The sequence below is a fragment of the Eupeodes corollae genome, chromosome 3 (assembly GCF_945859685.1).
Source record: "Eupeodes corollae chromosome 3, idEupCoro1.1, whole genome shotgun sequence".
NCBI classification, from domain to species: domain Eukaryota; kingdom Metazoa; phylum Arthropoda; class Insecta; order Diptera; family Syrphidae; genus Eupeodes; species Eupeodes corollae.
The window spans coordinates 84,388,953-84,449,900 of NC_079149.1; the positions used below are offsets into that span (position 1 = coordinate 84,388,953).

A 60,948-nucleotide genomic window follows, 5' to 3' on the forward strand; every position below is an offset into this window, starting at 1 on the left:
TATGAAGCTTTTTGAGGTTATTTTGGTTATTTTAATTTATGAAGTAGTTTTCGTTCAATAAAATCAGTGTTGGTTTTTCAAAACCATAATCATTTTTTGAAATATCCAGTAGAAATATTAATATAATTTCATATTACATTCAAAAGTTAAATTTTACTTGTCTTACAAAAACCTAAAAGAACCATTTATACTATAATTGTTTCCAACAGAAAAAAGGCAAAACGGTTTGAAAGTAAGTTTTATTTTTGTAACGAATTTTTTGTCTGAGTAATTCTATTCTATACATTTTGCTAAGTGTATTCAAAAATATAAAAATTAAGTTGTTAAAGACATTTTTAAGACTTCTGCAAATAATTAAAATAAGAGTGTGTTTTCCAAAACTATAAAAGCATCAAATTTATTTTTTTTTTTTTCGAAACTCCATATAGATTCAAATAAAGGCTCATAACTTTTACAAACTTCCAAAAACTAATTAAGATACTAAAATGGTTTAAATTGTATCTAAAAGAGAAAGATGTGTACTTTAAATAAGAAATATCATATTTACGAGAAATTTTGAATTTTAAGTTAGACCGTTTTTGGTTGTTTTTAGCATTTTAAAGAGGCATATTTTAAAAACCTGATCTGGTAGAAATTTTTAAAGGCAAGATTCGAATTTAGGACATTCTAATCCCTTAAAAAGTATTCTTTTGTTTGTGCAAAAGAAAATAACCTAATTTTGTCGACCAGTGTAATAAATTATAGATTTATCGAATTTTTAGGCCTTTTGTAACATTGGACGATACGGTTTTGTTCCTGGCAATCAAATTGCACTTTTTTAATCAGTTTTGATAGCTTTAAATCAGACCCGGTTTTAAAATTACGCCATCACGTAAGATTTTGGAGATGTTACTTTTAAAAATTCGAAAAAGCACATGTACAAGGGTTTTTGAGGCTTTCTCGATAAAATTCATGTTGTTTTTCCAAACTTGTAATCCTTTTTTCAATATTCAATTAATATATTTGTAGTTTTTCACAAAATTTTCCAAAAATTCTTTATTTGGGTTTTTATATTGCTCGATTCTCAAATTCAAATTGTTAAATAAAGCTAAAAAATGGCAATACTTTCATATCAAGTTTTTTAAATATTAAGAAATAAGAAAATTATTTTTAGAACGGGTACTTTTATGACTTGAGCAAGGAGTTAAAATTGAAGCTCAGATTCGAAAGCAGCATTTAAAATTAACTGCAAAACCTATTTTTTAAAAGTATAAAAGTATTTAGTTAAGGTTTTTTTCCCAAATCTTCATACAGGGTCAAAAATGTACTCATAGTTTTAATCAAAGCTAATCAGAATCTCCAGAAACTAAGTAAAATACTTAAATAATTTAAATGCTACTAGTATTTTTAAAGAGACATATTTTAAAAACCTGATGTGATAGAAACATTCAAAGGTTTGGAAATGTACTGTATAGTTTGTGCTGCAGAAAAAAAACCTGACTGTTAAACAGATTTTCTTAAGGTTCGTTTGAAAACGAGAAATTAACCTTAAAAATCAATTTGTATTTTTTTTGGGGTGGGTCCGTTGAGAACTAGGGCTTATTAACTTAAAACTCTCAACCATTCCTGTGTGCGAGTACTGTTGTCAGAGATGGAGGGGACCTACAGCTTAAAGCCGAATCCGAACGGAAAATTTGAGAAAGCACTTTTCTTGACAAGAATTACTCTTAGAGAATTTGTCAATTTCAGTACCCGTGAGAAAACTTTAGATGGCATAGGCAGGGATCGAACCCAAGACCTCTGACAGTCCAACGCACTAACCATCATGCCACGGGTATTACCCAAACCAATACAATAAAAAAAAAACTTTTCAAAACGTTATGAACATTTCAACGGATTCTTAGTAAACGTGAAAAATACTAATATAAGAAATAAAAACATTTCCGTTTTAATCTATGGCTTTAATATTTTTATAAATAAGGCTGTTAAAAAATACATACAAACTAAAGCTTCATAAATATACACGATTACAAGATCTTCTAATATTGGCTGAACTGAGTCTTAAAATATCATCCAATCAGATGACCATTGCCAAACTTTCTACCAATTGAAAACTGTCCGTTCTTACAGGTGTTTGATTTTATCCAAATATTAGATAATTTTTTGATAGAAAATGGACTGATAATTGCTGACAATTTTGTATCTTCCAATTAATATTTGTCTATTCACACGGTTGGAAGACTTAGGAAAACAATTAAAGTTGTAGACTCATTGGAAGATAATTTTCTTGACAGAGTACAGAGAATATGCAAATTTATTTTAAAAGTAAAAACAACAGGTCATTGTAAAAACATTGAACATCTTGTAAAACTTGTTCAAGCGTCGCAATATTTTCAATCTTTATTTTTTGTAAAATTTCTTTTCATTATTTTGCCAAACGGTGACTTTTTACTTCATTCGATTTTCGTAGGTTCAAATGTTTTCAAAACCGTGTAATCTTTTAATGTTGTTTTTTTTTTTCCTCAAAAAATGTCAGCTATTAAAAATCGGATGATATTGTTTGGAAAGAACAATTATTTGAAAATACAAAAAAATTGGTGTTTACACGAGTACAAACGATTGCAAGAAGTCGGCCAATTTGTTGATAGAAAATTTGTCGACAATTGACTGTCAGTTTTTCGTTTCTATAATATTTGACAGATAAAATTGTGTGTTAACATGGTGGATGGAAAATTGGTTTTAATGTTTTGTGAAAAACCTGACAATATTGAAATATCTTCCAGTCGTTTATACTTAGCTTAAAACAAAGATTAAATGTAAAACATTTGAGTAGTTAGTCAAAGTTGTATAAGGCCTATCATAAAGTATTTCAAATATCATTTTAGCAAAAGGATTCTTGCATACGAATTATTTATTCCTTGTTACAAGGGTTTCCACCTTAAAATATGGTGATTTCTGAATTATTCTTTTCTATATTCCTCAGATTCGAAGGCATCGTTGACTTTGGAATAGTTCGTCTAGGTGTTAACTGTCCGGCCATGGTCAATATGAATCATAACTTGTGGTCAGGCAGGATTACTCGAAGACTATAGAAGACGTGTACACTTCTCAAGTGAAGTATTTTCAGATTTTATTTATCTACAAGCACGACACTATATGTTTGTACAGTCCTTTAATGTTGCAAAGCACCATGTATCGCCAAGATTGAATGGAGTGAAAGGAAATAGTCAATTTTTTAACGAATAAAATGAAAGAAGAACAAAGTGAGGTAACGTTGTAATGCGAGTCAAGTCGACGATGACGACGATGACGAAGACTACGACGAAGACGACGACGAGTTAACGACGACTTGATAGGATACACCGTGTAGGTGTAACGACCTTCAGGTGTGTTGCTTGGTCCAGATGAGAAAATCTGCAACAGGTATTTGCAGCAGGGAAAAAATTGCAGTGAAGAGTACCGACTACCGACATCATCATAGTGCCATAGATTAAAAATACTTACTCTGGTCTGGCTACGGAATATACGTACGAGTATCTATGCAGCGTAGCACAGAATTCAAAGAGTGTTTATTTTCAAAACAACCAAGCTTGTGTCTATTTGCGTCTATTCTGTGAGTTGGCTTTGGTGAGGTCCAGATCAACAATTTGAGCAAAATAGAGTTTTCATAGCATCTTGTTTGGCTTAAAATAGAAAAGAGGTTTGAGCGCATTGGTTTTGTAATATTTGTTTTACTATTTGTGTTTCTTGTTTTATGTAACGTTCATCTTAGTGAATCGGTTTTGGTATTCTTGGTGGAAAAATAGTTCGTTTGTTGTTTGTTATGTATTGACAGTAGTGAAGAAAATTATTCTAACAACTACGAATATTCTTAATTCTAAGTATACATATTTGTTTGGAATGGTGTAAACTTATTGATCAACTGAAACGCTAATATAGTATATAGCATTTTTAGCTCCTTATTGAAAATCCTTAATGAATTAGAACTTACAAAAATTTCTTATATATGCATATAGTGGACCTTTGACAAGTCTTAGTTGATAAATGTTTAAGATCTATTTACTTGACGAAATAAAGCTATTCCATGTATGAACTTAAATTTAAACTATTATTTACGCAATTTTTCTATGTCGCAAGACCGCTCATGAACTAACCGTACTTTCATTATATCAAATAACCACTTCCACATTTGTTTAGAACTTTAAGTAACGTATTTATTATTGGTATCACGTTATCGGTTTCCCTGAAAACATTTTATTTATAAAGGTTGCACTGGTGGGGGCGCGCGGCGATTGGCGGCCGGCGGCGCGGCGGCGTCTAGTATAGATACGAGTAGGTTTATTTTTGGATACGTTATTATTTAACTTGTTCTATAGGATTAGTATTGGTTTCGCCTATAAAAATAATCTGTTTTCAATAGTTAAAACATTAATATGTATTTACATAATGTGGATACATATATGTGTTTATATAATATATTCATACATCGAATGCCTTAGGCTAGAAGGAGACTTCGAAATATTCTGTAGTTATCGAAAACAATTTTGATATTTACTTTTAAAAATAATCAAAAGGCCTGCAACATTCTTTGGTGATTTTTATAACAGGTATAGAAGTGACCTTAGTACCCGTCGCATGATGTATAGTGCATTGGCATAGTACTTAGGTTCAATTCCTGTCAGTGCCAGGGATCCCCTTGCGAGGAATTGTCAAATCCTCCAAGAGTAATTCTTGTCACGAAAACTGCTTTCTTAAATTAGGGGCACAGATTCGGTTTTCAACTGCAGGTCCACTCCATCCCCGACAACATTACTCCCACATAGTAATGGTTGAGATTTGTAAGTCACTAGACGGTAGTTCTCAACGGACTGTAGCGACACCTAATTTATTTATTTATGGAAGAGACCTTTAATTTTATGTTTATATATGCAAAAACAGTATTACCCGTGGCATGATGGTTAGTACGATGGACTGTCATGCGAGAGGTCTTGGATTCAATCTCTGCCTATGCCACCTAAAGTTTTTTTTCACGGGTACTGCCTCTTGCGAAAAATTGACAAAATTGACAAATTCTCAAAGAGTAATTCTTGTCTTGAAAAGTGCTTTCTCAAATTTGCCGTTCGGATTCGGCTTAAGACTGTAGGTCCCTTACATCCCTGACAACAGTACGCGCAAACAGGAATGGTTGAGAGTTGTCAGTCACTAGGCCCTAGTTCTCAAACAGACAGTTGCGCCACCCAATATGCAAAAACCAGATACTTGAATTTTGAAGCATTAAATAATAAAGTAAAGTAAATTGTTATAAATCATACCTTAAGGATAATCACACTTTACATATTAAGTCTTTAATTAAAAACAACAAATTCTTTGGAAATTAGTTGCCAGCCTCAATAAAAATTCTTCTAAAATAATTTTTTTAAATAACTAATAATATACAAGTTTTTTTTGGAAAACCTAATTCTTAAATTTAAAAACATGAAAGCGCTACAGCTCGTGGAGTCCAATGACTTTTGTGAGGTAGGGAGGGACCTACAGAATCCAAATGGCTTATTGGAATAACTCTTTTCATGATATGCAATATTTAATAGTTTTCCATGTAACTTAACAAAAATTTTCAATATTTGAAAAAGTTGATTAATTTGTAAACAAATTTGCTTTGTGTTTGAATCTCTATAAAAAAAAATCTAAAATTTGTTATTGGAAATTTAAAAGAACGTCAATATAATCAGTCACTTGTTTTCAAGGTGGTGTTGACTTTGGAGTGATTTGAGGCAACTCATATTGGCGTCCCTGTATTTAATTTTCTGATGCCTTCGGTTGAAAATTTGCACCCAGTCTAAATTTTGACACTAATTTATCCCAGTTTAAGGCTCTACTTACTCTTGAAAACATTCTTCATAATATAGGTTATTGTTCTTTTATGCAATATAACATTATATATGTATGTTTAGATTTGAAATGTTTTTATTATCTTTGAATTTTTGAACGGAATAAACATCAATAAAGGTATATTTTGTCTGACATTGTAAATTTTTCCTAGCACCATTGTAGTATAAGCAAGTAGACGCGACGCATTTATATATTTTTTTAATTTGAAAAATTATAAATAATTGTAAAATAAATGAAAGTTGTTTTGCTTGCCAGTCAATGCCTTTTCCTCTGTTACACATATATATATAGGCTCAAATCGGAAGTATGGCTTTTTAAAAAAATAATTACAGCTTGTCATTAAATTTGCACATGGTCACATATTAAGCATCAATTTTTTTTATAATTTAAATTTGCTTCTGTAGTCTTGCCATTTTTGCTGCCTGCAACATTAAATTGGATTTATAAACATTTATGTACATTATCTGAATACATGCAAGTATATTGAATACTTCCGATCGGAATAATTAAAATAACAATCTAATAAAAATGTAACATTGTTTTTTATTTCCTTCTTCTAAAGGAACACATATGTGCGATTATTGGCTGTGTTTTTTCCTAGTTTTGAATTCATATTTCATGTGCTAGAAAATTTCCTTGAGTTAAAAGTATGGACGCTATAACTTTTATTTTCTTAAACCATAAAAAGCTAAAATTCCCAACACAATATATTAACACAACGGGCGGCTCCTATCTTAAATATGAACTATCTAGAAATTCAAATTAAGACTTCTGTGATCAATTTAGAATAATCAAAGATAAACACGTCGCTTCTTACCTTAAAAGTACAAGAATCCTAATTTCATGTAATAATGGAAAAATCATTTCAAAATTCCAATAATATTCTTGGATTTGCAAGTCGACTTGTTTGTACAAAACATGGTTTAAATTAAAAATATAATACTCAATAATTGCGTTTAAAACTTGTTTCAATGTACCTTTTTTATAGATTGGTCATGTGATAAGAGAACATTATGTATGGTATATGTATATTACAAAAACAAGTTTGCAAAACAAAACCTGAAGTGAAGAATTTACCCGAAGGCCTAGTTGTTGACACCAACTTGTATTTAAAAATATAGAAATAGATTAGAAATACTGTAGAAAATTCATTCTTTACTCATATAATGACCTAAAGGTTAGGTTTGATCTACGACCTATACAAAAGTCTATCATCATTCCTTCTTAAGACTTTAGACAGATTGATTGATATCCAGTTAAGGCAAGTATGTCTCTGTCTCAACATGCCTGCTTTACCTTAGTATCCACCATGGAATACTTTCTCCATCATAGATAGTTGCTTTCCTTGGGAAGTTAATTCATTCAAACACAAAACTGAGCAACTCACCACCGCAAGGTGGTGTTCTATACCTCTTTCCTGCAACCTGGTAGATTAATTATCAGCTCAAGAAATATCTTGAAGATCGAAAGCTTCTTAATGACCGTCAGTACGGCTTTCGAAGCAATAGGTCCACTAGTGAGCTTATGGTTCATCTTTGGACAAAGTAAGATTATTGCACTTGATATTTCAAAAGCTTTTGATAGGGTTTGGCATGAGGCTCTCTTATCGAAAATGCGTGCTTTCGGTTTTCATGAATCCCTGCTTCATTGGATTAGTAATTATCGTTCGATAAAAGTAGTATTGGATAGATTCAAGTCTGAAACTCTTAAAATAAATGCTGGTGTACCCCAGTTCTCTGTTCTATCTCCAACACTCTTTCTCATTTTTATTAATGATCTCCTGTGTGAAACTTCTATTCCAATACATTGTTTCGCTGACGATAGTACTCTTAGCTTTTCATATTCGTTTTTAGCTTCACATCACTCATCTTCGGATAAGGAACTGCAACGACAAAATATGATAAGCTCATTAAATTCCGATCTACACAGCATTGTACAATGGGGAATAAGAAATCGTGTGGAATTTAATGCTTCGAAAACACAATGCTGTCTTGTATCGTTAAAGCGAGATACACCCCCTGCCATTATCCATGGATGGCACTTGCATCGAGGAGACTGAACATCTCGATATTCTCGGTATGGGTATCACCAACCACCTCTTGTGAAACGATCACATACGCGATGTCGCCAAAAATGCCACAAGGTGTTTAGGTTTACTTAGGCGCAGCAAGAAATGTTTCACACCTTCTGATCTGGCTGTTATCTGCAAGACTTATATACGTCCGAAGCTTGAGTATAACTCCCATATCTGGGCTGGTGCTCCTGAAACTTGAACGTAGAGCATTTAACTTGATAGGTGATAATATCATCATAAGTTCATTTACTTCGCTTGAACATCGTCGTAAGGTCTCTTATCTGACCCTTTTTTACAGTTATTTTAACGGCTTATGCTCTAGTGAAATAGCCAGGTGTATTCCCCCCTTAAACAGTTTAACCGTAATACTCGCGCTTCTATGAATGTTCATCGGTATACCCTCGAGTCCAACTTCGGCCGTACTGTCAAATACAGAAATTCGTTCTTTAGCCGTACTACGCGAATGTGGAATACTTTACCACACTCTGTTTTTACTAGTCAATGCAATATTCAGGAGTTTAAAACCAATGTGCACCGACATCTCCTTTTAAACCCTCTCTCCTCTTTCTAGTGCTCACACTCTGCTTCTGCATAATAAGGGTAGCAATATCCCCTTGAGTGTGCCTATTATAAAAAAAATGCGAATAACGTTGCTATGCCACTACGAAATGCATGTTTTCACATCATATGATCTTATTCGAATAAAACCTGTGAAAAAGTATACTAAGCGCAGGAACCCTGCATATATCGTGTTTTACCGTACGGTTAAAACCGTATTATGTGTAATTAGCCATTGATCCGGTTTATGCCGTCCTGTTTTTTGCCGTCAAAACCGTGTAGTGTGAAACGAGTCTCAGGCAAACTTATACTATGAGCTGATCAGTGTTTACTGGGTGTCAATAAACGCAAAAACCGATTTAGTCCTATTTAAAAAAAGAGTCTGGAATGCGACCCACACTGATAAAAGTTTGAAGGTTTTCGTGGTTGGTTAAAAAAGTACTTAGTTGAAGTTTGAAAATCTAGTTTTATTAAATAGATTTTTAGTCGAAAACAAATTTTTGTAGCATTTCTAAATTTTTTACAAATTGAATGAATGGAATTAATTTGAGAGATATAAAGAACCGAATATCAATTTTTACCAAATTTGCGTACTATTTTCTGTAGATTTTATTTTTTTTATAAACAAACAGACTATTGGAATTTCATAACAAAAACGATTGAATATCGAAAACAATATTTTCTGTGAAATAAAAAAGTTTGAAGACAATATTTTTAATTTTTGAAAAACTATTTGAGTAGAAAGCAAATTTTTAATTAGTTTTAGTAAAAAACTGTCCTTTAGATTTTTCTCAAAATTTTACTGAATGTTGACAACAATATATTTCAAAAGATAAAAGTACCCAGTATCTCAAAGTTTTGAAAAGATATTTGAGTAGAAAATCAATTTTTACCAACTTTTATTAATTTTTTTGTTTATGTTTTTTTTTTTGTAAGAAAATTGACAATTCGTTTTTTATCAAATTATTTCAAAATGTTGGAAACAATATTTCTTATAAGATAAAATTAGTTGAAAGAAAATATCTCAACTTTTTGAAAAGATATTTGACTCGAAATTCAATGTTTACCAACTTTGAGTAATGTTTTTTTAGGTTTTTATTTTTTATACAAAAAACTGTCAATTAAATTTCTACTCAAAATTTTACCAAATGTTAAAAACGTTATTTTTCGTTGCACAAAATTGTTTTGGAGATAAAATCATCTTGTATTCGTAAAATTTTCGAGGTGACAAATTTTTTGTTTCAGTTTTTTGATTTATAAAAAAAAACGTTAATTGGATTTTTTCAAAAAACATATTTGTTTGGTATCATGTTACAATAGCGTTAGTCTCTAGTCTTTTTGTTCGTAAGATATTTAGGCGAACACTGTGAACAGGATAAGACCCCTTCATTGCTAAAGATCACAGCTTGAATTTCCATACTATTATCGAAAAAAAAAATAATTTCGATGTAAACGAACTTGAAACAAACGAAAATCAATGCGAAATTCTTAGTGAACAGATCTCTCGTCTAGAACTCAATATGACTCTTAGAATTACGAAAGGTAAAACTCCAGGTTAAGACAAGATTACCTATAAAATGTTTGAAAAATGCTCCGATATCCTAAAAGACAGACTATGCCAATTCCTAAAAACTCCCAAAATCGCCACTGCTTCAATGAGTATCGACCTATCGCATTGCTTCCCATTCTCTCCAAAATGTTTGAAAAAATTATCGCTAGAACGATATGTTGGTTTGCAGAAAAAAAGAACCTTCCCCCTTCGGATAGTCAAACTTATCGCGTACTTTATGACTTCAAGAACCTTCCGCGTTAATGTTGCTGGTTATAAATCCACACTCTTTAAACTGGAAAATGGAAATCCTCAAGAATCCTCTCTCTCGGTAGCAATTTAAAACACTTATGTTGATTCGCTTTTAACTAAACTCACGCAGCTTGAACCTCAACTTGACTTTGTTGGGGTTTATGCTGATAATATTTATGTAGTAGCATCGGGCGACCCGATGCAGGTGAAATCTATTTTAGGAAATGCACATAGGGCTATCCACACATGGTCCGAAAGAAAAGGCGCCATAATCATAAGGCGCAATGACATCGACAACGCGATGAACACTTTCGTTCAGCTTCAGGAGCACTTAAATCAACAAGGATCGTGGTTCCTAGACTGGAAACTAGGTATCACTCTTTTCATAACTTTGGCAAATAAATACAAAGCATACCTTGTATAATATTGCCAATGCAATTACTAATTCAGAAACAAATAAATGGAAAACCCCGATATCTGCACTTGTAAAAGTATTTAGCTTAATAAAAGTCCAACCAAATTCCTTGTTGAAACCAGGTTCAATAAAATATAGTCCAACCCCTTGGAAACGAAATCTGCCTCAAATAGATACAAAATTAACTGCATTTAAAAATACGACGGATGATATGTTCCAAGCTCTTCGCCAAGAGATAAAAAGTCAACCCTGATCACATCTTTTATACAGATGGTTCCCACAAAGATGATAACTTTTCTTTTGCTGTAGTCAAGTGGAACAGTATTCTCAAACCTCTTCGTTCAATTCAAAGAGCTATTTCAATTGCGAAAACTTATTTGGGTCGAAGTATTACTATGACAGATAATCTTGGGATATTAAAAGGCCTAAAAAATGAGACAAACCGAAGCTCTTCTCTGGAACAATTAAGATGCACAATGACGGCAAACATAGTACTAGCATGGGTACCAGGACATTCTGGTATCAAAGGCAATGAAATGGTGGATTATGCAGCTAGAGACGCTACTAAATTTCTACTTGTTATTGATTCGCCAAATTTCTATCAATTGACTCGCCAAATCTATTTCCAGAAACTAAAGATGGAACTTGAAGTTAGTTGGAATAACTGCAATACTTTTCTTCGAACGCATAATCCACATCATCATCGCATTCCATGTAATAGGCAACTAGCAAGGGAAAATTGCATAAAAAAACTATGAATCAGAGTTGGAAAAACTATTTTTACGACCAAACACGAAAGTGTTTACTTTGAAGTCTCTCATTCCGACCTTCCAATCATTGTAGCGTGTTCCAGGCGGAACTTTTGGCAATAAAAAAACTCTTGTCCTGGCTTGAAGAAAAGATGGCATCAACATATGATAACCGTATTTTCTCAGATAATCCGTAATCAAATTTCGGGAATCTGTCTCTACAAAATCTATAAAAGTCCATAATTGTCGATCATTTGTAATGGAGATGGCACCACAGTTTAATATTCATCTTTCTAGGTGACAGACCATAGAGACATTCCAGGAAATTGTAAGGCAGATTAAGTCACCAGAAATGCACTGTATAATAGGACACGACTTTTCTATCCCAAAAACGAAAGAATAACCGAGAAGAATTCTTCTATAACGATCTAAATTCTCTCATTTATAAAAAAATAATCAGTCCTTCACGTTTCGTAAGGGACTCAAACTGGTTAAAAGAAAACCTGAAGATCAATGTGGTATCACAATGGACAACCAAACTTGCCTAAGTGTGTCCTACTGCATCATGGAAATCAACTTCAACTTAACCTAATCTAACCTTGCTGTGATATCGAGTGATCCTTTAGAAATATTATTGATGTTAGTATATGAAATATTTGGTTCTATTTACGCCTTCTCATGTGTAAAATATGTTAGAGAAAACAACACAATACTCGGACTAAGATCTATTAAAACAAATACATTCTTAAAAAGGGGAACAAACTAATTATAGGGTCATTCATTTTGTCAATAGTTTAGCTGTCATTTCAAATGTCATAAAAGCTGTTAAATTTTTGCTTTGCTTAAGGTAATTGATCGCTCAAATATAGAATAAAGTGTTAAGATTGATTAGAACCTACTACAAAAGTGGTAACTGGAAGCAGCATCTTTTCTTACTTTGCAAAAAATTGGTAAATTCTGAAGACATTTAAAGAGCTTCAAAGCTACTTCTAATGTCGCAAGGCATATATTGTATGTATACACTCAGTAAAACAAATTTCTGCTGCAAGTTACAAGTGTTTCTGATGATCCAAATTTGTACGATTTACACTTAAGTCTTTTATAAAGAAGTAAAAGTTTTGTCAAAAATCTATCGGTGTGTGTTCTTTGTATGTATATCTAAACTTTCGTCAAACTAATGACCCTGTATTATTATTAACACATAAACACTCACTATATGCGGAACTGCTAATAAATAAATACACTTCTTTCGTCCAATCCAGTTTATCAGGAGGCCAAAGGCAATATTTCCACACAATCCTCCAAGGCTTATTAATGATCCCATCCATGAAGCTTCTTCAACGGATATTTCAAATGACAACGGAGAGTCAATTGTTTGTAATATTAAAAGCATCGGCGATACCCAACCCGCAGCAAGTCCATGACTAAATGAAATCAAATTAACTAAATAATTTTTAATTCAATTAATTTTGTAACATATCTCAAAATAGATTTTTCTAATAACAAACAACCTACTTTTTAGCGTAACAAGGAGCTGTTTCCGATAATTTGTATAAAAGATACTTTCGGGATTTTTGAAACTTATGCCAGTCATTTCGTAATAAAAAAAAAAACAGTCGTATGTGCCCAATATAATTTAATAAAACGTTATTGCCATTCTAACTGAATCTTGTACTGATTTTCTATTTCATTATTTTCAGTGCTATATCCAAATTGAATAACATTTCTACAATTTGTTTAGTTATTCAATGGCAGAGGACTATCTTTCTTATTTATCATCATTATTGTAAATCTTTTTTCTTCAGAGGGTTTTAAATGTTCTCCTTAGATCAAATACATCACTCTTAGGTAACCGTATTACTACACATAGGTGCATAATGCCTAAGATTGATTGGAAGATAATAAAATGCAAGCGGCCAATAAACTTTCAGAGATAAGTGTTGACAGAACAGTTTTATTGGTTTCACATTTGGATGTCGTAATCAGGTAGACCCGGAGAAGAAAGTATTCGTCATAAGAAATTAAGCTATTGTCATAGCTTTAATTTATTTAACAATAATTATATTATGAAGGTTTTTTTTTGTCTTATTTCGAATCCCGATTTCATATCAAATTTTTGAGAATTAAAATGTGTGAAAATGTTTTTACAAAGTAAATTGCAATATTTACAGTGGTCACTAAATTTTTTGTTTGCAACATATACCAAATTATCATTTTTAAAAATATTGTTTTGCCTGATTGTTAGTTGACTGCTGTTCAAGGATAATTAGCAGGTTCAGGCAACATAAGGGACTTTATTTTCAGTCAACTGCGTTCTTTGAACGTTAATTTAGACCAAGGCAAATAGTTAGTTTTGCATAAACTAACTTCAAACTCGGAACCGTACTTTACCAACATCTACCTTCAGTTGATTACAAAACACCCCTCAGGAAATCTACAGTTCCATCTCGACCTGAAATTTGTATTTTTAAAAAATAGTACTTATTCCTTTTCCAATTTGACAAAGAAACCTTCTACATAAAACATCAAATAGAATTGCTGAGAAAATAAATAAATCACAGGGTAAAAAAGTTCGGGTCTCAGTTGAATTAAAAACTATATTTAGCTCTCATTTTGATATACATAAATGGAATTGACTTGACCTGATAGTTATGGATGATTTTCTTGTCTAACTTCCAACTTTCAAGTCAACTTTCCAATAAAAATGAATTATTTGCAAGGGAATTTGTTGCCATCAGCTGGCCAATCAGATGCTAGATACTTATTTATTTATTGAATTCGTTAAACAAAGTATCGTAAGAACTTAAGAGTAATATAACATTTATTCTTAGAATTATAGATTTACAATACTTTTAGCAATTTGCAAAAAAAAAATATTAAAAATATTTATTTTAAATGTTTTACTTTTAAAATCATCGCTTACGGAATATACCAAAAAGTAAAACTTGTTGTAAACTGAAATCAATCGGTTGAGGGGGCTGTTTTTACCATATTTCTACAGGACGTAAAGGAACTAGCCTTTTAATACTTGTACGGCTATAAATAAAGTTTAATTGTTCAAAAATTGATAGTGATATGACTGACCCATTGATTAATTTTATAATAAAGCACAGCTGAATGTACTCTCTGTGTTTAGAAAGCGATAAAAGATTTATGAGCGTGAGCCTATGATTGTACGGTGGAAGTTCGAACATGGGATGAAACGGAGGCAGAAGTGCATCTTCTTTGTACTCCTTTTGTTCTGTTTATATGGACTGAATAAAAGGGAGCCCATATTATGTAGCCATATTCCAATATTGGTCTTACAAATGTTAAATAAAGAAGTTAAAGAATATAAGGGTCGCCAAAATCACGTGAAACTCGTTTTATAAATCCGAGTGTCTTATTTGCTTTTTTAATAATAATAATTAGTAAAAGTTACTTCTGAGTCAAGAATAATAGGTCAAAGAAAGTAGAGAGTTTAGTCAAATAAGAAGAGTCTAATTGATAATTGAAAGTCAAAACATTTTGTTTGCCTGTAAGACACATTGATTTACATTTGTCTATGTTTAGTAAGAGCTTATTTATAAAACACCATTCGCGAAAACTATTTAGATCATCTTGTAGGAGTAAATATTCGTCAAGTGAGTCAATACGTTTGAAAATTTAAATGTCATCAGCGTAAATTTAAACTGATGAGTAGTTTATAATAGAAGGTAAGTTGTTACGATAAAAAATAGACAGTAAAGGTCCTAAGTGGCTACCTTGAGGTACGCCAGAGTTGGTATACAAATATGATGACTGCTCATTCCTAAAAACTACGCTGTATGATCTTTTATATAAGTACGACGAAACCCAAGTAACAAATTTATTGTTAAAGCCTTGGGATTTAATTTTGGAAGTTAATGTTTTATAGCATAATTTATCTAAGGCCTTACTGAAGTTTGTGAAGACGCAGTCAACTTGTTTCCGTTGTTAAAACGAATCTGAACAAAAAGAACGGAGTGAAAGGGGTTAGTAACTGTTGATTTATTTTGAACAAAAACATGTTGACTGTTACAAATTATCAAAATCAAATGGGGTGGTGCAACAGTCCGTTGTGAACCAGGGCATAGTGACTTACAACTCTCAACCATTCCTGTGTGCGAGTACTGTTGTCAGGAATGGAAGGGACCTACAATTTAAGGCCGAATCCGAACGGCTATTTTGAGAAAGCACTTTTTCATGACAAGAATTACTCTTGAAGGATTTGTCAATTCCTCGCAAGAGGCAGTACCCGCGAAAATTATTTTTTTAAATTAAGCTGGCACAGGCAGGGATTGAACCCAAGACCCCTTGCATGACAGTCCAACGCACTAACCATCATGCCACGGGTCCCTCTTCCGTTACACGCCACACTCTGTCGCCTTCAATTCTTGGGTGAGCAGAGTGCCTCGGAGGAAATTTACAACGACAAATTATAGACTTACAAATAAACGATATGTTTTTACAAATAATGGACTCAAATAACTAAGGGATGTCGGACAGTTTTGCAATGGGACGATAATTTTGTGTAAGTATTTTTACATACTTTTTTATGTATCGGTGTTATGTACGAACTCTTTCAAATTTCAGGAAAAAATAAAGATTTGAGCGATATAGGATAAATAGGATGATCATTTTTTCAAAATATAAGAAGGTACACTATATGGACTGTAAGAAACGTCAAGTTCTGAAGCTTTGCGAACGATTTCATCTTCAGAGATCCAAAGACTAATTGAATTAAAATGAGGGAAATTTTGTGAGAGAACCAATACCCCAGGCGTTTGACAAAAGTTCGCTACTTTGAAAGCATCTTTGAAAAAATTTGCAAACATATTTGAAATTTTTTCAGAGTCAGTTTGGATACCCGTCAGTATTTTTCTTGTTATCAACATAGCTTAGCTCCAAAAGTTTTTTGGGTTGTTTTTTATGTCGGTTTCAGTATTGAAAATAAAGTCATCATAATATTATAATAGTCAATAAACATATTTCTCAGCTCATTGTATATCAGCTTTTGTTTTATTATATTGAATTATTTTATTTTTTAAATTTTTTCGGCAAGAGTCAAGGAAGGAGATTTAGAAATATTGCGCGGTTTTATCAATGGTGTGGTTTCATAAAAAAGTTCAAGAGAAAACAGTAGAATTAAGAACTCATAGCATTAATGTCACAGTTCTCAAACAAATAATTCAAGTTAACATTACATAACAGGTTGAAAAGTTCATTAAGTCTGCATTTTTTTAAAGTTAAATTCATGATTTTCTTTGGGGCAATTAGGAACATAACACACATTTAAATTAATAAATAAAAGATACGTCTAATGCTGGATGATGTCGGTCTTCTTCGACAAGTAGGGTATTGAATGAATTTACAGCAATATCAGCATTGAGTGTGTCCGAGAAGAATATAAGGTCCAATATTTCGTTGAAGTTGTTGGCAATCCCATTAAATTGGCCTAGTCCATATGAGGAAAGACCGTCTATTGTCAAGAATTCGTTAATTGGGGACATTTAATGCGTCTGTTTAGTCCAGATCAACTTTGGAAGATTGATATCTCCTAAGGCTAGTAACACTTCTTGGGGCTTAATTTGATCGTTTATTTTGTCTATGCAATTAATTAAGCTTTCATAAACGTTGTTAGGATAGCTTGGAGGCGATATTGTATATCAGTCCTACCTCAGTTTTAACTTTTATGCAAATCATTTCTTCATTAGATTGATGAAAGCAATTTTTTACGGCAAGCAAAAGTCCATCTCCTACAGTGCTGATGTCATTTAAGTAGTGTCTATCACGTCTGTACATTTGATAATTCTAATCGAAGAGTTCTGTATCCAAGAATGTATGGTTTAGCCAAGTTTCAGTCAAAATAATTATGTCGTGTGGTAGAATGGTTATATTTTTGTAGACTTTATTGACTTGCCTTACTTTCAAGTCCCTTATGTCACCTGAACCCTCTTCAATGACATGGGTCTTCTAAGGTTATTCACGATGATAAGCTCAATAAATTCTGACCTTGATATCATAGTTAAATGGGTGCAAAATAACCACGTTTGCCACTATTTATGAGCTGGACTTGCATTAGCTCAGTGAACTAAATAATGAACATCTCGAAATCAAGCTATGTGTATTATTAATATAAATAAAAGAGGCTGGGATGCGACCCACACTGATAACTTCCCATTCCGTCTGTCGATTTGTCTTGCTTAAAAGTTTGTAGGTTTTCGTGTTGGGTTAAAAAAGTTGTCAGTTAAATTATTCTTAAACATTTTAAATTAACCAACAATATTTTTCGTATCAAGATTTTTAGTTGAAAACATATTTTTACCAATTTCAGTAGCATTTCTAAACGTTTACAAATTGGATGAATGAAATTAATTTGGGAGATATCAAGAACTGAACATCGAGTTTTACCAAATTTACGTACTATTTTTTTGTGGATTTTTTTTTTACAGTTGGTTTTTTATAAAAAATATTACTGAATATCGAAAACAGTATTTCTTAAAAGATAAAATTAGTTGAAAGCCATAATCTCAAATTTTTGAAAAGATATTTGACTCGAAATTTAATGTTTACCAACTTTGAGTAATGTTTTTTTTAGGTTTTTATTTTTTATAAAAAAAAACTGTCAATTTCATTTTTCCCAAAATTTGACCAGATGTTAAAAAAGTTATTTTTCGTTGCACAAAATTGTTTTCGAGATGAAATCGTTTTTTATTCGTAAGATGTTCGAAGTGTACAGTTTTTTTGATTTTAGAACAAAAATTCTTAATAATTATTGTTTTGCGTATACCTTTTGAAAATATTTTGATCTTAGAGAAGTCAACAAAACTTAAAAATAATAGAGAAAAAATGTTTGGATCTTGAATTTAAGGAAATAGGTAAAAAAGTTTTCTTAAAATTAAACAAAAACAAATAAAGGTAAGCAAATAAGTGTGCCACTTAGAAATTACACGTTGCAGAATCTCTTTTCACTTCAGTTCTTCAGATATTGAAATCTTTTATATTAAATGATTAGATATGAAACGTTCATTATGTTTTTAATTAGCCATTAATTGAACGAAAGTGTCACTTTTGCTGTTCTTGAGATATTTATATTCTTAAAATTCGTGTTTAAATCTGAGTTAAAGAACATCCAAAGCACTTTAAAAATTTAATTTTGTAAGATTTTGAAAGTTTTGTTTTTAATAGAAAATCAATTTTTAAAGAAAATGAACACTTTGAGAAAGCTTACACTATTTATTTGCGTTAACAAAAATAAGATGGAATTGAAAAAAAGTTTCAGGCATTTCAAGGCAACTTAATATCAAAATTGTGATCTCTTATTCAAGCTTTACTAAATTTGTTTCCCAAATTTTAAATTGTGTGAAAACAGATATTTTAGTTGTTTTTAACAGCATAACCCACTTATTGGTTAATATCGTTAAATTACTAATAGATCTTTAGATGATATCTTTAAAACTTGAATGTATAGATATTATGGATCATATGAATTCCCCCATGGGTCATCCATTGATCTAAATTTTATGAATGTATGCTGAAATAGGGCTGGATTTCCGGTTCATACTATGTTCTTGGTCCAGTTCTCAGTTCAAAGAGGTACTTTTACCAACAAAGTTTAAAGCAGTAAAAACTAAAAAAAAAAAAATAGTTAAAAATATAAGGGGTTTTAAAATTTTTAAATTCCTACGAAAATTAAAAAAGAAAATCTCCGACGGGGTCATGACAATGGCTCTCTCAAGACCTTCCAACACAAAATTATTGGTATAAGATTAACTTTTTCGACTCAGTTTATATTTCACCCTAGAAAGTTCACAAGTGTTTTTAATAAGGACCGTGTACTCAATACGTTAGGAACCTTTTTTATGCCAAAGACACGCTGCGATCATAAGGAAGTGAAAAAATGCTTTGAAAGGAAATTGCGGTTATGGTTTTGAATTCTTGAATATTTCAATGACATGTTAAGAAAGGGTGTGATAAGGCATTTGGAATTCATGTAGTTCGGCTAATAATAGTAATAATAGAACGAATTTCTCTATTATGTACAGTATAACCTTATAGTTCTAGTAAGCATGCATGGGGGTATGCCGAGGAGTGACAACTATATAGTTGAATTGCTTAAGAGGTAGAATGCTGGTTAATTCACTAGAGCCCAATTCGTTAAATATCTGGCCAATTCTGTAACGTTTATGTTTGAAAACTATTTTGAGTATTTTTTTGTATTCACACTTTAGATATATATAAGTTAAAGTTTATATATGTAGAATAGCAACTTAAGAGGGGCATACAAATTAATTTTTCTTTTGCCTCAGGAAATGCAAACATTTTCTAGCATTTTATTAACTTCCCATAGGAAGTTATTGTAATGGGTCCGATTTGCAAATTTTAAATTTCTCGACGTTTCAAGGTCCCTACAGTTGAAATAAAAGAATTTTAGAACGATGTCTGTGCGTGCGTGTGTACGTGCATAGCTCAAGAACCAGTAGAGACATCGACTTCAAATAAATTTTATTATACAGAAAATAATTCAGAAAGATGCAGAAAGGGCTCTCAAGAAAATTGCGTAGGTGGTTATTTTATCATATCAGTTTAAGAAAGGTGAACATTTTATATTATATATTGTAACGTGATACCAAACCAGGATATTTTTGGAAACAAATCCAATTAACGGTTATTTTTATAAATCAAAAAAACTATAAAAAATTGGTCACCTCGAAAATTTTACAATTAAAAAATGATTTCATCTCCAAAACAATTCTATGCTACGAAGAATAACGTTTTAAACACCTGGTAAAATTTTGAGAAAAATCAAATCTACAAAAAAAAAACATTACTCAAACTTGGTAAAAATTGTATTTCGACTCAAATATCTTTTCAAAAACTTGAGATTATGGCTTTCAACTAATTTTATCTTATAAGAAATATTGTTTTCAACATTCGAAAACAAAACAAAACTAAAACTTGGTAAAAATTTACTTTTTTAAATTTTGTTTTTGGAAATTCCAACAGTCTTTTTTTTCAAAAAAAAATAATAAAATCCATACAAAATAGTACGCAAATTTGGTAAAAATTGATGTTCGGTTCCTGATATCTCTCAAATTAATTTCATTCATCCAATTATTTAAGAAATGCTACTTAAGTTGGTAAAAATTTGTTTTTAACTAAAAATCTATTTCACAAAACTATATTTTCAAACTAAACTATTTCTTGATATGAAAAATATTCTTGGTAATTTTAAAAGTTTGAAGAATAATTCAAATGACTACCTAATTAACCCAACACGAAAACTTACAAAGTTTAAGCAAGACAAATAGACAGACTGGAGGAGAAGTTATCAGTGTGGGTCGCATCCTAGCCTCTTAAATTATCTATGCTATTTAAATTTGTATTAAAAGTCTTTGTCTGCCCTTTTCTTGACAGTTGTTACTTTTGAAACTATCATCGTTTGAAAATTGACCAGTAGACAAGTAAAATTTAGCGATACACTTTTTAAAAACGTATTGAAGTTGTTAAAATTTCCTGGCATTTATTCGATAAATTAAAGAGACTTTTCAGAAAATATATGTATCTTTGTTCTTTTTGAAAAGCTTGTATATCTTTGAAACTTAGTTTAAACCAGTAACGAATTTATTAAATCTTTAAAATACCAAATGTCAATCTAAATATTTCTCAAATTTAATTTCGAAGTTAGTTTATTATTATTAAATTATGTGATTCGTGCAATTTCAAGATTTACTAGGTTTTGTATCTGAAGAAGTTGCAAATCGCTTAGGCAAGAGATTTTTATGTCAACGGAGTAATTTTTGGTGAAAAATAAAGAAATGTTTATTCAATACATGCCATTATTTAAAGGTAAAATCATACTGCTGCGAAAATGACTTAGTCCACCATAAAAATAAACAACACAAACAGATCTTTTTCTTTTTCTCGTGAAAAAGATAGCTTGTGTTTTCTCTGCGTTAATCTTTATCTTCCATGATTCAAAGTATTGAAGTAAAGTATCAAGTGCGTATTGAAGAGAACTTTCGATATTATACCCTAATTCATTTGAGCTAAATATAGCAGTGTCATCAGCGAACATAGCTATTTTGCAGTTTAGAAGGTCTGGTAAATCGGAAACATAAACAATGTACAAGAGAGGTCCTAAAACTGATCCTTGCGGAACTCCTGAATATATATTTTTGGAACTCGAACAAATATTATTTAAGTTTATTTTAAATGTTCTTCCTTGCAAAAAGCTTTGAACAAACTTAATAATAAAATCCGGACAGCCAAAGAGTTTAAGTTTGTAAAGAATTCCTTCATGCCATATACTATCAAATGCTTTTTCTACATCTAAGAGTACAAGACCTGTAGATTGCTTTACAGAAAATTTATCTTTAACATGATTACATATACGTAAAACTTGATGAAAAGTATTATGTCCTTGTCTAAATCCAAACTGGTTGTTTGGTATAATATGGTTGTTTTCAAGAAAAATTAATAGCTTAGCTTTAATTACTTTTCCCAAGATTTTACTAAGGTTGCTTAAAAGACTTATTGGACGATAGCTACTAGCTTTATTATTGGGTGTTTTCCTGGTTTAAGTATAGGGATAATTCTTGCCATCTTCCAAGTTTCTGGGAAGTAATGCAATGTGATACAAGCGTTAACTATGACGCAAATAAAACGGATAGCAATTTTTGGCAGCTCCTTCAAGTAAATATTTTTTATGCTGTTAAAACCTACAGATTTTTTTATTCGCAAATTGCTAATAAAATACTCATTATCTTCGCCTGAAACAAAGACGTCTGCAGATCCCTAAGCAGCTAGCACACTTCCGTAACATCAATCCTACAAACCAATATCGCAATTTATCCATCAAAAAATATACCTCTCGGGAACCAGAGGCTTTGAAATAAAATTTATCTTGAAGCTACAAATTGTTTTATATATTTTCAAGGGTTCTTTCTTTCCTCGATGCTTACGTTCTCGGCGATTTTTGCTATAATACTTATTTTTATTTTATTAAGGAAGCGCAAATTTAAGATATAGGTGATGTTGGTTATATAAAATAACTGTAATCAATTTAATTACCGATATAATTTGTAAGGGTACAGCTCAACTAATAACGAAAGAAGTTTTAAATGTCAAAACGAATGTGGTGAGTTAAATTCACAACATAACAATTACATGCAGATAACGTAACCTTAACCCGTAACACTTTCACGAAATATTAGGTTTATTGCGTTCATTTAGTTGTCACGTTCACGTGTCACGCTTCCATTTCGAACATATTATTTTTCATATTTAAGATTGTATCTATATTTAAGCAATTAAACTTCATTTATATAATAAATGTTTCTATACGTATGACTCGATTCTATATCAATTACGTACTGCAAGACTTTTCAATTGAGTGACTTCAAAAATATCTAACTTCATGAGCTCGCGGTAATAACGATTGTCCGCTTATCTTTAATAAACCAAAAAATTACTAAACTTGCTGAAGGTTGTATTCCTGTTTACCCAATAAAATGATCAATACCATTTTCTATTTAACGAAGTCGTAAAATCAAGAAATCTTTATACCTATAAAACATTTTTCAAAATAATGTGTTATAAGAAAATAATTGTGAGAAAATACTTCCAGACAATATCAACAACATTTTTTGGAGCATTTAGAATGAGTGTTACTGCCTATAATAATTCCAAATCGATGATAAGAATATGTTCCAAATAATGCACCTACTGTGTTGTTGGCTATTGTTATAAGGCCGGTAATTTGGGGAATACAGACTTAGCAGCCTTGGCAGTTTATGTACATCATTTAAAATAATCTGAAAAATTCCTTAAAAAAATCGCACTTAATGGTAAACTTCAAACTATACAATTGAATTTCCATCCCAAATACCATATATTACATTATTATATAACTTTTAAAAAGAAAAATGAATGACCCTGTATTTTTGTGATTCCCATTTATATATATTAACATAATAATATGATGTACTTTATACACATTAAGGTTTCAAAATAAAAACAAAAACGACCTTGCAAATATGTTTTTGTTTACATAAACTAATCAGGTAGATACTAAAATAATAATAGTTTTATCAATGTCATTTATTTAAGACGGCGACAACAATTACTGAAGTGTGCCGAAGTTTTTAATTAACTAATATAGTTGAGCTGCCAAACCTTTGGCATGAAACTATTCTTAATTATTGAAAATATATAAAAGTTTGTTGGAACACTATTGTCAATACCTAAACATATGGTCAATGTCATGATCAGCATAAACTTATAAGCTTTTGTAAACAAATTATTTACTTACTTAAGGTGGCGCTACAGTCCGGGCTTAACCAACATGCATTACCAGCCAGCTCGGTCCCTCGCTAGCTGTCTCCAAATTACTTATTTTTAAACCAATGGATAAAGTGTAAAGTAGAGAGATTCTGTTTAGTTTTATTTGTCACCCTCACTTTGTCATTTAGATACATACAACTTCCTTATTTGTTTGGATTTATTCATCTTGAGGATATTGAAGATGATGTTCAAATGGTAGACATGTGCATTTAAGAGGCCACAAGCTTCCAAAGGTTTTTTATCAAAACCCACCTCGTCTATCAACTCCTTTTCTCAACTCATCGTGGTGAACATCGGGTGCCTAGTACTTCAACTGGAGATTGGGTCTCAACCCCAGTGGAAAGTTGTTGGGGGCAGCAAACGAGAGAGAGGGGAGAGGTGTTTCCACTAACGTACTTCTCCTTATCGAGACGGCAGCGGAGGAATTCCCGAGATGGAATTAACGGTGGCGTCTACAGTTCCAGTAAGGTTGAACTACTTAGTGAACACCTTATAGGGCTTCTTCGACTTATTCGGAGCCCAGGCCTATAAGGAGCAGTTTTATTAAGCTCATCCTTCGAGTTATACTTACCTGGCCCTCAAGGTTGGGGGCTGTGCCGTCGGGGTGGCATCCTGGCCATGTAAATTTCATAGGTGCGAAGCACCAACAAGCCTCGGATACGGACGGATTTAGTGTTGACAACCTACGCAAACGAATTAAGGACAACGAACTTCGGAAGTGCACGTGAAATGTTAGGTCCCTTAACAGACCACGTGCGGCCGAAGAATTAGCGGAGGACCTAGACTGCTATAAAGCAGACATCACCGCCATCCAGGAAATACGATGGGATGGGCCGGGCAAAAAGAGGATGAAAAACTGAGATATTTATTATGGTGACTGCTACCACGAAAACCAACAGCGCTTATTTGGATGCGGCTTTATCATTAGAAGAAGAAGAAGAAGAAGTCTTGAGCTATAGGTGCATCAATGAGCGCCTTATATGGGCGCACGCGCCCACAGAAGATAAGGATGACAACACCAATGATAAGTTCTTCGAGCTATTAGACAAAATTTATGAGAAGTGTCCTAGCTGCGATATTTAAATTTTCGTGTTCGATTTCAATGCCAAGCTAGGAAGGGAAGCCATCTTTGGTGGAATAATCGGGAAAAATAGCCTGCACGTCAACACTTCCGACAACGGATTCAGGCTCATAGATTGTGCTGCGGGCGAAACGTCATCGTAGCCAGTACGCGTTTTCCACACCTCAATATCCACAAAGGAACTTGGAGTTCTCCAGATCAATCTACCGTCAATCAAACTGGCCATATTGCGATTGTCGCCAGACAACATTCCAGCATCATGGATGCTAACACCGACTCGGACCACTACCTCGTTGTAGCCAAGGAAGCACTTCGGATTTCCAGACCCAATCCAAAACAGGGAGGTGCTGGGAGAAGGTACAACGTCGAAGTAACAAGTAACCTCTCTCGAAGTTCTCTGTGCCAACACAATGTATCGAAAACCAGTGGCAATATTGACAGGATGCAATCAGCGCTGGGTTTAAAGCAGCTACCAACAAGGAACCCCTGGTTTGATGAGGAATGTTGGGAGACAAATGCAGCCAAACAACAGGCACGCAAAGTGGAGGTACATAAAAGGACGAGAGCTGCTCATGAACTCTATGAGCAGAAGAGGTGAGAGGAACGCCGACTTCTCAGAAGGAAAAAGAGAGGGCATGAGAAGCGTGCGGTCGAGTTGAGAGGTTTAAAAGCAGGAATGAAGTTCGAAAGTTTTATGAACAGGTGAAACGAAATTCACAGGTACATAAACCTAGAACCGAAGGCTGCAAAGACGAAAGTGGAAACATCATAGTGCAACCGCAGTCAATGCTGAGGATATGGAAGGACCACTTCTGCAGACTGTATAACGGCGACAACGAACCAAATACCGTTTTCAGGCAGGATGATGATCCATTCAACATAGACGACGAAAGCCAACAATCCCGTCCTCCCGACTTAGACGAAGTAAAGATAGCCATATTTAAGCTGAAGTCTAATAAAGCTGCTGGAGCGGATGCTTGAATGCCGAGCTCTTTAAAGCAGCTTAAGATAAGTTGGTTAGGGGCAAGCACCAAGTTATCTGTGAGATATGGTCAGAAGAAAGCAAGCCCAATGAATGCAACCTCAGTATTGTTTGCCCGATACTGAAAAAAGGAGACCCTTTAAACTGTACCAACTATAGAGGAATCAGTCTACTTAACATCGCCTATAAAATCTTCTCTGCCATAATATGTGAACATCTGAAGCCCATTGTCAAGATCCTGATAGGTCCTTATCAGTGTGGTCTTAGACCAGGAAAGTCCACAGTCGATCAAATATTCACAATACGTCAGACCCTGGAAAAAACCCAAGAACACCAAATAAACACCCACCATCTTTTCATCGATTTCGAGGCCGCATATTACAGCAACTGCAGGGACGAGCTGTATAGAGCCATGTCTAGTTTTGGGCATCCCTGCCAAACTCGTCCGTTTGTGCGGGATGAATATGGAGAATTCACGTTGTTCCATAAATTTGCCTCATTTGAATTTAATTAGTCTGTGGATCGCTGAAGATGAAATCGTTTGCAAAGCTTCAGAGCTTGACGTTTGTTATAGCCCTGCTCCAGATGGTGTACCTTCTTGGAACAGTTCGTACATAACACCGATACTTAAAAAGGGTAGTAAAAATGAAATAAAAATTTGTCGTCATTAAGTCATGTAAATAAATGTGTTTTACACGAAAACATAATGTTTTGACTTCAATTATCAATTAGACTCTTCTTATTTGACTAAACTCTCTACTTTCTCTGACCTAGGTATCACTCTTGACTCAAAATTAACTTTTACAAATAATTATGACTATATTATTAAAAAAGCAAATAAGACACTCGGATTAATCAAACAGTTTTCACATGACCCTTATATTCTTAAACTTCTTTATACATCATTTGTAAGACCAATATTGGAATATGGCTGCATAATATGGGCTCCCTTTTATTCAGTCCATAAAAACATCATAGACGCACGCTTATAAATCTTCCATCGCTTTCTAAACACAGAGAGTACATTCAGTTGTGCTTTATTATAAAATGAATCAATTTGTCATCCATATCACCATCAATTTTGGAACAATTAAACTTTATTGATAGCCGTTCAAGTATTAGAAGACAAGTTCCTTTACGTCTTTTAACAACCAGATCAAACAATATTAAAGTATACTATAAAAACAGTCCCCTCAACCAATTGATATCAGTTTACAACAAGTATTACTTTTTGGTACATTCCGTAAGCGATGATTTTAAAAGTAAAACATTTAAAATAAAAAATTTCAATACTTCAGTTTAGCTTTTTTTGCAAATTGCTTAAAGCATTGTAAACCTATAATTCTAAGAAAAAATGTAATATAAGTCTTAAGTTCTAACGTTACTTTGTTTAAAGAATTCAATAAATAAATAAATAAAAAAAATTGTGTCAAATTCAAAATCATCTAGTCATTATCCAAAAATTATTGCAAGAATGTTTGGAAGGTATTTCAAAGAAACTTTTGATGACTTTAACACAATTATCTCCTGGTTTTCTTCTTCAGTTTTAAACTTTCAACATTATAATAAAAAGTATTGAAATTAGATGAGTGTTTTAGTCGTAGTCAACAAAATTGAAATAAATACAAATATTTGTTGTTTTTTAAAAGTTTATTGCATTACAATTATTTTATTATGAATAATACTTATAGTTTATACCGCTAGAAAAATAGATCACATTTACAAAATCACAAAATATGACAAAAAACTTTTATTATGCATAATCAAATCTCTTTTTTGAATTACATTTAAAAACTACAACAAAAATCTATTCAAGCATTTTCATAATTGTTTCAATACTCTTGCCTTTTGTTTCAGGTACAAATAAAATTACAAATATCGCTCCTGCAAAACAGCAACAAGCAAAAACATACATAGTTCCATGCATCCCCAGAGAAAGTGTCATCAAAGGAAGGTACTGCGAAATTAAAAACAAAATCAATATTATTAACTTGTATCTAATTCTAATTTCATATAATATTTTGACAAGTTAATTTATTTAAAACACAATTTATAGTTACTTTGTTAATTTAATATATTTACTTTGAGTACGAGAAAAGCAAAAATCCATAAGACTTCCATACAAATCATAGAACCAATATTGCGAATTTTCGGGGGCATTATTTCGGAAACAACCAAAAATGGAAGGGTCAATACTCCCATTGACCCCACACACACAGCAACAGAAAAACTTGCAATTGGAATCCAATTCAAACCTTCCATTTGATAACCATTTTCACTGAGATATGAATAAAGTCCCAGCGAGCATAATCCAAAACCAGTTCCAATTGCTGAAGTTGCAAGCAGAACCTATCACAAAATAAAGATTATTTTTAGTTAATAATTAAAAGTAATCGTTATAATCAATAATCGTTCCAAATTTTCTTAGGAATGATGAAAGAAACTACAACTTTTCGAATTTTAAATCATATTGCATATTTAACTTTTGAAGCTTTATGCGTTGCGTATACAATAAAATCTATCAATTAATTCATGAAAATTCAGAGAGATTTTTGGAGACCTTATAAGGACGCAACTGAGCGTAAGCCCGTGCAACGTCCAATCATACAAATTCACGAATTAATTATTTTTTGGAGGTTCTGTATACCTATAAATTTTACTTTTCGAACTGGATAAATATTGAGTAGAATCAATAATAATTTATTAGTATGAATTTAATTTATTAAGAGTTTACCTTTCTTCCAGCTCGTTCCACAAGCATAGTTGATATGTAAGAACCAATCAACTGTATAAAACCAACGATGATAGCGGACGTTTTGGGTGATAAGCTAGACCCAGCTTGTTTGAAAATAGTTGCAGTGTAATTGAGCATAGCAAAGCATCCACAAAACTGATTTAATGCCATCAGTGCGATCCCAATCGTAAAAGCTTTCCGTGCTATGGGATTAGCTTAAAGGAAAAATGAAATATACAATTAATTTATTTCGCTTCACACACATATTTCAAAATAGTTTGTGTATATGTATAGAAATTGTTGTATTAAACTTGTGGTTTTTATATAACTCGATCACTACTAAAGCCAACTCTATCTAAGGATTTGTTAAACATTGCTTTAAAGAATTTCAGAATCTTTGTGGTACCATCGCTCTATATAAAACACTAGTGAACCCCCATCTTGAGTACGCACCTGAGATATGGACTTCTTTTTACGAGATCCACAAGAATAGTATAGAATCTGCTCAAAGCAACTTCATACTAATTCTCCCAATCCTATTAAGTTAGTTAGTTAGAAAAATTTTATTTGAAAAATGGATCTGAAAGGCTCATACCGGGTAAAAATTCGATACTTTCACCTAAGCTAAGAGCCAACTCATCCCACTTTTTGACTAGATTACCCCTGGATCACAACATCTTTTTAAGTACTTGTCTCGGCAATCTTTGTTCGTCCATTTCCATCACCTTAATAATGTAGTCAGAATGCAGCTTTAAGATCCTTAAGAAGAAGTTGTTTCCAAATGTAGCATATAAATTGGAGTTCAAATTGGTCACCGAAAAATGCGCTTTAAGAAACACCTGAGGAACCTTTCCACCTCCTCGTATTGGCAATAACTCCAAACTTGCGACCATAAAAAAAATAAAGGAGCTGCTGTAGCATACAAATTTTTAGCTTTGAACTATGCTTTCCTCCTCCGCCCCGAAATATCAAAATTTTAGACTTCTGTAAATTAACTCACAGATTCCAACTTTCACCGATTCAGATAAAAAACAATAGCATCCGCAAATATTAGTCCTGGTATGCGAGTACCTCCGAATTGGATTCTTCTTCCGACCTCCTTCAAGATATCATTAATAAACATAACAAACAGTAGTGTGCTCAAAACCAACCTTGCTTAACTCCCATTTCCGTTGAAAACTCTTCAGATATATACTTCCCATACCATACGTAGACCACATTATTTTCATACATCGCTCTGACAAGGGTAACGACTTTTCGTGATACTCCAAGTCCAAGCTTATAAGGCTTATAAAAAAGCGCTAAACGAGCGATTGAATCAAATGCAACTCGAAAATCCACAAGAAAGGTGTAAAGTTTTTGTTTCCTTCTTTTGAAGTCCTCTGCAATGTTCCTCAAACTGAATACATGGTCTATAGTCGATTCTAAGTCCTGCTTGAAATGCATTAAGAATTTTCCTTTCTTCGGTCAAATGTGTAAACCTATTTAAAATTATTATAGTACTGAAAATCTTTACGGAAGAATTCAAGAAGGAGATGCCCTTATAATTTTCCGATACATCATAGACCCTTTTTTGTGTAAGGGTATATTATTGACCTCTTGAAGCTTTCAGGGACTTCTGCGCTCTCAAAAATCCTATTAAACTCCTCTGTCAATACGGATAAGAATTCTATGGAACAGTTCTTAAAAAACTCTACTGGAATTCGGTCTTCACTCGGAGCCCTACCTGTTTTGGCATTTTCAATTACATTTTTTAGCTCAGTAGTCCAGAATGGTGCATCAAAAATTCATATTTGAAATACGGAGCTGTGTACTGTGGAAGCGTTGCAAATTGCGGCAGCGCGCTGAGTAATTTCGCGAAATAAATACGGAGTTCAGACGCTTTCAGTGATGCAACAATTAAATTGGTTCTTCAGTTGATAGATTTGGCGGCTTTCCAAAATTCTGCGGATGACTTTGTCGTATTTAAAACGTTAATATTAAGACGCTCCAGACTTTTTCTTTTTTCATAACAGAGTTGATAAAATTTTTTATTGTCATCTGCATACATTATTTTGAAAAAAGGTGTGTTGAACTTCCTCAGCAGCTTTAAGAAAGCGAACGATTTTTTTCTTGCTTTCAGACACTCATCGTCAAACCATCCCTGCCTAAAAATTTTATAAACCTTAACTTCCACGCCTGCTGGGACGGCTTTGACTTTTCGCTACAAATGAATGGAAATTGCGTAATTTGAAGTCTAAAGTCTTAAAGTGAAGTCAATGAATGCAATCCTCTAATTGAATTCACTAGATGATTCTTAAAGATCACATTCACAAAATACTTTATTCCTAAGCCTAAACCAGATGAGCACATTTTCTATGTTGTTAATTCCTTGGTCGTAAAATACACTTTGTATTAAGCTTTCTTACCCATTTTTTTGATTTAAATGTTTAAGGCAAGTTCAAAAAACATAAAGGGTTTCATTTGCAGTCAACTTCATTCTATGAACGTAAATTTTGACTAAAATGACTAGTTAGTTTTTCAAGTATCATGAGTTTCAAATTCAGAACTTTACTTCACAAACCTCTATTTTAATTTCATAGTACAAAAACTACCGAAAACATTATTGTCTGCAAAACTACAAAACACTTATCAGACATGCTACACACAAGTTTATCACGATTTGTATTGTAAGGAAATATTACTTATTCCTTTTCAAATTTGACAAGGAGCCCTTTCCACAAAACATTAAATAAAATTGTGCAGAAACTAAACAAATTATAGAGTAATAAAAAACTTCAGCTTTTAGTTGAATTAAAAAAAAATATCAAGTGTAATTTTGATACGATCCAATAGGTTGTCATATTATTCCCCATTGATTGTTCTTCCCTTTTGAAGGTAGTCAATGTGGATTATCCCGCGTGCATCCCAAAAAACAGTCGCCATAACTTTATTGGCTGACAAACCCACCTTGGCCTTCTTTGGCGCCGACTCACCCTTAGAAACCCACTGTTTTGACTATTGTTTGGTCTCTGGTGTGTTGTGATGGATCCATGTTTCGTCCACGGTTACAAAAACTAATTTATATTGGATTAAACAACGCCAAACCTTCCTGTGAAGTTGTTACACGATTGCGTTTGTGGTAGACTGTGAGCAAATGCTGCACCCATCTTGCGGAAAGCTTTCTCATGCCCTAGTGATCATTCAAAGTTGAAACCACTGAGCCATACGAGATCCCTACGGCTTCCACAATCTCTTGCACTTTCAATCTTCGGTCGGCCAACACCATATCGTGAATTTTTTCGATTGTTTCGGGTGTAGAGACCTCAACTGGGCGTCCAGGACGTTCGGCATCTTCAGTGCTTGTACGGCCACAACGAAATTTAGTAAACCACTTTTTTACCATTGAAATAGATGGTGCAGAGTCCCTACCTAGTATTTATCAAGCTTAGCCTTGGTCTCGGTAATTTGTTTTTTTCGCAAGAAATAATGCTTAATATAAGCACACGAAATTCCCTTTTTTCGATTTTCTCCTCAAATTAATGAGTAGTCTGATAAAAATGGCTGTCAAACCCAAACTAAGTGGCGCAGCAAGTTTAAATTTTGACAGGAGTCAACTGATGCCTGTTGACAGGAACAGTGTTGCTGTTTCAGTAAAGAGGTTAGATATTCAAAAAGTCAGGGACTTATTGACCCGCCCTAGTAAAAGTACACTTGACTTGATAGTTAGGGAGATTTATCCTGACTGGCATTCCAGTCAAATTTCCATTAAAGTTGCCTTAATTGGAAGGTAATTGTTTGGCAGCTGGTCAATCAGATACTAGAAACTTGCTTAATTTTTAAATCCCTTATGTCGTCTGAATTTCTTTGAAATTCAACCAGATCAATGCCATTTATGTTTTATCTTTTTCAAAATAGTATTTTTTTTATGTAAAAGGTTCCTTTCGATCTTCGATATATTTTTATTGCGCCCTTTGATAATTATGTTTTAAAGAAACTAAGCAACTTTAAGTTAACAAACATTTTCTAATTGTTCTCAAAGGACTCATTGACATTTTTTAGTTATCCTAATTGATTGGCAATAGCAAATATTAAATATTGAGAAATTAAAGTGAAGTTAGCGTGATTCATTGTTTGGCTTTATATATTATTTTAAAGTGTACTTACTGAAATCTCTTAATTCTAATGGACCACTATCATGAGTTGATTCAACTTTTTTATTTTCCATAAAACTCTCATTAAGTTTTTCCAACTCTTCTTTTAGCAGTTCATTTAGTTCCTTCGATTTTTCTCCATAGTTTCGAAAGTATCGTAATGATTTTTCAGCTCCCTTTGATTAAAATATATTCCAAAAAAAATTAAATTAAAAAAAATAAACAGGATAAATTGATTAATGTAAGTACCTCATAATTATTTGATTTCATCAAATGTTGTGGTGTTTCGGGCAAGAAAATAACACTAATTAAAAACATCACTGATAATGAAGCCAATATCAAAGGAACAGCCTTGTACGATAGAAAATTTCCCAAAACAAATGCTATAAGGATACCAAAATTGCATGATAGAACTAAAAATGATCCAATAGTTCCACGAACTCTGTAGGTAAGTATATGGAGAACATTGATCATTTAAAATATTATTAAATATTAAGGAATGAAGTAAATAAACCTACCGAACTTCTGTTATTTCAGTAACATAAACCGGAACTAATGAAAATGTTGCACCACCTGCAACTCCTCCAAAGAATCTTGATGCTAGTAAATAGTTTACATTCGTTGCAAAGGGAATGAGAAGCCAACAAAGCTGAAAGTTGAAAATGGTAATTAATTAATTTATTAAGCATTAATTTATTATACTGACCAATGAAGGCAATGCACTTAAAAGCAGTCCTGTTTTCTTTCCACATTGCTCTGCAATCCAGGAGAAAAGAAGACTTCCGACAAAACCTCCAGCACATAACATCGCTCCTACCCATGACGCTTCCTCATTTGTCATTGGTCCTTGCTTAAAGGGAGTGTCAGTTTTTGAAAGAAGTGTGAGAAAACCGGCTGAGGGCCAACCACAGAAAGCTCCATAAGATATTGATGCAATATTTACTAAACGTTTGATATAAATGTTTACGTTAGTTATTTATATTCTATTGCTTCGATTTAAAATATTTTGAAATCATAGTTTAACCTTATAATGATAAAAGTCATGTTAAGGTACCCTTTAATGATGTTTATCTGAGAATACTGTTGTATTGATAAAAACTTGTTTCCCTAGGTCAATTTTCAAAGCCCATCCGCGGAATTTTGACAATTTTGATTACCGTGCGTGGGCATTTAAGCAACATAAGAAACAGGAAACGTTTGAAATCTGTACCCAAACTCACACACAAAACTTAACTTTGTAACGTTTTTGGAAATCAATAATTTGATATTCTGAACGAATAAATCTAACTTTTCGTAAAGGTGGCGCTAGGGACTCACCCATTAAACTTCTCCATATAGCTCGGTCCCTAGCTTGATGTCTCCAGTTTCGCGCTCCAAGTCGAATGAGGTAACTTTCCACTTGTGCCCGCCACCTGATCCGCGGTCTTCCTCTACTGCGCTGTTCTGTAGGTGTGGATTCGAGGACCTCCTCCACGCCCCTTCAATGCATACGGGACCGTAGATCACACTAAGAACTTTTCTCTCGAACCGACCCAAGGTGCTTTCATCCGCTTTTGTCATAATCCATGCTAGTGCACCGTATAAGAGGGCGGGGATAATAAGGGTCTTAGCAACACTTTGGTTCCTCGAGAGAGGACTTTACCACTCAATTGCTTGCTTAGCACAAAGAAACAGCGGTTAGCAAGAGTTAATCTGCGTTTGATCTCAGCGCTGGTGTTGTTTTCTGCGTTTACAGCGGAGCCTAGGTAGACGAAGTCCTTGAATACATTAAAGTTACGTCGATGGTGACGTTTCGACAAAGAGGTCGGTTTTGTATGTCCTTTCTTGACGACAGCATGTACTTTGTTTTGCCCTCATCAACCGTTAAACCCATTTTTGCCGCCTTTGGCTCAATACTCACAAAAGCACCATTGACATCACGCTGAGTTCTTCCGATTATGCCAATGTCATCAGCATATGCTAGTAATTGGACAGACTTTTGAAAGATAGTGCTTTTAGTGTTGACGTGTGAGCTCTGCACTATTCTTTTAAGCACGATGTTGAAAAAATCACACTACGGAGCATCACCTTGTCTAAAACATTTTTTGACATCGAAGGGTTCTGTTAAGTTGTTTCCAACCTTTATGGAGCAGCGTGAAATCTCCATGCTCATCCTGCACAAACGGACGAGTTTGGTAGTGATGCCAAAACTAGACATGGCTACATATAGCTCGTCCCTGTAGATGCTGTCATATGCGGCCTTAAAATCGATGAAAAGATGGTGGGTGTCGATTTGAGGTTCTTGGGGTTTTTCCAGGATCTGCCGTAATGTGAATTTTTGATCGACTGTGGACTTTCCTGGTCTAAAACCACACTGATAAGGACCTATCAAGTTGTTGAGGATGGGCTTTAGACGTTCACATATTACGGCAGATAAGATTTTGTAGCTATGTAGCTATGTTAAGTAGAGTGCTTCCTCTATAGTTCGTGCAATTTAGAGGGTCTCCTTTTTTCAGGATCGGGCAAACAATACTGAGGTTCCATTCATCAGGCATGCTTTCTTCCGACCATATCTTAGAGATAACTTGGTGCATGCTCCTAACCAACTTATCTTCAGCTGCTTTAAAGAGCTTGGCATTCAAGCCATCCGCTCCAGCGGCTTTATTAGACGTCAGCTTAGATATGGCAATCTTTACTTCGTCTAAGTCGGGAGGACGGGATTATTGGCTTTCGTCGTCTATGTTGAATGGATCATCCTGCCTGACAGCGGAATTCAGTTCGTCGTCGCCGTTATACAGTCTGCAGAAGTGGACCTTCCATATCCCCAGCATTGACTGCGATTCGACTATGATGTTTCCACTTTCGTCTTTGCAGCCTTCAGTTCTAGGTTTATGTACCTGTGAATTTCGTTTCACCTGTTCATAAAACTTTCGAACTTCATTCCTGCTTTTAAACCTCTCAACATCTTCGACCGCACGCTTCTCATGCACTGTCTTTTTCCTTCTGAGAAGTCGGCGTTCCTTCAGCCTCTTCTGCTCAAAGAGCTCATGAGCAGCTCTCCTCCTTTTAGGCCGCTTTGCGTGCCTGTTGTTTGGCTGCATTTGTCTACCAACATTCCTCATCAAACTAGGGGTTCCTTGTTGGTGGCTGCTTGAAACCCAGGACATCAGAGGCGGCTTCTCTGATTGCATCTTGGAAATGTTACCACTGGTTATCGATACATTGTGTTGGCGACAGAGAACTTCGAGAGAGGTTACTTGTAACTCGGTCCTAAAAGGATTTGGCGATCTCTGGCGATTGTAGCCGTTCGACGTTGTAGCTTCTCCCAGCAGCTCCCTGTTTTGCCTTGTGTCTGGAAATCCGAAGTGCTACCTTGGCTACAACGAGGTATGGTCCAATTCGATGTTAGCTCCTCGGAAAGTTCGTACATTCATTATGCTGGAAGCGTGTCTGGCGTCGATCGCAATATAGTCTATCTGGTTGACGGTAGATTGATCTGGAGAAGTCCAAGTTCCTTTGCGGATTTTGAGTTGTGGAAAACGCGTACTGGCTACGATGACGTTTCGCCTCACAGCAAAATCTATGATAATGAATCCGTTATCGGAAGTATTGTCGTGCAGGCTGTTCTTCCCGATTATTCCACCAAAGATGTCTTCCGTTCCTAGCTTGGCATTAAAATCACCCAGGATAATTTTAATATTGTAGCTAGGACACTGCTCATATGTTTTGTCTAAGAGCTCGAAGAACATATCTTTGGAGTTTTCATCTTTCTCTTCTGTGGGGGCGAGCGAGCATATCAGGCTAATATTGCGGTATTAAGCTTTGATGCGTATGGTCATGAGGCGCTCATTGATGCACCTATAGCTCTATAGCTAAAGACTTCTTGCCTAAGTCTGACTCCAATGACGAAGCAGTCACAATAATAAATATCGCAGTTTTTCATCCTCTTTTTGCCCGGCACATCCCATCGTATTTCATGGATGGCGGTGATGTCTGCTTTATAGCTTATAGGCTTGTTGGTGCTTCGCAACTATGAGGCTTTTATGTGGCCAGGAAGTCACCCCAACGGTACAATCCCCAACCCGGAGGTCTAGATCCCTAGTATAACTCCAAGGATGGGGAGCCGGATAAAACCACTCCTTATAGGCCTGGGCTCCGAATAAGTCGAAGAAGTGCTGTTCACTACGTAGTTCAACCTTACTGGAACTGTAGACGCCACGGTTGATTCCATCTCGGGAATTGCCAGCAGGACTATTGCATACGTTATTAACAGATGTAAAACTGCTCCTTGAAATTGAAACACATGACAACAAGTTGATGTTATCGACAACAGAACGGCCGGAAGCTGCTAAACGTTTATTACAATGATAGACAGAGTTTACGACATCAGTACCTTTTGCATTTACCGATTCCTTGCTTATAGTCTGTCGGTTATGACAAACGTCATCATAGCGTAATGCGTTTAAATGCGATTACGTGGTAAGTTCAAATTTTATGACACTTGAAATGACAACTGTTTGACAGGTGTCAAATGATAGCGCTGCCAGGTTGAAACCACGCACGAAATGAATGACCCTATACCGAGTTCATCGTTGTTATTTTCCCAAAAGAACAATAGTTTTTATAACTTATAAGTAATAGTATCCATGTCAATATTACTTACCACACGCAGCAGCTAAATACTGGTTTTTCACTGTATTTCCACTCATTTTTATACTAATATAATTTATAATTAATTTAAGAAATATGTTAAGTGAAAATTCATGTGCAAACGAAATTATGACTTTCACATATGTGCCATCCGATCTTTCTCACAGTTATTTAACTTTTGAGATTAATTGAAAACATTTAAGCTTACTAAGTTTATTTCAAAGCTCAAAGTAATACGTTTTTAATTTGTTTGTTTAAATTATGATAAGATGTTAATTATTATAAATCAAAAGAATTTGTTTTTATTATTAAAAACAACAACAGCGACACAAGAATATCTTTTTAAATAAATTAGTCTAATTAAATAGAACATAAGGGTGTAAGAAAGTAAAGGTACCTAATATTTTCTAAGACATTTATTTGAAAAGCTTATAACATTTAAAAGACTAATCTAATTATAAGATGAAGAAGATGATTATTATTAATAAATCTTTATTCTTAAACATTTTTTATTTTTATATCTCTTTGGTACGTAGCGTTGTTATCTTAAGAATATAGTAGTTTACAACGGGTGAATAAAATTGTTAAATATTTTTTTCAAGACCTGGTGATTATGATAAGAAATAAAATAAAGGAGAGGTAGGTAAGTTAGCTGAAGATTCCGTATAATAAAACTTTGACTTGCTTGGTATTATCAAAGTCATGTGGTGGAGTAAGGATATCAAAAGACGGCATCAAACTCTTTTTATGGGATTTATTTACATCCCGATTAGCTAAAGAAAAAGCAGATAAATATGAATTTTTATTTTTGTTAATTTAATCCAGGATATGCGCCTTACCAAATTTTCGAGTTACAAGAGTTTAAAGGTTAGTCTTGTGGTGCAAACATACGGCAAAAATGAAACATTTTCGGTTTTCCATTTGAAAGTTAAGGCGTAGAGTTTTATACAAGCAAGTTTACATGAAATATAGACTTCAAAAGCTACTACATGTTGGTATTAGTAACGTTTACATATTTCTTCGTTCAGAAACAAATGTGTTGTATGCTCGAACAGTAAAGTAATAAAATATTTCGACGAAACTAAGTAGACTAGCTCCAACAAATAACCCAGTGGTTCCGCCCATTGAAACTAGAAATAAAATTAATAATTTGAAGTTTAAAAACAATTTATACGAAAAATTGCAATTTAAGCTTCTAATATTATAAGTTAAACGACTTTGAATTTAATATAAGTAAACACAATTTTAAAAATGCACCAAAAACACTTGTTCGACAACATTTACTTTTGTGTAAGATTAAGCTGTCTTGAATGCAAGTTTTGTCTCTTAATTTTTCTATCACTGAATTTTTTAAAAATACCCCTTTAAAAAACCTAAAAACAACCAAAGTCCTTTGTTTTTCGAGGCAAATTTAATACACAGCATATCCCGTACCAATAAATTGAATGATGGTTTTGCAAAGTTAAATTTGTATCTTCTAACTACAGTTTAACTCAATTTAGTATCGTACTCAGTTTTCGTAGTTTTAAGTTATGGGAAGTTATGGGCCTGTAGTAGAAATTTTGGAAAACCTTGAATATAATTCTTGGTATGTTTTTGAACAATTTGTCTTTGAGTAAGTTTTATATTTTTAACTTCCAATAGGGAGTTTTTGTAATGGGTCCGATTTGTCAAATTGAAAATTTGGAAATGTCTCGTTAATTCAAGGTTCCTAGAGTCGAAATAAAAGATTTTTAGAAAGATGTCTATGGGTACGTTTGAACGTTCGCGACGTTTTTTTTTCGTTGTCCATAGCTCAAGAACAAGAAGATATATCGACTTCAAATAAATTTTGTTATACAGATGATAAGGCAGAAAGATGCAGAAAGGGCTGTCAAGAAAATTGCGTGGGTGGTTTTTTTACCATAGCAGTTTGAAAAAAATGTGAAAATTTTGGTTAACCCTAAATATGTATCTTACGAACTAATAACGCTAGAGACTTGAATTTAATTTTACATGATATATTTTAACGTGACACTAAACCAACATATTTTTGGAAAAAAATCCACTTAACGGTTTTTTTATAGATAAAAAAACTGAAGGAAAAAAATGTGTCACCTGGAAAATTTTACGAATACAAAATGATTCTATCTTCAAAACAATTTTGTGCAACGAAAAATAACGTTCGAGAAAACTCTTGACAGTTTCCAAACAAAAACCTAAAAAAAAAAAAACATTACTCAAAGTTGGTAAAAAATGAATTTCGACTCAAACATCTTTTCAAAAATTTGAGATTATGGCTTATAACTAATTTTAACTTATAAGAAATATTGTTTTCAACATTCTGAAAAATGTTGAGAAAAATCGAATTGACAGTTTTCTTACAAAAAATAAAACCCTAAAAAAAATAATAAAAGTTGGCAAAAATTGATTTTTGACTCAAATATCTTTTCAAAACTTTGAGATAATAGGTTCATATTAATTTTTACTTATAAGAAATATTGTTTTCAACATAAGGACAAATTTTAAGAAAAATCGAATTGACAGTTTTTTAACAAAAAATAAAAAAAACTAAAAAAACTTTATAAAAGTTGGTAAAAATTGGTTTTCGACTCAAATATCTTTTCAAAAATTGTAGATATTGGCTTTAAACTACTTTTATCTTTCAAAAAATATTGTTGTCAACATTCAGTAAAATTTTGAAAAAAATCGAATTGATAGGTTTTGTACAAAAAATTAAAAACCCTAACAAAAATTAACAAAAGTTGGTAAAAATTGATTTTCGACTCAAATATCTTTTCAAAAATTTGAAATATTGGCTTCAAACTAATTTTATTTTATAAGAAATATTGTTTTCAACATTCGATAAGATTTTTAAAAAAATCGAATTGACAATCTTTTTCAACAAAAAATAAAACTCTAAAAAAAAACAATACTACAACTTTTCAAAAATTAAAAATATTGGCTTCAACCTTATTTTATTTCACAGAAAATATTGTTTTCGATATTCAGCAATTTTTATATAAAAATCCAACAGTCCGTTTTTTCAAACAAAATAAAATCTACAAAAAATATTAAGCAAATTTGGTAAAAATTGATACGAGTACATATAGACAAACTTTTACGCAAGACAAATCGACAGACGGGATGGGAAGTTATCAGTTTGGGTCGCATCCCAGCCTCTTTTTTATTTTTTTATTGATTATTATTAAATGACATTTCAAATATTTATATCATGATTATTATAATAATATGAAAAGTTTAAGAAATTTCTATACGGTCTATGTAAGTATGTAATAGAAGTTTAAATTAAAAAGTAATTTATTAAGTCCTTTTTCAGCCTTGCTGTGTTTCGATTTTCTTTAATAAAGCGTGGAAGGGAGTTTCATAGGCGAACTGAATTTACAAAAAATTGACGCTCAGATGTTAAGCATGTATAGCGAGGGTGAACTTGTTGACGATTCCTGTTAGAGGTGGTGAAACGTATTCTGTCAAAACAATATTGTGGTTGTTGTGTTAGCAATATATCGGAGAGGAGGATTAAACAACGAAGTTGTACATAATTTGTAGCTACAGTTGTAATATAACTCACATCCATAAATGACAATAGGTATAAGCAAGGTATTCGCTAGCAGTATTCGTGTTTTTACTGGCGTAAAATACTGGGTTACCCAAAGTGTACGTAGAGCACCATACATTTTGCAAACAAGTTTATGTGATCGACCCAAGTCAAAAATCGATTAAATGTAACGCCTAGGTTCTTCGCAGTCTGTACGTGTGCGATTGGATCATTACTTAACATAATTTGAATAAAGTAAACAAGATCTAAGTTCTTTCTTGAGATAACTAAGCATTTAGATTTCTTCGGATTCAAAAAAGACCATTTAAATTATTTATCAACATTGGAGACTCCATTGTCAATAAGTCTGAGAGGGCAGCTTAGATATAGTTGGACGTCATCGGCATTCAAGTGACAGGAACTATTATCGATCAAAGATGGTAGTTTATTTACATACACTGAGAATAGTAAAGGACCCAGTATCGATCCTTGAGGAACGCCAGATAACGTTGGTAGAAAATTGGACAAACTGTCACCAGCTTGGACTGCTTGTTTTCTGTTGTTTAAATATGAATATATGAGCTTTGTGGGGCCTCCTGTTGAAAAATCAAACTGCTGCATAAGCTTGTAACAACGTTATACAACTGTTGTTTTTTGTGGAAACCATATTGTTGCGAGGTAAGAAGGGAGTTAGTAGTAAGAAAAGCGTTAATTTGTTTTTGTAAAATTTTCTCAAAAACTTTAGAAAAATAAGAAAGAATTAAGATAGGTCTGAATTCGGTTCCTTTAGCATTTTTAGGAAGTGGTAAGATTTTTGCCACCTTCTAAATGTCAGGATAAACTCAGGGCATTAAAAAGGAAGCAAATGTAAACGTAATGTAGGGCAGCAAAAATGGCAGAATCATTTTTCTAAATTTGGGATCAATTCCGTCCAGACCAATAGCATTAGACTTGATTGAGAGTAAGCTTCTACAACATCAATAGAATCTACTGCTCGAAAACCGAAACCAGGATGATCTGAGTCTTCCGCAAACGAGACACCCGCAGAAGTGATTGGCACAAAGTCGAAGGTGACGGTTGTGAGGCAAATGCTTCGTTAAGTGTGTTTACATTAAGATCTACAGCAGACGCATTCCAATGACAACGTTTCGCAAGTTTCTCCACATTATGTCGCCCAGTGAAGCATTTAAATGCTTAGAGAAAATGCAAATTTGAGATTTGAGCTGTACAAATTTCCGCATTAACTCTGTTTTCAAAATTCGGTAAAATTTTGAGAAAAATCTATTTGACAGTTTTTTTAAAAAAATAAAAACTGCGACGATTTCTTTGGTGTTTTTGGGTTAAATTGTGTCCGCGGTTAGAATGACTAAGAAATTTAAAGTTTAAGACATTAACATTGTTTTAATGGACCTTCTGTCTTCTTTGTAACGTCTATAGACTTAATGTGTGTATGATCGACTGGGTTCGGTGCGAGATTAAAGGGGTCTTGGAGTGTTGAGTGAGCAATACGTATTATACCCTCCGATAACAGGTCTATTGAATCTTATATGGTATTCAATATAAAATATGACCTGAGGACATTTATATAATTTCAGTTTAAGTGAATATAACGACCTTTTGAGATTTAAAGGATTTAGGATATTTTTTATTTAAATTATTTATTATTTATCTTCAATATTACAATAATAATAATTTTTAATATTTTGGAATTCTATATAATATGTAATGATAAAAAATAATAATTGAATTTGGCAATGGCGTTGCCGTCTGCCTTGAGATTTAAAGCTTTTTGCCGACATAGTGTCCATAGCTTTTATGTTCTCTTGTGCAGCCTTAAAGTATATGGTCATTGTGACTACAAGACTGTGTCTTTGGATCACGTGCAAAAAGTCAATAAAATAAGTTTAAATGCAAGTACAATATTTTCTTTCACGTCAAAAATGATATTTATCTGAAAACTGTTGCAAGCTGGACTTGTCCGCATCCATAAATACAGTTTCTAATAATATATTATCAATAACAACATATCATAAATACACTTCATGGTTTTACAAATTCAATAATAAAATATTACCTAATCATCAAATCTAGGATCTAAAAACATTTCTAAATGACTTTCGAATTTCCTAGTCGTCCAAATTTAAAGGTTTAATATATCGAAGTTCTATCTCAAATTGAGGCTTAAATCAGAGTTCTTATTTTCCAATAACTTGAGTTTTAGGAATTAAACTTTGTCAAGAAGACTACAAATTCGTAATAAGATCACAAATTGCTTTTAAAATGCTTCACCGACCTTTTAAGGATAATGATGTTTATTTAGTCCGCAATCAAAGAAATTGCCTTAAAAGCTTTTATTATTTATAAAAAATAAAAACATAAAAAAACATTACTCAAAATTTGTAAAAAATTTATATCTCAAATATCTTTTCAAAAATTTGGGATTATGGCTTCCAACAAATTTTTACTTATAAGAAATATTGTTTTCAACATTTTGAAAAATGTTGAGAAAAATCGAATTGACAGTTTTCTACAAAAAATAAAAACCTAAAAAAAAAATTATAAAAGTTGGTAAAAATTGATTTTCGACCCGAATATCTTTTCAAAACTTTGAGATATTGGCTAATTTACTTTTATCTTTCAAAAATCTTGTTGTCAACATTCAGTTAAAGTTTGAAAAAAATCGAATTGACAGTTTTTTTTACAAAAAATAAAAACCTAAAAAAAAATGTATAAAAGTTGGTAAAAATTGATTTTCGACTCAAGTATCTCTTTAAAAATTTTAAATATTGGCTTCAAAGTAATTTTATCTCATAAGAAATATTTTTTTCAACATTTGGTCAAATTTTTAAAAAATCGAATTGACAGTTTTTTTTACAAAAAATAAAACTCTAAAAAAAACAATACTAAAACTTCGTAAAAATTTACTTTCGACTCAATTAGCTTTTCAAAACTTAAAAATATTGGCTTGAAACTTATTTTATTTCACAGAAAATATTGTTTTCGATATTCAGTAATTTTAATATAAAAATCCAACAGTCAATCTACAAAAAATAGTACTAAAATTTGGTAAAAATTGATTCGAGTACATATAGACAAACTTTTAAGCAAGACAAATCGACAGACGGGATGGGAAGTTATCAGTGTGGGTCGCATCCCAGCCTCTTTTTTGTTCCTTTAGTCAGGTAGATCAATCACCCAATTTAATAAAAATTTTATAGAAGAAAATAAATAATTTCAAACAACACAAACTACAATAAAATTAAAACCATAACAAAAATAGCTACTACTTACTACCTGGGCACTGAGATTTATGTTTGTTTTATTTCATCATTTTTTATATGCGCGAATAAAACAATTTGCAACCAATTACGCCGTCATTTAAATTTATTATTTTATTCACAATCTTAACTGGTTTAATAGTTGACAACAGCTCTTGCCGATTTGCTGTTCTGTGATTTAATAACGTTAACAACTACACCGCACTTATATCGTTTGTGTCGTCGTGTCGTTGCCGTCGCGTCGTCGTCATAAAAGAAACCATGGTGTTCATCATTCATCATATGGAATTACAAAACATTGGGTTTTGATAACTTTATTGGGTCGCATCGTCGTCGTCAGGCTATGGACAAGACTAGAGCATACCAATTTATAAATGCTTATAGCCGTTAACATTTTACATGGAGCGACTTGAACATAAACTGGAAAAAAATATGGCCGTCGACGGCGGCGGCCGGCGGTGGTAATTGAAGAGCACTTAATAATTTTTTAATAAACTATTGGGTTGTCCAATTGGAGGTTTTAATAGTAAAAAAGGTCTTCGATGCGAACTACACTGAAAACTTCCCATCTCGTCTGTCTTGCTTAAAACTTCAATAAAATATTCATGACAATATTTTGTGTGAGATAAATAATTTGAAGTCAATATCTTTCTATATTCTCCTTATACTTTAGTCAAAAACTATTTCATATAAGTTTTTTGTTGTTTTTGTAGGTTTTCGTGTTCTTTTAAAAAAGTTGTCAGTTGAATTTTTTTAAAAGATTAACTGAAAATTACAAACAATATTTTGCATACAATGGAATAGTTTGATCTTAAAATCTGTTTTTTTTTCAAGAGAGATTTTTACCAATTTTCATAGCATTTCTGGAATTTTTTTTATTTCTTATATGAATAAATATAGATTGGATATTTCTAAGAACAATATCTTACGTTAACAACATGAACAATGAATGAAGCATTTTAAATTCAATACCTTCATTCATTATCGAAATATCGAGAATCAAACATCAGTTTTTACCAAATTTTCTATTTTTTGTAATATTTTCTGTAGGATAAAATTATATTTTTAATTTTTGAAAAGATAATTTTTACCAAGTTTTATTATTTGTTTCTTAAGTTTTTATTTTTTGTAAAAAAAACTGTCCATTCGATTTGTCTCAAAATTTTAAAAGATGTTAAAAACTTTATTTTTCGTTGCAAAAAATTGTTTTGAAGATAAAATCATTTTTAATTCGTAAAATTTTCGAGATGACAAATCTTTTTTTCCGTTAATTGGATTTTTTGAAAAAATATACTTGTTTGGCATCAGGTTACAATATATTTTATAAAATTTAATTCAAGTCTCTAGCGTTTTTGGTTCGGAAGATATTTAGGGCTAACGCAAATATTCACCTTTTTTTGAAACTGCTATGGTCAAAAGAACCACCCATGCAATTTTCTTGAGAGCCCTTCTGCATCTATCTGCCTCGCACGTACAGATATCTTTCTAAAAATCTTTTATTTCGACTGTATTGACCTTGAAACGTCGAGAAATGTCAAAATTGTCAATTCGACAAATCGGAACGATTACAATAACTTTCAATGGGAAGTTAAAAACCTCGAAATTCTTAAAATTCGACGGTCTTAAAATTCGACGGTGCAACGAGTAGGAAAGCTTGTTGAGCTGGAATAAGTAAATTATGTAAAGGCTTATTTGGTTGCGTTCAATTTCAGAAAGATAGAATATCCGATCACTTTTTTGGAACAACTGATCCTAGAATGTGAAAAAAAATAATTAATCCAAAGGCATTTCTGATATATGCGGGTATCTGACAAAACAACTGATTTAAAATATTTCAAGGTTTAAACTGACAACTTTAGTTACTTGATTTTCTTAAAACAATCCTGGGATATGGTCTAACTATTCAATTTTGAAGACTGCCTAAATATAGAAGCTTATTTCTTAATCACCGCAGAAATGTTAGAAATTTTTTTCTTTTCTTGTTGCCGTTTCTATAAATTCTAAAAATGCTTCAATATTAAAGATGCAAGAACCCAGACTTTGATGGTTTCCTTTTTGACGTATTTTAGCAGGACTTAATTTTCGAGAGTCTTTTTTACGATTGTTATCAGTCTACTAAATCGTAGATTGGAGCTAATGCTAGAAGACAAATTTAAAAGAAAATAATTACAAATTGTAGAGATAAATATGTTGGTTCTTGAATTTAACGAAATGAGTGCATATAACTGTGAAAATTATCTTAAAAACAAACTAAGGTAAACAAATAAGTTCGGAAGAAAATAAAGTTTGGCGCTCCAAATTACGCGATGCAGAATCTCTTTTCACTTCAGTACTCGAGAGATTCGAAGCTTTTACTCGTATAATCAATTAATAGCTATGAACGTGCATTCGGACAAGGGTTAACCACCAAGCAGCATAAAAAGGTATTAATCTACTACCAAACGCAACTGGACTTCGACAAAGACCAACATGGTTTACAAAAACATTAACAATCTTCCTCATTATTATGACGAAAACCTGGCTTAACAACTCTATATCGGACTCGGAGCTTTTTGACTCCTCTTATCAAGTCTTTAGACGTGATCGTAATAACTCAGACGATTCAAACGCCGCCGTTGTTGGCGGAACGAGGTTTATAAAAAACTAAACAGCTGTACAGAAAGTATTTATATCCTTTTGGAGCCTGAAGACGAAGTACTGGTTGTTGGTGATTTTAATACACCAAATCTCAATTGGATTCAAATTGAAGACGATAACATCTACTTTTCAATAAACGCGGCATCTTCAAATGAGCTTTTATTAACAGATGCTATGTCTTCATGTGGCCTAAGTCAACTCAACGGTGTGAAGAACCGTTTTGGAAAAACACTCGATCAGATATTTTTCTCCGAAACCATATGCTCTGAAGCAACTGTGATTTCTTCTGCTGTCAAAATTGTGGACGAACATTTCCATCAATCTGCATTAGACATAGCACTTAATTAAAGCATGGCTTCACCTCATATGCTATCTAATAACAACAAATTATAGAATTCAATTTTAGTAATTTTGAAAACCTTTTAAACTTATTATGTACGATCAATTGGGATCACTAATTTTGTAATTTAAATATTGACGATATGTTTAACATTTTTTATTTTTTGGATGTTTCTATAAAACAATTCCATTTAAAAAGACTCGAAATAACTTGAGTATTCCACCATGGTTTGATTCTCACGTTAAAAACTTAAAAAACAAGAGGAACAAAGCTTGAATAAAGTATAATCAAACAAGAACTGATGATGATTATAGGACGTTTATTATAATGAAACAACTTTTCACTGACTACTCTAACATCCTACATGATGACTACATTCGGAAAATTGAATTAAACCTTAAAAATAATCCTGATAGTTTTTGAAAATTCGTTATTCGTAAGAAGAAAGCATATGGGTTCCCTAACTTAATGACTAATTTGACATCAAATAGTAATGAGCCAAGAATAATTGCGAACATGTTTGCAAACTACTTCAAAGATGCTTTTGTAGATTATAATACTATTAGTTGTCCTAACACATCTACCACTGTTATAAAATTTCCCCACTTAAATTCTATCAATTTCGTTATTAGTGAAGATACTGTCCTTAATAGTATCCTACAACTTCAAGAATGTTTTAGTCCTGGTCCCGACTGTGTATTTTATGTTTTCTTTTCAACACGTCTTTAAGTAACTCGCTGTTTCCTTTTATCTGGAAGAGCTCCTTCATGATACTAGTACACAAAAAAAGTCTACCGAACTACCGTCCTATTGCTAAACTATCTGTGATACTTAAACTATTTGAGTCAATCGCATGTAGCGTCCTTTCTTTTCACCGTAGTTAAATAATCTGTGATAACCAGCATGGTTTTGTAAAAAAGCGTTCAACTGTTACTAATTTGTTTAACTTTACGTCCCTTTGTTTAGATGTTTTTGAAAAACTTGAACTAGTAGATTGTGTCTTTACTGATTTCAGCAAGACCTTTAACAAATTGTGTCATAAAAGAAGGAAGATTTATGAGAGAAAGTCTTTGCGAATAAGGAGGTAATGTTTGAATTTCATAAAACCACGGAAAGGATCGTAGACAAAAATGCAAACATATTTTTCTTAATGGCTTCAAGTCTTGGTACGTGTACCGGCGTAGTGAGATGACCATACTGTAATTTTGTAATAAGTAATTTTAAAACATAAGGAACACGGGAATCACGGCCAAATCTTTTAATAAAATCCGGAACTCTATGTGCTTTTTTAACTATGAATGTTCATTAAATGTTAGTTTGGGATCTAAGACAAAACCCAAGTCAGAAAATACATTTACACTACTTAAAGGCCAAGAATCAAACATGTAACTCCAAACGATTGGAATTATTTTTTTCGCCTAAAACTCATGGTTTTACATTTGTCAACATTTAAAGAAGACGATTATTATTTCACCATTCCCGGTATAATATTAAGTCTTCTTGCAAGAGAAGACAGTCAGATGTAAAGTTATTTTTTTTATTTTAATGTCATCACCATATATTAGGAAAGACGAATTTTGTATAATCGAAACCAAGTTATTTATAAATAAAACAAATATAATAGGACCAGACCAAGGTGACTACCCTGGGGGACTCCAGAATTCACAACAAATGAACTAGAACACTCATTACGAAATTTAACACTATAACGTCTATCTTGCAAATATGAGGAGATCCAGTTTATGAAACTGTCGTAAAACCTTGCTGTGATAGTTTTATTAAGAAATTAAAAGTTTTTATATTTAAAAGAAAATCAATTTTTAAAGAAAAAACATCTGAAAAAAAGTCTTAAACTACAACAAAAAATAAAATGGCATTAAAGTCGAGTTTCAGGAATTTAGAGGTGACATCTTATTCAAGGTTTCTACGTAATAACCTACAAATTTGCTCTTTCTCTCAGAAAAATTCTTATGCATATAATTTAAAGCATAACTTAAGCTTTTCCAAGTTCTAAATTGTGTGAAAACAAAGATTTAAGTTGTTAGTTAGTAAAACACTTTTTTGTGAATATCTTTAAATTACTAACAAATCTTAAGATTAAATCTTTACTCATACAACATAACTTTATAAGCTTAATGGCTCATATGACCAGCCATGGATCATTTCTTGGTCAAGTCCTCAGTTAAAGTAGTACTTTTAGCAACAAAGTTTAAAGCAGTAAAATACATATTTTATTTTCATATATTAAACAAAAATAATTACAAATATAAGGGGGTCATATCCATTAAATCAATACGATAAGTATAGCCTAACCAATTCGAGATTGAACGTAGCCATTGATAAATTGACTCTGATTGGTAACCCGATACCCATGAAAATTACTTTCGCACTCGTTTTGAAAATGTTCTACAAATTTGAAATGATAGATAAATACAAACCAACTAAATCCAATTTGCCTCGAACAACATTACGTTTATATCGCTCAGTTGGAAGTTCCATCAGTGATATTTGGACCTTTGAAATAGGATTTTGGTGCCCATAAATACTAAAAAAAACGAAGGTTATAGGTTTTTAAACATGTAAATAAATACAAATTATCTTACTTTTCTTTACTATCCAGAACGGTTGAGATATCAACTTCACTACACGATGGTAAACAATCACACACCAATCCCTTGCGCCCGTATGACCATTTTGCTATAACCACTGAAAGATCTTCGTAGTATTCATTGAGGCACTGCAATCCCGTCATGTTGCAATAAAGCCATTCCGGAGTATTTGGCATAAGGTGACTAGAGCAATTACAAAGTCTAAATTGCTTATCCTTGCGACATTGTACAATGCAAGCGCTATAACTGTAATATGTATGTACGTCGAGGATATTTTCATCATTGAAACGGCAATTCCTCTGTTGAACACTCGTACTGCGAGTTTGTTCATCATTTTGAATATCTTTCTTTGTAATAAATCTTCTGTTGAAACGCAAGAATAGACAAATAAAAAACGTTATTAAATAAAGTTTGATGCTAGAAGTCATGTAAACTGTCATATTTTATTTAGTATTTCTCAAGTCATTCTATTTTTGAAAAATTTGAAAATTGGTCTATATTTCTAAAGTACCAGCGAATTTCGTATATTAAAAAACATACCTGAACTAAATTTTTTGTTTTTGATATCAAAACTCAGAGATTAGAAATTTTCTCAATATCAACTCTAAGGCTACAGATGTTCAACGTAAATGGCTAACGCGTTGACTCTCTGACGTAAGAATGACGTCACAATCCTGGAAAAGGGTGGCACGTTGTGTGATCGTCAACGAAAAATGCTATCAGAACCATAAGCCTTGAAAGAACTACTGGCAAGGCAGTGACAGTCTAGCAAAAGAGAAGGCTCTACTTCCTCCGTTTTATAAAACAAATCCGAAAGGTTCAAAATAATTAATTTATGTATGTATATATTTTATAGAGAACTACAAAAACCATCCTTTTTTATCAATATCTCTCTGACTTATTTTGTTTATTGGTTCTTGTTAATAATCAAGACTTTAAAACATTACACTTTTGGGTAGAAGTTCAACTCGAAAATCATCCTTACTCGTTAGGTATCTAAGTATACTTTTGATAGTACACTTGGCAAAAAGAATGTTGCTGATATTACAAAGCCTTGAGTGCATCATATAATTGAACGCTTAGTTAAAATTATTGTTGCTGATGGTCCGAATATTACTATTTCTCAGGTTTGCAGTCATTGAATATCTGATACACCATCTTTTTGGAGATAGTATATGAAGGGGCAACAAAATACTCAAAACTACCAAATAAGACTGCATTAGGTAATTAGTTTAATTGTTGCGTAGTTGTACCTTTTGGTGACGACATCATACCTTCCAGATCATGCCATCTGACACCTTTTTCGTGATGTTACGTCAAAGTAGAACAGTTAATAATGGTTTTCACCTCAAAAAAATTAAACAGTTTTGAAACTAGGCACACATACTCAGGAATGTGGTGACCCAAAAAAATTCCCAAAGAACCCGACGTGAGCTGAAGCGGCAGTTAAGAGAAACATGCAGTTTGTTTCAGTTTATCTTAAAAACTATTTGTCGTATCAAAAAATTTTGTTGCACATATTTTCGTATCTCCTATATTTAATAAAAAAAAACTCTAGCGGCAGTGAAGAGAAACATACGGTTTTTTCAGTTTTTCGGGTTTATCTTGAATACTACTTGTCATATCAAAAAATAACTTTCTTTTTTTTTTTATAATAAACACACACTCAAGGGGATATTACTACCCTTATTATGCAGATGCACAGATGTCGGTGCACATTGGTTTTGAATTCCTGAATATTGCAATGACTAGAAAAGACAGAGTGTGGTAAGGCATTCCACATTCGCGTAGTACGGCTAAAGAACGAATCTCTGTATTTGACAGTACGACCGAAGTTGGGCTCGAGGGTATACTGATGAGCATTCCTAGAAGCGCGAGTATTACGGTTGAACTGTTTAAGGGGAGGAATACAACTGGCTATTTCACTAGAGCATAAGCCGTTAAAATAACGGTAAAAAAGGGTCAGACAAGAGACCTTACGACGATGTTCAAGCGAAGTAAATGAACTTATGATGATATTATCACCTATCAATTTAAATGCTCTACGTTCAATACTATCCAAGATGCTTAAGTAAGTTGCAGGAGCACCAGCCCAGAGATGGGAGTTATACTCAAGCTTTGGACGTATGTAAGTCTTGTAGATAACAGCCAGATCAGAAGGGGTGGAATATTTCTTGCATCGCCTAAGAAAACCCATACACCTTGCGGCATTTTTGGCGACATAGCTTATGTGATCATTCCATAAGAGGTGGTTGGTGACACTCATACCGAGAATATCGAGGTGTTCAGTCTCATTGATGCAAGTGCCATCCATGGATAATGGCAATGGGGGTATATCTCGCTTTAACGTACAAGACAGCATTGGGTTTTCGAAGCATTAAATTCCACGCGGTTTTTTAATCCCCATTGAACAATGCTGTTTAGATCGGAATTTAATGAGCTTATCATATTTTGTCGTTGCAGTTCCACATCCGAAGAAGAGGGATGTGAGTCTGAAAACGAATATGAAAAGCTAAGAGTACTATCAGCGAAACAATGTATTGAATTAGATGTTGCAGACAGAAGATCATTAATAAAAATGAGAAAGAGTGTTGGAGATAAAACAGAGCCCTGGGGTACACCAGCATTTATTTTATGGTTTTCAGACTTGAATCCATCCAATACTACTTGTATTGAACGATCCGAAAGGTAATTACTAATCCTATGAAGCAGGGATTCATGAAAACCGAATGCACGCATTTTCGATAAGAGAGCCTGATGCCAAACCCTATCAAATGCTTTTGAAATATCAAGTGCAATAATCTTACTTTCTCCAAAACGATGTAAAGATTTACTCCACTGTTCGGTGAGATGAAACATGAGATCACCAGTGGACCTATTGTTACGAAAGCCGTATTGCCGGTCATTAAGAAGCTTTCGATCTTCAAGATATTTGTTGAGCTGATAATTAATCAGCGTTTCCATGACCTTGGAAAGAAGGGACGTAAGTGCAATCTGTCGGTAGTTAGAGGGTGAGGAAGATTCGCCTTTTTTGGGAATAGGCTGGACAAATGCCGTTTTCCATCCGCTCGGAAGCGGAACGAGACCTGAGGAGTAGGACAGATGAAAAAGCTTACGCAGTGGTTTTGCCAGCGTTGAAGAACACCTCTTCACAACAATAGTGTGGATACCATCGGGACCAGCGGATTTATGTGTGTTTAGATCTCTTAGGACTCTTGCCACAGTACGAGTGCGAAAAAAGATTGGTCCCATAAAATCACAAACTCGCTTAAGTACAGGCGGAGTCATAACACTCACTGGCAGCGTAGAATTGGCGGCGAACTGCCTAGCAAAGAGATAAGCTTTCTCTAAAGAGCTAACAAAAGGAGTGTCATTAACAACGAGCGTAGGAACCGAAGAAGAAGAAGAACTCCTCATGTTTTTTACAAATGACCAAAAATTTTTACTGCCTTTAGGACATTGCAGTATTTTTTGCCGTAAATGTTGGTCATGTAAAAATTTGGTCCGTCGAATATGGGCGTTGCAGGCCTTCCTGGCTTGTTTGAACTTTTTCCGGCTTTCCTCAGTACGGTTGGCTTTATAGCAACGGAAACTAACCTCTTTGGCCCTAATAACCTCTTTACAGCTCGCATCAAACCAAGCGTTTTCCTTGGGTCTCATACTTTTAACCCTGTTTGGTATAAAAGTTCTCATTTCCAGGAGAATTAAACTTGTGATCATATATCAGCGCTGGCGTCAACGTCACTATCGAGGAAGCATAGTGACCAGTTAAAGATCCTAAAGTAATTATTGAGGCCGTCCCTTCTTTCTGGGCTTTCTCGTATTGCCAAACGGTTCTCTTAGGAGCTCTTTCTTTAACTGAACAGTTTTGACAAGAGAAATTTGCTGATATAACACAATGGTCAGATGTGCCTAGAGGAGATAGAACACTAACAGTGTACTTATCAGGGTCAGAGGTAAAAAACAAGTCAAGAGTGTTTTCTGCTCGACCTTCAACGTCCAATATTCGGGTGGGCTCGTTGTCAAGTGTCGTTGTCGAGTTAGGTGGTTCAACTCAGCGAAGATTTCTGCACACACTCCATCGGGTGTTGTCTGGCCTGAATGTTGAAGCCATGAAGAATTGTGTACATTGAAATCGCCCGTAACAACGATTTCAGTGCGAGGATAGGACGAAACAATTCTTTGGATGGAATCAGACAAAGCATCAAATTCACAGAAGTTGATAGTCTGTTTAAATTTGGGCTTCGATAAAGGAAGCAGTAGTGAATGATTTGCTTATTAACGGAGAATTTAAACCACAAAAAAATCTATAAAATTCAAGCTTATTAAATTTCCGAAAGAAAAATAGCATACTTAAACTTAAATTTATAAATGGCTGGTGGTTATACTCGTATGTATGATGCCGAGGTGTGTCACATCCACTAAACTCATGAAAGAATAGAATGCTTTTGAATAAATCTTCATTTTGCCAAATTTTACTTGAATAAAGTTTTCTTTCAACGTTGCTATGGCTTGGCTTGATGAAAATTATTTCCTTTTCTGGTGGCGTTAAAGCCATAAGAAGAACTATGAGATCAACATCTTCACCTAACACTGCAAGGTTTGCAGTCTCCAAATAATAATAATTAATAAATAGTTCAGAATCGTCTCGCACCTATATTCCTTGGTTACGAAGTGCCGTGGTTAGAAACGATATCATTCTTGACATTTTTTTTTCATTGGAAAGAAAATCAATTTTTCTATGTGTGTCACTGTTACATGATCAAATTGAATATCGACTGACTTCTTAAGTCTATATCTTCGATTTTGTTCTGCTCTTTTTGTATTGTATTCTAAAGAAGAGTAATCATCAAACACTGCAGTACAACTTTTTGCCGAATATTTTTTTTGAAGTTACTTAATGTAGGAATGGCAAATTGTTGAAATATCGGAATCTTTGGGCCACAATACTTTGTGTAGCAGGAAGCCACTATCCACAATAATGTCAAAGTCAAGGAAATCAATATTTGTTGTAAATTCTTTAAATATGTCGATGACTGACTTCTTTGTTTTTCGCATCCCATTTTCATCAAACAATGATAATGGAAAGGGAGCCATCTCTTACTCCATATAAGTCTTCAAGTCTTCATCGGACTGCTTACTTATACTTATTCTTTGGAATATCATCAAAGGATCTATTACCACCGTTTCACCTCGAATATTGACAGAATTTGGCATAAAAGACAAAGGGAGTGATCGATTTTTACTTCTGAAACTCGTTGGCCCACTCTGTGGCTCATTGTCTGCATGTCTCGAGAATAACCATTGTAGCAAGTTACATCATCATCTCCAACGATGCCACTCGCTATTAACATGATGTCATTTGTAACTGGAAATGGAGGATGACTTTGGAACCAATTTGACAGCTTTGCAATGTCTGTATTATCTCTAATTGTACGTCCTCCCCAAAATATTTATGTTAATCACTAGTAGAAAAAAAAACGCGAATTCTTCGATTGATGAACAAATTTCATGAGTAGCATTCAGACCTAGAACCCATTTGCTAAGTACACTATCAGTGATTCCACACCCTCGTGTCAGGCCACCCATTCTTTTTCATCTTCATTCGACGCATTAGAGATTGTTCAATTGTCTGGTCCGAACACACCCTGTCCAAAATCGATCAGTTTTTCTCATAGCAACGTAACCATCTTGCACAAAGTTCTTAAATTTATCTGGGTTTATCACAGAAGGCAGTTTAATCACGTCCTGCAAGTACAGGTGACATGATTTGGCGTACGAGAAGTATCCGGCGGCATGGAAATATGGAATCATATTTTTCACACAGTTGATATGGGCATTCCAATCGCCAAACCGCTCAGCGTGAAAAAAATTTGAAGCAATGTAATCATATTAAACAACTGAATCCATAAGGCTGCTGTGGGTCCTTTAGATTTGAGTTTGTTAAGATTTGTTTGTATTTAGTTTCTCATTAAGATGGATCAATGAGGGTTTTGTTTTAGTGCACATAACGAAGGAGACTCATCAAGAAAATTTTTCGTGACATTGTTGGCTTATGTCGTCTTGCTCCATTATTATATTAGCTAAAGATGTCTGTATTAGTATTGAGCACGAACTACTCTAGCGAAAGCTTTTTTTGCAGAATCTTTTTAACAGAAACTGGGGCGTATATTGTACTCATTGACTCTTGCAGGCCACTTCCACTCATCATAAAACCTATTGAACCCATAAAGGACATTAACAGGTGAAATCCACCCAATCCTTAAATGCCGATACAGTTATTTTACAAACTTAAACAAGAACAAACAAATTATTATCATATTTCTTTAGGAAATTTAATAAACTTTATTTTTTTAGAAGATTATTTTTTGATATGACAAATAGTATTCAAGATAAACCCGAAAAACCAAAAAAAAACCTTTGTTTCTCTTCACTGCCGCTAGAGTTATTTTATAAACTATAAGAGATACGAAAATATTCATCATAGCTTTTTTTATAAAATTTAATGAGTTTTAATTTTGTCCAACAAAATGTTTTGATACGACAAATAGTTTTGAAGATAAACGTGGAAAACTGAAACAAACTCCATATTTCTCTTAACTGCCGCTAGAGCTCACGTCGGATTCTTGGGAACTTTTTTGTGGGTCATCATCAGACATCCCTTAGTTAGTGTGCCAAGTTTCAAAACTGTTGGTTTTTTTTTGAGGTAAATGCAATTTTTTTCGATAATTGACTGGACTAAAGATTGTGTATACAAGAAATTTCCACCTGGTTGAGGCACTGCCCGAAATGTGTAACCATTTGTTTACATATTATCTCAAAGAAATCAAGTTGGTCATTTAAATGATAATTTTTTTCACACGTAATGATAAGGACCAGAGTTCATAATGAAAATAAATTAAATAATTGATTTACCTTCTACAACTTCTGTGAGACGTTATGATAATACTCGTAGCTTATAATAATTACTTACGAATAGGACACGTAGGGACCAACAGTTAATATTTCCGTCTTCGGAGTTACAAGATTTGGAACCTCCTCCTCTCCAAGAACATAAATCTATATTTGGGATAGAAATATTATTTATTTAATTGAACCGCTTTCTTATTATTTATTTGTGGTATCATTATGAATGAATCATGAGTTATTTTGAAATATGAGTTTTTCGTATTGATAAACTGGTATGAGTCTAAGAGCCGGCAGCTAATTTGAGGAGTGTACTGATAACCAAAATTCTTTGATGTGAATGTGTAGATACATATACGCACCATTATATCAAATTCAACCGTCTGGCAGGTTTTTTTAGCAGTGGTCGGGGATTAACATTCATTCTTCTGATTTTGAGGATTGAAATCATTCATCATCAGATTCATCGGATGAAAAATTCACTATCGATGTCTTCACTTTTAGTGTCTTCATTTTCATTTTCGTTTACACAGAAATTTTCATTGATTTCTGGGACTGCAATTCCGTTAAACCAGTGTTTCCCAACGTGGGGCCTATGCCCCGTAGATCATATCGAAATGAATGTTTCAAGTAACAAAAAAAATCGGCAGTATTCGGGGGAATACTTAAAATTTGAAGGCGAAACATAAAGCCCATATAAATTTAAATTTCTTCCAAACTATAAAGACAACTTTTTAAAAAAGAAAAACAGTTAAGTTCCTCTTTACTACTCAACACACCACTACCAAATTTCTTTACACATCGCTAAATCCGAAAAAAGTCATACCATAGGAGAGTATTTAATCAAACCATCAGTATTAACATTTCTTAAGACAGTTTTGGAAAGAGATGACAAAGACGTTGAAAATATTGCACTAAGTAACAATACTGTTTGCAGAAAAATAGATGAAATGAGTGAGGATATTGAAATTGAACTCGTTGAAAAACATTTAGTAGGCTTAAAGATTACTTAGAATTCAATAATATGCCCCTGAAAAATATATCATTTTGCGTTGCAGATGGTGCTCCTAATATGATAGGGAAGAAAAATGGTTGCTTAAAATTGATGAAAAATGATAACCCAAAAATGCTTCTTTTCCAAAAACATTTCGCCTGTTCTGAATTAAGTTCTTATAACTCTGTTACAAAGTTTATCAATTCTATTAAAGCTAGTGCCAAATGTAAACGTCTTTTTAAGGATTTTTGTGAAGTATAAAATGAGGATTATGTAAGACATACTCCACACTGAAGTAAGATGGCTCTCGAAAGGGAATTACTTCAAAAGATTTATTGAGCTTTTTGATACTCTTAGTGATTTTTTAAACGAGAAATGAAAAATCTGATGACGATTGATTGTAAAGCATTCTTGAGTTATTTATCAGATGTCTTCGAAAAACTAAATACATTAAATACGCAACTTCAAGGAAAAAATAAAACTCTCGTTGAAACAAAAACAAAAATTATGGCAGATAAATATTTACAACAAAAAATTTGAAAAGTTCCTTGGCTCAAGGAAATACAAAATGATGACCCAATTAAACCATGGCATCGCTTTCTAAAGAAAACCGAAATCAAATATCCCAACATAACCAAATATAAATAGTTTTAAGTTAAGTTAAGTTATGATAGCTTGTATTAAGCTAAATAAAATAAATAAATATACAAGAGAACTGTTATTACCTTTTCCGTCCTCATCATTAACGGAATGCGGAGACTTGAGACTGAAGCTGTCTAAACTTGAACCTGACATGAAATCATTTTGCAGGAGGCATCAAGCGCAAGGATCTTACTAAATTAAAACAATACATTACTATTCAATTATTTTTCATTACTTGAATTTCAGTTTTAGATAACTCGTGTATGTTTTGAAAACAATTTTACTGAGTTTACCTATTTTTTATGGATTTCTTTATTCAACATTTCAGATGTTTGTATGTTCAAAATTGTTGAGACATTTATAATGTAAGGGGGACATGAAGATTTCGGAAAGGGAAATACTGCGTTAAATCATTTCAGCTCTACAATGTTATCATCGATCCATCTAAATGTCCAAAACATTGAGGAACGGGAATTAATGGATACATTAAACATTTAATTCATATAATTTTTGAATGAAGTCTGTGATGCTATAAAAAGTATTCTACCTATCAAGTTTCTTTCCATTTTTATTTCTCGAATTTGTCTACATGTAACTGTGCAAATATATAAAAATCTATTACTCTGCTAACATGCTATTTCTAAGGTCAAGTCTTCAGAAAATTTTAGGTCTCTTGGCAACCAAAATGTCTTGGGGACATATTTTTCTAATTAGGGGATTTTTGATGTATCATTTTTTTTGGTTAGGTTCATATCTTAGAAAAAATGTAAAAAATGCTTAAAAAACCGAAAATTGTCCATTTCCCATAATATGCTGCCGGCTCTAGGTCTTTATGTATAGAAGCTCAGGTCGCTATTTGGTCATTTTCCACAATGAAACTTTTATCTTTTAACATTTAAAGAGTAAAAACTACTCCTAATTTTGCAGTCAAACTTCGAAGTTCCCAGTTTGCCGAAGAAAGTTTCCTGAAAGAACAAGTGATAATTTCCACATATATCTTGCTATTGAAACCCTTTACATTTTATTCCTTTCGCAAACCACTTAAAAGAAAGCGTCAATGCATTTGCTCCACAATAGATTCAAGACCTTAAGGAAAGAACTCTTGACAATTTAATGAAAGCTGTCATTTAATATAAAATCGGAACTTTTTGTTGGAAAACCTTCTATTTGAAATATTCGATGACAAATACTTCATCCTTTTTCGGATATAGAGACAAAAATCCATTGCTATTTTTCTGCAATAATAAGCTGTAATAGTTAATTTAAATTCAATCAAAATGCTTCTTAATTCAGTCTTCGTATCGGGATACTCAATCAAAGTGACTGAAAAATTATGTATCCTTTTGACATTTTTGGGTTTTTTATGTTGATGTAAAGTCTTATTTCATTTTTGTTACAAGTAATATTCTTCTTGAATAAATGATTGTTTGAGCCGTTCACGCAATTAGTTTTTGTTTTTTTAATATTTAATTAAAGCTAAGAAATGATGAACAATTTAAAATGCAAACATACTTACATTTGCTTCTGTAAGAACATTCATAAACAATGAACCTGGCCCAGTTACCCGATCCGAGTACATATTTATTTTTAAAGGTGCACTAAATCGCAAGAAAAAATAATAACAAATAATTAGGAATCGTAACTTAAAATCAATGCACACAAATATTACTTCGTTTGTAAGGAATTTATGGCATAGCAAATTCCAAGTTCCGTCTCCAAAGTAACAAAGTACTTGCAACAATCAAAGGGTTTACCATTCCATTGACACGATGAAAGAGTTTTTTCACAACTACTCCGAACAAGTTTAGCATAGTATGAAAAATTCGAAGTAAAACAATTTCCACCTTCCAATCCCTCTCCACCGCACTCATGAACCGTGTGATAAGATTCCCCCCGAAAAAAGGCTATTTCACTCAGAACTTCTTCCAATGTAAAGTCATGGTCATATCCCCAGAGGCTTAAAATCAAGAATATTAAAAGGAATGGATAGTAAGAAAATAATTAATTACTCTTCGGCAATTTCCTGAATCCGATCCATGTTCTTCAGTTCACAAACTACAACAGCTGGAAAATTAGTTTCCCAGTCCTTGTAGGATGTTTCAGCTACAAAACTTATTGCATTGTTTTTAAAAGCCTCTATAAATAAAGAAAAGGTTTGTATTATTCCTATTTTAAATCTTAAAGAAATGTTACCTAATGAAGCCGAAATGAGTAACCATGAGGCAAACCACGAAACTAGGACACAAATCAGCCAAAAAAGCTTTTCGATACGTGAGGCATCTTCATCAACAATAAATCGTGCTCCATGTAAGGTAGAATTCTTTAAATATTCGTAGAGAATTCTCTGCAACCGCATTATGTAAGAAATTGCAACGAAATGATTCAAAATTAAGTTGATTTAACGCCAACAAAACGCCCAGAACTGCATATGATATTTTCCCACGCGTTATCTTACTTACAGATCCAATTAAATATGAACATTGAACATGACAATAAAAACGTTTTTGGTTAAAGTATCAACCTATATTAAATTATGTACACATAATAGCTACATTTTGCTTATGATTGACTATGGATTCGATAATAAGATATTGAACAATATTTTGTAGATGTACATTAATGATTTAAGCAAAAC

General features: G+C 33.1%; 2 protein-coding genes across 2 annotated transcripts; both read right to left on the reverse strand.

The window, feature by feature from the left end:
- Positions 1-27,604: 27,604 nt before the first annotated feature.
- LOC129950317 (facilitated trehalose transporter Tret1) lies at positions 27,605-37,560 on the reverse strand. Its single transcript, XM_056062212.1, has 8 exons — positions 37,383-37,560; positions 33,447-33,682; positions 33,259-33,389; positions 32,990-33,182; positions 32,754-32,916; positions 28,608-28,822; positions 27,956-28,222; positions 27,605-27,830 (listed from the first exon to the last, which is right to left on the reverse strand). Exons 1-8 carry the CDS (start codon positions 37,426-37,428, stop codon positions 27,681-27,683), a joined length of 1,401 nt encoding a protein of 466 aa, XP_055918187.1. The 5' UTR covers positions 37,429-37,560; the 3' UTR covers positions 27,605-27,680.
- Positions 37,561-38,210: 650 nt separating this feature from the next.
- LOC129951164 (sodium channel protein Nach) lies at positions 38,211-60,669 on the reverse strand. The gene is made up of 8 exons (XM_056063186.1): positions 60,507-60,669; positions 60,323-60,449; positions 59,983-60,270; positions 59,830-59,911; positions 56,745-56,830; positions 49,766-50,134; positions 49,601-49,707; positions 38,211-38,499 (listed from the first exon to the last, which is right to left on the reverse strand). The coding sequence occupies exons 1-8, from the start codon at positions 60,667-60,669 to the stop codon at positions 38,378-38,380; spliced, it is 1,344 nt and encodes a 447-aa protein (XP_055919161.1). The 3' UTR covers positions 38,211-38,377.
- Between the last annotated feature and the right edge of the window lie 279 nt (positions 60,670-60,948).

Coding starts and splice junctions, on each gene's coding strand:
- LOC129950317 (XM_056062212.1), bottom strand. CDS start 37,428: ATGAGTGGAAATACAGTGAAAAACCAGTATTTAGCTGCTGCGTGTG. Junction 33,390..33,446: donor TAAGTGCATTGCCTTCATTG/GTCAGTATAATA, acceptor TTCAACTTTCAG/CTTTGTTGGCTTCTCATTCC. Junction 28,223..28,607: donor TGGAACGAGCTGGAAGAAAG/GTAAACTCTTAA, acceptor ATTTTGTGATAG/GTTCTGCTTGCAACTTCAGC.
- LOC129951164 (XM_056063186.1), bottom strand. CDS start 60,669: ATGCGGTTGCAGAGAATTCTCTACGAATATTTAAAGAATTCTACCTTA. Junction 60,450..60,506: donor ACTCATTTCGGCTTCATTAG/GTAACATTTCTT, acceptor CTTTATTTATAG/AGGCTTTTAAAAACAATGCA. Junction 56,831..59,829: donor ATGTTCTTACAGAAGCAAAT/GTAAGTATGTTT, acceptor TCCCAAATATAG/ATTTATGTTCTTGGAGAGGA.